This window comes from Gossypium hirsutum, chromosome D05 (genome assembly GCF_007990345.1).
Source record: "Gossypium hirsutum isolate 1008001.06 chromosome D05, Gossypium_hirsutum_v2.1, whole genome shotgun sequence".
Taxonomy (NCBI): Eukaryota; Viridiplantae; Streptophyta; class Magnoliopsida; order Malvales; family Malvaceae; genus Gossypium; species Gossypium hirsutum.
In genome coordinates, this window is record NC_053441.1 from 16,878,747 (window position 1) to 16,950,835 (window position 72,089).

At 33.4% G+C, this 72,089-nt stretch overlaps 5 protein-coding genes, 1 non-coding gene and 2 pseudogenes across 7 annotated transcripts in view; 5 read left to right on the forward strand and 3 right to left on the reverse strand.

Annotated features, from left to right (window-relative positions):
* Window positions 1-9,451: 9,451 nt before the first annotated feature.
* LOC107905495 (indole-3-acetic acid-induced protein ARG7) lies at window positions 9,452-10,540 on the reverse strand. Its single transcript, XM_016832152.2, has one exon. It carries the CDS (start codon window positions 10,333-10,335, stop codon window positions 9,871-9,873), a length of 465 nt encoding a protein of 154 aa, XP_016687641.2. The 5' UTR covers window positions 10,336-10,540; the 3' UTR covers window positions 9,452-9,870.
* Window positions 10,541-22,488: 11,948 nt separating this feature from the next.
* On the forward strand, window positions 22,489-28,463 carry LOC107905492 (auxin response factor 5). Its single transcript, XM_041094054.1, has 14 exons — window positions 22,489-23,066; window positions 23,453-23,565; window positions 24,076-24,174; window positions 24,282-24,338; window positions 24,486-24,638; window positions 24,735-24,819; window positions 24,930-25,020; window positions 25,124-25,288; window positions 25,390-25,512; window positions 25,855-25,930; window positions 26,057-26,189; window positions 26,274-27,568; window positions 27,743-27,933; window positions 28,044-28,463. Exons 1-14 carry the CDS (start codon window positions 22,802-22,804, stop codon window positions 28,198-28,200), a joined length of 3,003 nt encoding a protein of 1,000 aa, XP_040949988.1. The 5' UTR covers window positions 22,489-22,801; the 3' UTR covers window positions 28,201-28,463.
* Window positions 28,464-28,535: 72 nt separating this feature from the next.
* LOC107905494 (protein IQ-DOMAIN 32) lies at window positions 28,536-33,808 on the reverse strand. Of its 2 annotated transcripts, none has more exons than XM_016832151.2 (6): window positions 33,253-33,808; window positions 32,134-32,541; window positions 31,842-32,051; window positions 31,125-31,199; window positions 29,128-31,030; window positions 28,536-28,964 (listed from the first exon to the last, which is right to left on the reverse strand). In XM_016832151.2, exons 1-6 carry the CDS (start codon window positions 33,340-33,342, stop codon window positions 28,948-28,950), a joined length of 2,703 nt encoding a protein of 900 aa, XP_016687640.1. In that variant the 5' UTR covers window positions 33,343-33,808; the 3' UTR covers window positions 28,536-28,947. The 2 variants fall into 2 exon arrangements, with proteins under 2 accessions (XP_016687640.1, XP_016687639.1); XM_016832150.2 differs by having other exon boundaries at window positions 31,125-31,202; window positions 33,253-33,689.
* Window positions 33,809-41,122: 7,314 nt separating this feature from the next.
* On the forward strand, window positions 41,123-41,587 carry LOC107902647 (cytochrome P450 71B3). The gene has a single exon (XM_016828787.1). The coding sequence runs from the start codon at window positions 41,123-41,125 to the stop codon at window positions 41,585-41,587; it is 465 nt and encodes a 154-aa protein (XP_016684276.1).
* Window positions 41,588-51,836: 10,249 nt separating this feature from the next.
* On the forward strand, window positions 51,837-51,929 carry LOC121218049 (uncharacterized; annotated as a pseudogene).
* Window positions 51,930-52,082: 153 nt separating this feature from the next.
* On the forward strand, window positions 52,083-52,170 carry LOC121218047 (small nucleolar RNA R38). The gene has a single exon (XR_005914316.1). It is a non-coding gene; the product is annotated as a small nucleolar RNA R38 (small nucleolar RNA).
* Window positions 52,171-53,973: 1,803 nt separating this feature from the next.
* On the reverse strand, window positions 53,974-56,175 carry LOC107905491 (aldehyde oxidase GLOX-like; annotated as a pseudogene).
* Window positions 56,176-68,580: 12,405 nt separating this feature from the next.
* Window positions 68,581-72,089, forward strand: part of LOC107905490 (1-acylglycerol-3-phosphate O-acyltransferase) — a 3,542-nt gene continuing 33 nt past the window's right edge. The window contains exons 1-9 of the mRNA XM_016832149.2: window positions 68,581-68,990; window positions 69,230-69,466; window positions 69,670-69,716; window positions 69,796-69,914; window positions 70,006-70,166; window positions 70,598-70,710; window positions 70,804-70,900; window positions 71,565-71,688; window positions 71,842-72,089. The exon at window positions 71,842-72,089 is cut by the window's right edge and continues 33 nt beyond it. Coding sequence (XP_016687638.1) covers window positions 68,797-68,990; window positions 69,230-69,466; window positions 69,670-69,716; window positions 69,796-69,914; window positions 70,006-70,166; window positions 70,598-70,710; window positions 70,804-70,900; window positions 71,565-71,688; window positions 71,842-71,967 — 1,218 coding nt within the window. The 5' untranslated portion in view covers window positions 68,581-68,796 and the 3' untranslated portion in view covers window positions 71,968-72,089. The remainder of the gene's footprint in view (window positions 68,991-69,229; window positions 69,467-69,669; window positions 69,717-69,795; window positions 69,915-70,005; window positions 70,167-70,597; window positions 70,711-70,803; window positions 70,901-71,564; window positions 71,689-71,841) is intronic.

The window sequence follows — 72,089 nt, forward strand, 5'->3', positions numbered from 1 at the left end:
ATAATTTTGCAAAAGTTTGGGTCAAGGACTGTTTTAATAAATGTGAATATTCAATAAGTTAAATTTGCTATTATAGATCAAGAAGAACGAAATTCGGGAGTAGATCGGGGAAAAGAAAAAGTAAAGGACTAAATTGTAAAGTTTAGTCACATTTTGTATCAAGGTAAGTTACAGTAAATAAATGCAATATTCTTTTATTTTACATTATTATTGTCAATTTCTAGCATTTATATACTTATGTTATGAAAATATGTAAAGTCGAATTTAAGGTGGAGTGACAGAGGAAAAGTGTTAGAAAGCCCCGGTTGAACCCTAGGAATGTTAGGATATTAGAGTTGACAGGACAGAACAGAAATGAGCCATGTAAGTCCATATTAGAAATATGGCTTTGGAGACAGGATTGAGCCATGTAAGTCCATATTAGAAATATGGCTTTGGAGACAGGATTGAGCCATGTAAGTCCATATTATATATGGCATTGGAGACAGGAATAATTCATGTAAGTCCATGTCAAAGACATGGCATTGGCAGGATATTGATAGACAGGAACGACCCTAGTATCCTTAGTATTCCGAGTGGTTCAACGGGTCAGGATACGAGTTAAATTACAGTGAATTAACAGCAAAGGAAAAGTAGATTATACTTATGAAAAAGGAAAGGTCAGGTAAGAAAGAAGGTAAGGGAATAAAGAAGAAGATACAAATTGAGAAGTAAAGAAATTTATGATGTTAGATGATATTATGCATAATTATCCATTATGTTGAATGTTGTGATTTATTTGCTTGTAAGCTTACTAAGCCTAGTGCTTAATCTCTTTATTTTCTTCTTCTTATAGTACTTATCTAGTCACTCGGGGATCGAAGGAAACGTCGGAGGCCGATCACACTATCAAAGAAATAACTCGGTATAACTAGACGTTTTGTTTTGGGTATGGCATGTATAGAAACTTAGCTACTTTTGGTATAATATGAACAATGAATGATGTGTAAATACTTGCTAGTGATTAGCTAATAAAATAGCCGATGATATACATATTTATTAATATGTATGATTGATTGATGATTATCACATGAAAATTATGAAAAATGTGAAAGTAACCTAAAAACAGATTCAAGTAACAGAAATGACGTAACTTTCAAAAATCACTAAAAATTGCAGAAACATAGTTTGAAGATGAATAATATATGAAATTAAAGCTTATTATGTATATTTTCTTATGAGATATCTGAGTTTTAGTGAAACAGGGTCAGAGCGATTTCTGGATCCCCTGTTTCAAATTTGGAAATTCACCATAAATTGTACAAAACTAATTAGAAGGTGTAATTTATATGGTTAGAATCCTTGTTGAATCTAGTTTTGAGAGAAACAAACGGCTTAATCATATGAATTTTTTTACAGGAAGAAACATGGCTCGTAGTAAGAAGAGGTCAGTGTAGTTGAGTTTTGAAACAGGGGAAACTTTAACTAATAAACTGTACTAATTGGTCAAGTCAAAAATTCTAGAAAAAAATTAGTAGATAGATATATGAGTCTAGTTTCAGGAAAAATTTACGGATCTTAATTTTGAGTTTTGAAACTCGAGAAATGAATTTTTAAGCAACCATGACGCAGAAAAATAGTTTATTCCAAAAATTAAAATAAGTGGTTTAGAGTTGTTTAGAAGGTAAGATAAGTTTAGTAACACCTCAAGCTTGACTCCGGTGACGGTTTCGGGCGTGGGGGTGTTACACATTTAATTCAGATTCAGAATAGTAGGTGAAGCCTAGGTGGATTCTTTCCCGGGTATTGTCTATCTCATTGGTTTTATTCAATTATTTTTCTTAGTTCAGTCTCTATTGCGTTCTTAGTAATTAGTTTAGTTAATTTTAGATTAGAAACAATCATCCAAATTTATCGGCTAAATAATAGAAAAACAATAATTATTAGTACTTTTAGTCTTCGTAGATACGATATTCCTTACTCACCATAGCTATACTATTATTCGATAGGTGCTTAGTGTCGTTGTGCTTAGTGTCGTCGTATCTGCTTGAGCCTTTGTTTCCTCTTTTTTCCGATACATCTCATTTACTTTTATCAGCAACACTTTCTCTCTTCACCAAAAAAACCCTCTACAATACATAAAATATCCAAAAGGGCTTTTTTTTTTTACACATGCTGCCCTCTATTTTGTTTCTTTATTTCTTTTGCGTTATAAGAAAATGGTAAAATCTCTTTTTGTATCCCTCTATTATGCTTAAATCTTATATTAATCTTTTCACTTCAATTTCTATCATAATTTAGTCTCCATATTATTTTAATAATGTTATTAGTTAGTTAAAATGATGGTGTTAATTTCTCTTGAAAACACCTTTTTAACACAAAAGAGAAAAACGTTTTAACATTATAAGTTGAATGGATATTAAAAAAAATTGAACTCAACATTTTAACTTAAAAAATTAAGGGTGTCAACTATTCATATTAATTAATGATATTTTGTAGAAAAACCAAATTATATCAAATTAAAATATAGATACTAAATTTTAAATTTAAAAATAATATCGAAAACATAATAAACCATTTATATCTAACATAAAAATTGATATTTTAAAAAATAAATTAATTTATATAAGTGATAATATGTCAAAAGCGAAACGGGAGAGTAAACTATTTCCTTAGTGATGAACATGTAATGGCGGCTTAAAGTAAATTGGGCAAAGTTGGGAGAGAGATGGCATGTGAGCGCCAATGACAGCGCAAGTGCGATCCTAAAGGCGAATCGAAGGGCGTTTGAAAATAAAAGTGAGTGAAATGCCGCCCGCCATAGATCTTCGGTTTCGTGGTGGAGATGAGAGCAAAGCAACACAACAGGTTTCCAACGGTATCCGAGGGGATACAGTTCGAAAGAACATGTAAAAAAGAAGAAGAATATTAAGAAAAGACATGTGGCCCCCACTGCCCACACGTTTCTCTATTGTCATAATTCTTTATCACGTGGGAACCACGAGGAAATTAGAGGAACCATAACAGTTCTGGCAACACGTGTTAATGAATGCAACCACATTTCTTATTGCCCGGCTGCTCTACCCTTAATTCCTGTAACGGGTCACTGCGCAGACACAGATTTGTTCTATTTCACGCCTCTCTCTCTTTTTTTTTTTAAACATTTTTGCCTTTGCTTTTTTCACCTTACTTTTCTTTTTGAAATATGTATTATATATGATTTTGGTTTTTTTTTTCATCATCGTTTTGATTTAACAGTAAAGTATAAAAATATTGAATACATGCTGATAAAAGAAACCATGTCCATGTCTTGGTTGTCATATGAGGTTAGACAAAATGCCAGTGCATCATGCACACAAAAGAGAGAATTAGTGTAAGGATTAACCAATGTGAGGGAGCTTTAATTTAATACTTCTTCTACTTTCAAACTCTCTTGAAACAGAAACATGAGCTGTTCACCTCTTAACTCTTAATCAATTCTGAGATAATTTCAAGTCAGCCAGCAATAAGATAGCCTTATTATTATTATTATTAAATAATTGTCATTGAAATAACTAGCTAACTTTTGGATTTTCATTTAAACAAACTAATACCCCCAATATATATATTTTAATTTTTTTAATTTATTATTGTATTTGTTTGAATTTTTAGAATTAGGGTCAAATTGAGATTATTTATAAATTTTGAAGGTTAAATTTTTAAAACTGTGACTAAATTAATATAATATGTAAGAGTTGAGGATTAAATTTGTTATTATAAAATTTTTTAAACTATCACATCAACTTATATTTTGTGATTTTAACGGGAGTGATTAAAAGGATCGAACTACATAAAGTGAATGTTTAAATTACCAACTTTTTATTTTGTCTGTCTAAAATGAAATTTTTAATAATTGAGTGATTATCTGTATAATTTACCCATTAATAAAATAGATAATTATTCTATTAGTAGAATAAAAAACGCTCCACCGCTAATTTTAAAATGAGACTAAAGATCTTCTTTAATTATTATTTTATTACAGTAAAAATAAAAGAAATTTGCTTGTGGAATTCATTTACTTCATATAGGGTGATAAGCCAAATAAAATGAGATGGTATGCTATGCAATGAAAAACTAAAAAGCAGTATAATAATATTAAGTAGGTGGGAATATTTCAAACCCTTTTGCTTTTTTGGTGCGAGAGAATGTGAAGGAATAAGATGAAGAAAAACATATCACTGGAGTAGGGGAGGGGACCCTCACCCCACAACTTTCCACATCAGATATTTGACACCCCTTTCTCCGTGCCTCAAAAGTAAAACGGGGTTAATTTCTCTTCGGATTCCGTTTTCACTTGCTTATTATTTCTCCAACTTACCTACATCTACATACATAAAATTGTCCGCCATTCCGCGTGTTTAGTTTGTCGAATGTTATATTATGACCCGTAATGTTATATTTCAAAATAAGATTACATTGTTTAGATTCTTAACATTTCACTTATCTTGAAATCTTTTATTTTTAAATAATGTCAAGATGTTATAATATAGAATATAATATTATATTTTAGGTAATATTAGATTATGCTGCATAATCTTAAATTTTGGACCAATTTATGTTTTATTTTTGTTATTTCAATCAATCTCGACTTTTTCTCCAATAAAATTTAAGGCTAATTAAAAAATAATTTCCTTTAATAGTAAAACTGTAAATGCCATATTTTAACATTATAATTATTATACTTTAATAATTTTTTTGTATATTAATTATGGTTGATAATGCAATAAGTTTTAATGAATTATTAAAATTATTATTTATAAATTTATTTCAACTTCGTATATTTACTTATTAATATATAAATTCTAATAAAAAGTAAGAATTGTAATAATCTATCATAATTTTATTGAAATTGTAATTAAAAAAATTAAAGGAACTAAACTTATAAAAAAAACAAAGACAATTTAATAAAATATAATCTTACATTTTGTCAACCATTCACATGAATATTATAATCTAGCTAAATTAATAAAAAAATTAATATTACATTTTCACAATCCTACTACGAAACATAATCTTAGATTGGATATTATTTATTTTTGTCAGAGGGGAAAATGACGTTTTATTTTAGTACAAAAAAAATAATGGAAGATAACACTTTACGACATGGAATTGGATTTTCAGTGTATTTATTTATTTATTTTTCTGGGTAATAAGAACAAAATAAACAGAAAGACAAAAAGGTTGTCCGTGAGTTTTCGGAAACAAGAAAGATGCCGCAACACAAAATCCGTAAGCAGTGAGTGAGAAGAGGTTTTCCTACTCATCTATTCACTTTTACTCTGTCATTCACATATGAGCCATCCCACAGTGAGCTGCGCTCATTTTTCCCTTTCAGCAGAATATGAAAGCAAATTATAGAGGTGGGTCACCCATATTATTATCAATTAAAGCCAATTACTATATTATCTTTCCTGTTTCTTGTTTAGGGCTATCAATTATCCTTTCTTTTTTTAAAATTAATTTCTTACCGATGATTTCCATTCAATTATGCTTTATGGATGCAAGAAATAGTAAAAAAAGATTGCTTAAATTGATAAATGAACTTTCATATCCAATGATGGCACATCAGCTTAATTATAGAAACATCTTACTTTAATTTTACTCATACAAATGAAATCCAACATCTTTTTGGAAATTAACCAAAAATTTTTTTAACTCTCTATTCCCTTTATTTCTTAATATTTTAATGCCTATCTTTAATTACACATTGATGAAATTAAATGTCTTGGACGGATGAGAAAAAAGTTATTTAACATTACAAACATTTACAAAAATAGGATAGGCATCAATCATCTTCCAAAACAACATGACATAATTAGATTGATCACTGCAATATATGTAAATTTATATAAAACCAAATCTAAATCAAATACAAACCTACTTAATTTTTCAAGTAATTTATAATTATAATCACAGATAATAAAAACCAAAAATAATTCAATATAAACTACAGCAGACTCAAAATTAGAATATATCCAAAACTAAATTAAAATAACTCTAAACAAAAACCCATATAAAACTTTATATATATATATATATAACATTTACAAAGGATAAAATTAAAACCGAGCCATCAAAACTACAAAGCCTCAAGCCACGCTGAACTGCCTATCGACAACTTTGAAATGTTTAATAATAATAATGCTTTGAACATCATTCTTCGCTTTAGGTGCAAAAGTTTCAAAAGTGATATATCGATATTCACATTGAAAGATGATATTCATAATGGGAAATCATCATTAAAGAAATTATTTTCTTAAAATATATTTAACAATTAATGAAATTAATAATTTTAAATTGATCTTTGTTGTCAATGTAAGAGGACGTGAGTTCAAGTGCATTGAAGTGCATTATTCTCTTATTTATAGGTTGGAGAAGTCAAAGAATAAATATGATGAAAAGTTATTGATTTAGACTAAAAGACAAAATGAATGAATAATTTAAAGCAAGGAAACGAAGGAAGCAACATAACAAAATTGCCATCCTTCGGGGCTTTGGTTGGCGAGGGACCCAATATTATGAAATGATAAAACATTAATCATCCATCTCTTCAATAAACTTCCCATAATTTGCTTAGGCCCATAGCTACAATACAATGGCATGAGTTTGTAATAATGTCAACCGCTAGAGATTTGGTCCTTTATTTTATTTTGCCGAACGTGCCACTAATAAGTAGCCACAGTGTGAGATTCAAGATTTAGATTAAAGCTCTCTTTAGTTGAATCCAACAACCGGCTGTTGTGATTAGAATTCTTGCCCTTTCTCCTATATATTACTACATTGTTTAATGTTTAGGTTGGTTTCAGTTTAACAATGAACTCTTTCCTTTTCTTTATCTTGTTTTAATTAGAAGGCAGTGGTCCAGTTGTGTTGTTCGAATAGCCAGCTTTTGAGCCTAGTTTCAAGGAAATAGGCTTTTCTATTTACAGATTAAAAAAGAGTGTTATTAGGCGTACATATGATAATGGGCTCTTGCTTTTGGATTCATGATAGGAACTCGAATGGGGAATTGGGATGGAATTTAAGTTTGGGCATCTTGGATTCCATACAATGAATAATCTAAAAGCAATTCATGTAAAATGCAAATACCACGTTTTGACCCTGAATGAAGCGAATAATCATAGGTTTTAGTCCGGGAATTTTCTTTCTCTGTTGGGACAAATTACACACGGAATTTAATATCATTTTATATGTGAAAACCATGAATTTAGAACATAAATGTGTGTTTATGAATAACATAGACAATAAAACATATGATTTGAAATTAATTAACCATAATAGCACATTAAATATTTACAATATTAAGATGATAAAAAGTTTAAATTGTGATGTATCGATTAGAAAGATGTGAATATAAGTACATCATATTTTTCTTTAAAAAATAAAAATAGGCATTGTTATACCCAATTTTTAAAAAAATTGAAAGTAATATTAGAGGCAGGCATAGGAGTGACAGCACTTGAAGCAACTAAAAGATCAACCCACAAATCAAACTATACCGTCCAAGCTTTTACAAATTAAATAGATAGAAATAATAGAAAAAGGCAAAACTAGGGCTGCCTAACCTGATCCCATAGTGAAAAGCCACCCTCTTTTTCCCCCGAGAAAGTTATGGGATAGTGCTCCACTACGTCTGCATCTTCTACAATGCCTTCCTTTTATTCCCTATTCCTATTATTCTACGATTCCTTCCGACCACCCTTTTTAATAATAGTGTCCTTGATTACGACCTCCATTTTTCTCTTTTCCCAGCTTTGGCAACACACAACACTCGAAATCTTCACATGTTTTCGTCTCCTAAAGATTACTTTCAAGTACTAATTAAACTTCTTAGTCATTTTCAGCAGGGATTGTCTTTTGTTGTATGCGGTGGGTCGATATATATATATATATATGGAGCAAGATTTTAAACAACGCAGCTCGTCTTTAGGGCCTCTTGAGTCTCCCCCTCACCATCTAACATCAATGCGATGAGTTCATCAGGGCTTCACCCATTATAAGCTGACACTGAGTTTCTTTTCTTTTTTTTTCTATCTGGTTCATGACGTACATGTGTAGGTTTAACTGGGAGAGGAGGCAATTAGGGGAAAGGTCAATGGTATAGTGCAAATGACCCTTTGGAATTAATTAACTCGTAAGGTCAAAATTCAACATACACCTGGCGATGAGCTTGTACTTGTGCTTTGGAGTAGGAATAATGATTGATTGCATTGCATTAATTTTCTTTTATACTAAAATTCAATCATCATCGAATTTTAATTTAATCTAGCTCTCTACTAATTTTATTTTATTTTATTTCAAATTAATATATCAATCAATTCTTAATTTATTGGAATTGAAGGGGTAATTTAATCTGATTTTCAGAACATGGCTAAAATCTAGGGCTACCAATCAATCAAAACTATCATAATTATCAACTTAACACCCATCATTTGCTTGCCCATTATTGGTTGATCAGTAAACTTGAAGCTTGTTGGCTGCCGGCGGAATTACGAACCTTCCACACTATCATCCTGCTCACCATTTGTTTTAATGGAATGATAAATACTGTCTTAGTCGGCTGTTTCAACTTCTCCTAATCAAGCGGATTGAGTATTATTTTTATTGGCATTGGTTACAGCGTTTTTAAGTGGCCTTTATTTATTTTTTATTTAAAAGTTTAAAGTATTGTACAAAAATATTTTTCATATTTCAATTCATTTTTAAATTTTAAATTCGACCCTTAATTAAAATTAACACATGACAATTTATGAGATTCCAACTTGGATATTTGAAGATTCAAAACCTTAATATTGCTAAAAATGCCAAAACAAAAATTCTAAAAAAGAAAGGGCAAATTATAAAAATAGCCACTTTTGTTTGCTTCATATTACCTTTTAGTTACTTACGTTATCGTTTTGTTACGAAGTGTTCAATTTACTGTTAAACTCCGTTACTTCCCTAACAGTAGTCCTTGGCAGTCCAAATGGGTTTTACATGTCAACTTAGATGTCAAGTTGTTGGGATGAAAACATGTTTTTAATTAAATAAATTTAATTTGGACCATCACGTAGGACATTTAAGTTGGCATTTAAAACCCATTTGGACTGCCGTTAGGAAGGTAACGGTAGAATGACCACTTCGTAACAAAACGATAACTTAAGTGACTAAAATGTAATCGGAGACAAACAAAAGTAACTATTTTTATAATTTAGCCAAAAAGAAAAAGTAAAGGAAAACTTCACAGCACAAACAGTATCTACTGCTTAATTTCTGGAATTGAAAAGGATAAGACGGAAAGGAGCTGAAAACAGAGATAAAGCGATGATGAGTTATGAGAAGGGACTAGTTTTTCATGTGTAACTGGTTCCTTAATTGTTATTATTTTAAAAGTCAAAACATAAAATAGAAAAGTTTAAATCAAAGGTGGAATGGAAAAAAAAAGGATGCATAATTGACGGAATACCACTACAATATTTGACTTCATCAATCAATAAATTACAGAATGTACAGCAGTGTTTTTTGTTTAACAATCATCTTCTTTTTCCTTCTACCTTCTTCAAGAGTTCAACTGTCACAACGTCTTCACCTTTTTCTTTTGCCTCCAATTCCATTACGATTTGAACCGGGACGACTCGGCGATAACTCACCCGCCTTTTCTGCCATCTCCACACGTTCTCCGGAGCTATTTTCCTTTACCACCCCCCAAATTTAACCAATTACATGCAATTTTAAAACTACCATCCCTCATCAACTTATATGGTATATTTAGTTGCCACCTCCTCAGCTCGGCCGGCTCACTTATTTCAGTAGTCCGTAACTAGCTGTTGACTCGAGTTATCCAGGAGCCGAGTCCAAAATCCCGAGATAGAATCAAAACCGTTGTCTTTCTCTTCCCACTACTTCTTTAAACCCATGAAGTAAAGGTCGCGATTCTGTCCACAAATCAGGCTTACTCCTTCCCACGTGACACTTCACTTTAAAGTCCTCGGTGTTCACGAACATACCGAAGTGACCCGACTCCGAGCGAGAAATAAATCGGATCACTTCTTCGAAAACTGACTCGTCGCAGGGGATCGCCAATGGGCCTTGGTTAGTGAAGCCGTACTCTTCCTCGGCTTGGATAAGGAGTTTCTTAAAGATGGGATGGTTGAGGTACGTGGCGCGCACCACGAATCTTCTGCAGCTCGTCCCAACGCAAACCGCAACGTGCCCCGCCGGAACATCGGATGGGATGCGGCTGGCCGACATGCGGGAGTTGTTCCTCCACCGCCGCAACATTTGGCGAAGCCTCACAATGTGGCGGATTTTACCGCATTTTCCAAGCCCCGCCGACATTTTCCCGGGAAAATTAAGATCTCAAATATAAAAAAAACCAAAAAACAAAGTCAGTCTCTGCTTGTTCGGGCTTGACTTTGCTTTGGACTTGTGGAAGGAGGGATTGATGGTTTTGAAGGGTGGAAGGTTTTATAGAAAAATGGGTGAGAAAGTGGGCTTAAAGTTTGAGATAATTACAAGGCAGTGTGATGGTTGGTGAAGCAACTTGAAATCGCAATTCCCAAATGTCTTTTGGCAGACTGTAGGGATTTCGCAATATAACTTCGATATTTGTAGCATAATAATGGTGAAACTAATATAAAATTTAGTAAGACAAAAAAAATCCCATAATTTTGTTTCAAACATTTCTATATTTTGCTTTTGGTTCATTGAACTCTCTAATTGGCCATGTGGGAATTACTAGTCGAGCCCTAATTTATAAACCAAATCATTTTTTTAATTTTTTAAAATACTGTCAACATTTTACTCATATGAGTATACAATTTAAATATCAATTTATATAGGAATGGATACTAAAATTACTATATTATCAAATTTTATTTAGATTTAATCATTTTCGATTCAATGCAAGTGCTTTGATTTTGACACTAAAGTGATTGTTGACTCGATATGTACTCTAAAGTTGGATAATATAAACTCTTTCCTTCTCTGATATATGTATATATTAATGCAAATTAATGGTAAGGCAAAGAACTTACAAGTCAAATATTTAAACAGCCAATAATGGTAACCTTTCAGTATAGTAGCCAAAGTAACAGCACAAAATCAAGAAGTGCGAACAACACTGCTTTCTTTGAAGTAAGCTTCAAGTTAAGCAAATCATATATATATATATTTCTGACAAGATTCCCAAGGCTTTAGTAGTGACTGAATCAACATTAAAGATGTAGTTAAAGCCATGGCACATGCATGGGTACATACATCGTGAATCTTTGTGCAATTAGCCGCTATCGTTTAATTCAGTTGTTCACACCTTTACATTAATAAATTACGTAAAACATATATGGAACAATGGAAAGACTAAACCCCACGAGACTTGATCTTGAATGGGTTTTCTTTTAAACGCACAGTCGAAAAAAGAGAGAAGAAAAACCCACCACATGCATAGTTGGAAAAAGAGTTGGTCTTAAAAGTAGTTGTTGGGTCAATTTGAAGATGCTTTTGTTTCCTTAACCATAAAAAAGAATAATAAAAAACCCATAAGAATGGAAAAGTCCAGCACTTCCCCCCTAAAGCAACAATTTTGCATTCTCCATATCTGACCAATCCCCATGTGCGGCCATGCCCCACCTTTCTTCCTTTGTTTATTTTCCCAAAGGCCAAAACAAACTGCCATCTTAATCACTCATTGACCCTCTTTATTTTCTAATTCACCCGCAAAAATGCTTTTAATGTGACATAAAAAAATTCAATCATTTTGCCATTTTCTGCCTAATAAAAGAGTTTATCTACTATGAATATCCCTTAAAATGGTGAAGATGAGGCTATTGGATACATGGGTCCACGTGCATGTTATTGGAGGGTAGGGTGCATCCCCCAAACGTCATATAGTATTTGCACATATTTATACAAATAAAAAAGAACCTCCACTTGCATGTGTCTTTGGATTTAACTACATACATCCTCAAAGACATTGTACATGCAACATTAAGAACAAAAAGTAGGAAAAAAAGAAATAAATAAATAGATTTGAGGGTGCTGAGCAAACATAAAGCTATAATAATATCTACTCTATTATCACACAACATATTAACTATTTCGGCTTTAGTTGTTTTGTTGCCTGTTTATTATAATTTTCCCATTTTGTTTCCATTTAGACAACAAGATATTGAAAGATTTAGGGAATATATTAGTCTAGATTTCTTTTATCCTTGCTCATAATAATTCAAATGTTTGTACAACAATAAATAACGTTTCTCTTGCAATAATTATTTCTATTAACCCTATTAGCCTCTACATTAACTTATAGCTCAAATAATAAGAACAAATAAGATAAATATTTGCAGCATCAAAATGGGAGAGGCAAAAAATCTAGACTCCTGAATTCTGTGACTGGCAATGATCGATGTGGCGGACAACCTTAAATGGGAGACACTACACTCGACTCGACGACTATAGTTATGCGACGTCAGTCTGAGGAAGCTGACATGGCACCATCACCAATCTTCAGAAGTCACCCTTTCCTGAATAAAATAATAATATCAGGAATAATTACGTATATATTTTTGCTTTTTTTTTTATAAAGAAAAACTTGTTGAGACCAAAATTACCATGAAAGAGGGGGGCATTTTAGAGCAATAAGGTGGAGGCTAAGGGGAGACACCGGGGTGGGAGACTCTCGTCACCGGAAAAAAATAATGGTTTGCTAAATATTGAGATTTGAGAGAGGTTTGAAAATTTTTGAGATGAAATCTATTTTGTGGAATGAATTTTTTTAGATTAATATTTATTTAATTTCATTCTTGAATTTTGTGTTTTATGTTTGTTAAAAAAATATTAAATTAGTGATTTGGTGTTAGAGGCAGTCACCACTCATGAGACTATTTTCATATTTATGTGTTGATATTTATTAAATTGTATGTTTGGGTTGTGCTAATTACATGGTGAATATTTAGCTCAATTATGGAATATTGTACTGCTTGAGAATATTATTTCGGTGATTGGATTGTGTCGAAATTTCCCAAGATAATCCCTTGGATCGTGGACTTTGGATTGGATCATGATTCGATTGGATGAGCTGTCAATAGTCCATATTTACTTTATATGTTATTATAATGTATTATTCTCATGAAATTGTTATTTTAGTGGGATTGTATTAGATCTTTATATGTAAGCAAGTCTCAAAATGAAAATCTATATTTGAGAGACTTGCCTAGGTGAATGTACATATATAGAGTTAGACACTTAATCTATCCTTGTGAGAATAACAATGTAAGAGTGTTATTTTTACAGTAAAACCTTTTGTTGTGGTTATAGGAGTTATCATAGTGGTGAGAGTATTATATCTTTAAAGTACAAGGTAATGGAATGATCACGGTGTGTGTGGTTGAGTCGTTCATTTTGTAATTGTTTAAAGGAGTGCATATTTCTAATTGAACTAGGCTACGCAAATGCAGGGAAATCGAATTGCATATATATCGTAATAATCTTCTTGTGTGTTGCATGATTTCTATTTTCCATTTAGTAGTGCACGAAGAAATGCCTACTATCTCAGGCACCATTTTGATTATGCAAAATTTGTTCTTAGCAACGGCTGAATTGTTTACAATATTATTCTAAATTATGTATATTTGACGGGATTTAAATTTTATATACATGGCATATCGGTAAGCCATAGTTACAACTATCGAATTTTGGAAAAAAAAAGTTACAACTATCAAATCATAATTTTAGAGCTCCCTACTATGTATGTACAGTTTCTTTTAGTAGAATGTATGGAGTGATAATGCAAATACAAAATAAAGGTAGGAAAGATTCTTTGATTGGGCAGGTGATGGGAGAGGGAGGACAAAAGAAGAAGGAAAGGATTGAAAAGCTTAGTCAAGAAATGAAAGGGTTAATAAGCCGAAGGAATGCAATGAAGACGTGTGTTTACTTTTTTACTCCTCTCGTTAAAACTGTACTAATTCACTTTTTGCTCCTAACTTTGCATTACCAATCTCTGTCTGTCTTGTTTTGTTAATAAGGAATCTCACTCCTTTATATATGTTCTACCTAATCCCTTAACCTCTTAATTAAGGGTTGTTAAGCTCTATTAATTAAGGGACAATTTTTTTTGTCTTTAATTTGGATTCCATCAAAATTTGGTGATGTGATCACTGTTCTTGAAACATGAATGGATTAATCAGTCGGACCAAGTAAACCGATAATTGATTGATATGCTGGTTTAAATAAAAGGGTTAAACAAATTAAATTGAAAGTTGCTCGAAACTGGTAAAAAACAAAAGCTGAGACAAAAACTAGTAGTTGGGTAGGTTGAACTAACAAAAACTGGTAAATAATTGTTTTTGTTTACCTCATATTATATTTTAGTTACTTATGTTTGAAATGTTATGTTTTAATCACTTACATTATCGTTTTGTTACAAAGTGGTCACTCTGCCATTAAGCTCCGTTACCTCCCTAACGGCAATCCTACGTGGCAGTTCAAATGGGTTTTAAATGCCAACTTGGATGTCCAACTAGAACGAGAATAAGTTTTTAATTAAATAAAGTTTTAAATTAATTACACCTTGAACTAGAAAAGAAAAATTGTTTGTCTCCTTTTTCTTTTAGTTTTCTTTTCCATTTTGACTGAAAAAACTATTCTCATCCCAATTGGACATACAAGTTGGCATTTAAAATCCATTTGGATTGCCATGTAGGATTTGCCGTTAGGGAGGTAACGGAGCTTAATGACAGAATGACCACTTCGTAACAAAACGATAACGTAAGTGACTAAAACGTAACATTTCAAACATAAGTGACTAAAATATAATTTGAGGTAAATAAAAGTGACTATTTTTGTAGTTTACTCATTTTTTCTTTAAATTTTGTTAAATTTTTAATTATTTAATTATTGTTAGTTTAGCACTTGAATCGATTAAATTGAGAACCAATGGTCAGATCGGTTCAATCATTGATATAATTATTCAAATTTGATGATGTGGCACACTTAATGTGTGACACCTTAAGTGTGCCACATCAACAAATTTATATTTTTCTAGTTCAAAAATTGAAATGAATCTAATTATTAAATTTAAATACTAGAATAAAAAAAACAATAAAGGTAATAAAAAATACATAGTTTCCAAATTTAAGGTAAAAATTATATATATAATATGTTTGACCTTGTTTCTGCATGTGTAAAATATCTTGGAGAGTTTGACAAGTTGTGACAAGGTTTCATTTTCCAGAAATCTAATTATCTTGATTGGTTTTGCTTATGCTTTTCAAGCATATGGTTAGGCAGTGGAGTGGAGTGACGGGGCTTATCATTAGCAGCACAACATTACATAAAGTAAAAAGTGTGCGACCGAAAGGACACAACATTGCAGATGTTGCACGTACAATCAGCTACTATTAGAGTTACAAAGTGAACCCCGAAATAAAGCTCAAAACTCCATACCATCTCTTGCTAACTTTTGCCCTTTCCCATGTCATGTACTCCTTAAGGGCGGAGCTAAAGTAAGATTTCTGATTCTCCTTTGTTGCATCTTTTCCTGACCCAAAATCTTGGACGGTGAATGTTTGTTGGCTAATCTTTAATTCATTTCTGAAAACTAATCCTCACAGATTCCACTGCACACATGAAAGTTAGAGCTACAACAACTTTTTTTTATATAGAATTGGCTTTGGGAGGGCTACATTTCATCCCCAAATCTTTAATAGATTTAGAAATAATAAGATTGAAGATAGAAAAATAATACATAAAGTTCGATATTTGATATGAATTAAAAGCTAAATTTATATATATTTTAATTAACATATTTTATTATGTTTTATTAAAGTAAACTATATATGTAAGTTTTATACTAAAACTATATAATATAACTAACATATTATAACTAAATTAACTGATTTTCATAGCAAAACAATTGTAAAAAAATGATGGAAGAAAAAAGAGAGAGTATCTTAACATTTAAAAAAAGCCATTGGCTTACCATAAAAAATAATTATAATTGTAGTTGTTTTTCCTTTACGCTTTCACTCACTATAATTTTTGTAAAAAAAAAATTGTAGTGAGAATCGAATCGGTACCGGTCATGTCGATTAATACATATTATTCTGGTTTTAAATCGATACCAAGCAGTTTATGTTTTGTTTCAATCAAAATTTTAGTGAGTTTTGGCCATTTTGGTGTCTTTCAGCTCGTTTCGATCAATACGAGCTTGTATCGACCCATACTGATTGGTACAAAATTTTGACATTTAAACTAATTTTTAAATTTTTTTTATCTTTAACCCTTTTAATTTTTCCATAATTATATTTAAAATTAAAAGTTATTAAATTAAACTATGCAACCTAATTAATAATTTTAAAACTTATATTTGCATATAAATATATTTATAGGGATATAATTGAGATATATTTGAATGTACATATAATATATAATTTTTTGACCAAAATATATATTTGAATGTACATATAATATATAATTTTTTGAATGTACATATAATATATAATTTTTTGAATGTACATATTTATAACTTGTTTTTTTTTTCGACAAATCAATTATGACATATAAATTCATTCCAAAAACCTAATTCAATTTTATTTTAAAAAAATGTATCTAATAACTCTTTCATAAAAAAAATGTATCTAATAAAGAACGAATACTATTCGGGGGCTAATTTTATTTATTTAATATTTAAAAAAGTAAAAACGTTTATACTAAAAAATTATATCCAAAATTTACCTTAAGAGATTTAACCACGTCTCGGGTTTAACTCGAATTAATTGTAAGGGTCTGTTTAGACAACACGGGGCAATTGAATGAAAGTGTAAGTACTAGATTAGTAATTATACTCTCTTGTAATTACAAATAATTGTAATTTCCTATACATGTTTGGCGATAATGTGTAATTACATCGTAATTCCTTATGTAATATTTAGTAGTACAAAATGTAATTACGCAATTATATAATTTATATTTTTAAAAATTATTAATTACTATAAAAATGTTAGTGATAAAAATAATTTTTAAACAAGTAACAAAAATTAAAATCAAATAATAATGTGAATTATGTTTATCCGAAAAAGTAAATGATAATACGATTACTAATAAAAAAATAAACATCATATGCAATTTTATCTAATTTTAATAGTGCATATTTGTTGGGTTATTCCATATATAATATTTAACATATCTTTCTTATTATCATCTGTTAGTCCTTAATTGAGTTCATCATCATCTGAATTTGAATAAGCATTATTAAGATTATCAAGATCTCCTTCTAGAGTATATGGATCATGTTAATTTCATCTATGATTGAAGTTATAAAACATATTGTAATATGCTAGTACGATCCACATTTTTTATGCTATACTAAAGTGATGTTATTAATATGTAATTTTTTTTAGAACAACAAATGTCATCTTAACCACATTTCGAAACCTTGAATGTGTCAAATTAAAGAGTTTGCAAATTGTCTATGGCGCTTGTGTCTACCAACATTCTCTCAAAAGGTATCATACCCCATTATATGGTTTAAGTAAACATTTTATATTTGCATAATTAGCATCAACCTTATAATATCCAGGTCCACAGTTCAAAAAATCTATAGATTTAACCATAAAAACTTATATAAACTTAATTCGGATAAAGACTTATACTAAGTTATATCCCTTTTTATAATACGTAAATTAAGTCAAAATAATATAGAATTTATAATATTTAACATTTATAAAAAAATGTTTTATAAATTCTTCAAAATTTTCATAACACTTTGTATAAATAATATATTTCTTTGTCATTACTTTTAAAAGTTATTTATTATAAATAAATTATGATAAAAAAAACTATAATATTTTTTAATGAATAAATAAAATATTTTTATAATATATATTATGGACACATAAATAAGTTAAGTTCATACTTGACCATAAATTTTAACAAATAAATATATTATAATACTTTTATAACATGCAAATTATTTTTTATAGTAAACTTTTTTATTATAACTTTAGAAATTTTTGTGATTGAAATAATATATATTTTTTGTTATAACTTTATAAAATACAAAATTTTTTTAGGATTTATAATATAAGAAAATTTTTACCATAATCATCCCAAATACTCATAGATGTCATGCATATATATAATTTTATAATTTGTATAAAAATAACTTTTAAAATTGGAGTACGGTTTAATTAGTTCAATTCTTACCCTCCCAAATAATTGAAAAGTGTAATTGGGGTGCTCCAATTACACTCAATTTGGTAGGCCATACCAATTATAGTAGTTACCCAAACATACCGCCTTTATATAATTACATGTAATGACATTCAAATCTAATTATTAAGTGACTTTCTAAACCCTATTTAAATTTAATCGAAATTTAATTTGAATACTAGAAAGAAAGAAATCTATGAGACATTCATAATAAAGGATGTATTCACGTGAGTTGGGTCAATGTGTGCAGAGATTAAGACAACCAAGCAAACCCCATTATCCGTACTAAATACAGGGCCCAAAAGCCATAGGGTCCCCGTTCTTTCATGCTTCCAAGCCATCATATGACCTTCTTTGGGTTGCTATATATATGCTTGTTTTCTATTTTAAATGTCTGCTTTTTGGGTGCTCTTTAAATTTATCATATCGGTAAAGTGGTTTCTCAATAATTTGCATCATCAACCGTCAAACTTAATCATTGAACCAAATAATTAGATGAAGAATATTGCAATAAGATACGCATGGATTTTTTAGCTATTGCATTCTGCCTCATCAATCTTTAAATTCATCTCCTCTCCTCTTCTTTTAGAAAAGGTTGCTGCTGTAATCAGATTTGGTAAGTGTACACTATTTCCCCTCTAATTAACTTACTACTTTTGTTTCTAAGGATGACTAAGATAATGGCTACTAGTTCAAGTTAGAAATTTTGTTTAGGAAGGATCAAGGTTATAAATTTTAATGGGTCAAATTTTTTTTTTGTATTAAAAAGGTTTAAATTAAATTATTAAATTTTCAAAAAATTAAAATTATGAATTTTTTATTTAATCAAAAGTTAAAAAGGATTAAATTGAATCATATAATTTTAGAGAGACTATAAATGCAATCATCTCATTGAACTAAGGAAGGCCAAGACCTCTATCAGCCCCTTTGGTTATGTCACTGCATGTAGTTATTAAAAAAAATTAAAATCATCAAAGAATATCATTCATATCGAGTTAATTGTTTTGGATAAAACCCTAAAACCATCGTAAAAATGATTGATCAACCAACACAGTTTTCCTCCACTTTTCACTCAGGGTATGGTTAGATACACAAATCTGATGAGGTGCAGAGGTGTTGTGCCGCTGCAACATAATATTATTGAGAACCAAAGTTTATTACCACTTTGCACTGCGTAATCAACGCCATCCAACAGCAATGTTTCAAGCTGTGAGCAAATTATTGTGGGATGGGATCCCCATTGAAGTAGATTTCAGGAAACGAACAGTATGAGGAAGATGTTTGGACCACTTTATAATATTCCATAGTGTCTCTGATGAGCCTTTGGTTGGGCTGCAAACTTGGAAACATATGTTTGGACCTGGGTTACAACATGGGCCATTGGGCTGCCATATTACCATGCGCTAAATTGCACTGAGAAATACCCAGGAAGCAGCCTTGTGTCTCGGCCCACCTCCACAAACATGGAAGTGAAAGAAATAGAATATGCCTGGACCAACTAAGTGACAGACAATTTCCTGAAAAATAGAAGAAAAGGGGAGGCCAGGCCAGTAAGAGACAAAAATGGGGAGTAAAATCTCTCTCTCATCAGAGGGTTTCAGAAGCTGATGTCCCCTTACATGCCTACATTTAAACTGCTTCTATTCTATGTTCCCTACATACCACGCTCTTTTTTTTTTCTTGGTTATGTCGCTCTCAATTGCCACGCCTTGGAGTTGGACCCCTTGGTCCCCCAACTCTCAAGCGCTCGTCATCACGCTCACTAATTTTACCAATATCACTCGTTCCACTGTTCTACTATACTATTTCTTCATTATTTTGTACGTATTTCCTCGTTTGTTCAAATCCCACCTACGCTTTTAGTTTTTGTATGATCAATGCTTTTGTTGCTACCCATATAAAAGCTGTATTCCCAATACTAATCTCAATCATTTGCTTGCTATAAAGCCCATCCATACCCTATCTTTCCTTAAAAGGAAGCCTTGTCTTCGGATTGTTATCAACTTGGTAGACATAGCACTCTTGTATTTTCTCCCTTTACAGTTTTGTTCAACTAGTTTGTACCACGATGGCGAAAAATTGGAATTTGCTAAAATGGCATAAACAATCATGGCAACGGGCTCAAATGAAAGAAACCCAATTGTGGATTCGTAATTGCCAATGCAAGTATGCAACCCAATTACGAGGGCAAAATCTACCTATCAAATATGGATGGTCAATGGACTGTGCCCCGAAAGAAATAAAAAGTGGTAGCCACTTTTCCTAATTGGAAAGGGTCCCACCCGCCGAATTGCATTTGGATATTTGATGAGGCTTATCTTGACTGCTAAAACCTCGCCTGCTGAATTTTAAGTGCGTCCACAATTATTTCATCTTTCAACGTCATCAGATTTTATTTTTTTTTTTTGAATTTTCATCGGATTTTATTGATGTTGATGTATTATTACAAAATTAACTAATAAATTAAAATTTTAAAATATTACATTATAAACCTTTGAACAGTTAATATAGGGCAAATTACACATAAAAGCCCTATTTTTTTAAATTTATTGAAATAGGTCCGGTATTTTATTATTTATTGGAATGGTCAATTTTTTTCGAAATCGCGTCCACGTCAGCGCGATGTCAGGGGATGTGTCAGCAAATCGCTTCCACGTCAGCGCGATTACTTATGTGGCAACAAATCGCGTCCATGTAAGCGCGATTTGCTGACGTGGAAGCAATAATTCATGAACAGTTTATGTTTTTTAGCTTGGAAAACTTTGAAAGGCCATAACTTTTGGCTCGGTTGTCCGATTGAGACGATTTTTTTTATTTCGAATAACTTTTCGAGATCTACGCGCTGACAAACAGCTGAAGGTGGTTTGCTGCAGATTTCGTCGAAAAAGATCCTTTTTTGCCTCTAAATTTTGATTTTTTTGGTTTAAAATTGAATTTTGAAACATTAAAATCATTATTTTCCTTATTTATTTGAAGTAAACACCGGATTTTTTTTACAAAGTTGTTATATTATTTTTTCTGATTTGACACGTGTATGGAATAGGTCCGATAAATCATTAGAACGTAAGTAATATAATTAAGATAATAACAGTATTTTATAATATGTCAATTAATTAGTTTAGCTTAGTTGGTTAAGATGTTTACTCTTTTTCTTTAGTACATTGGTTCAAATCTTGTTGGTAATAATTTTGAATCTTTTTTTGTACTTGTTGCATTTATTTTTTTAGTCAATTAACTCTTCAATATTACATTAATATATATTATTAGTACAATAGTATAGATGGATTGACAATTTGAGCTACAATATTATGAATATTAACTACAATACATAATTTGAGCTACATATTACAGTAATACATTAATATGTATTATTAGGGGAAAAATACCAAAAAAGGGGAAAATTACACATAAAGGCCCTATTTTTTTTAAAATTTACCGAAATAGGCCTGATATTTTATTATTTACTGGAATGAGACATTTTTCCCAAAATCGCGTCCACGCCAGCGCGATGTCAGGGGACGTGTCAGCAAATCGCATGGACGTCAGCGCGTTTTGCTGATGTGTCAGAAAATCGCATCCTCGTAGGCGCGATTTGTGTCCACGTAAGCAAAGCACACTGACGTCCACGCGATTTTGGAGAAAATGGCCCATTCCGGTAAATAATAAAATATCGAGCCCATTTCGATAAATTTTAAAAAAATAGGACTTTTTTTAGTATTTTACCTGTCAATATATATTTTATATAAACTGCTATGGAGAGTGAGAGAGGTCGACGTAAAATATGCTTTTTACCAAAATACGTGATTCACTGCATGTTTTTAACGTGTAATTCAAATTTCATAGTATGAGCCTAAATTTTTGTTGTTGTTGCATAGTATGAACTCTATTTGAGATTATATAGAAAGGACAAAATCATAATAATGGCTTTTTCAAAATTTAGTGCAAATGATATATTAAAATAGAAAAGAAAAAGATTGGTGAGGACAATCATTCCAAGTCGTAAGTGATTAGTGTAGGCGTGCGGTGCCACCGATTTCAGCTTCACGCTTGCGCTGTCCATCATATTTCCCATCCACATACATATATGAATCTGCTTTCCATATTTATCATATGATCATTAGGTGCCGCCAAAAGAGAAATTATAATGAAAAGAAAATCTAACAAGAAACATTTTAATAATTTCATTAGATACTTAATAGCAAAAAGACAAAATTTTTGTTAAATACTTTCTACCATCAAAGCTTAAAAATGAATATTTAGTGACCCACCGCGTATAAAGCTGTGCCCCGGCATTTTCCCTAGACCTTTTTTCCCCATGCCATGCGCATTCAGTAGTAGCCCGCAAACCTATCTCCAGTCTTCTTTGCAGGTTTTTTTGACCTTTTTGATTTTGAACTTTGCTGCTGCTGCTACTGGTGTGGTTGGTGAGGGAGAGGGAAGGGACGGGGTAAAAAGGCCTAAAAGATTCTTTTTTCCTGACCAATCGGTATTTGTTTGTTTTTTGTTTTAGCGTCTCATGAAACCCAGTTTTCCTTTGATAATTTCTCTATCCTGTATGTAAGTTGCTGAGGGGAGACTCAAGTGGAGCCATGGGATGGGATATTTGTTTCTCATCATTTTTCAAGCTGAGGTTTTTACAAGTGAACATGTAAACGTGGAGTCTTTGCTTTGTGTTATTCTGGTCCGTGTTGATTGTAAGGCATCATTAAAAGGAACAAGTCTTTTAGAAGACACACCAGTCCGCGTAATGGGTTCCTTTGTTGAAGAGAAGATGAAAACAGGAGTGTTCGGTAATGGATGGGCAGAGGCTACTTTGCTCGAGGAGATGAAGTTACTGAAAGAAATGCAACATCAGTCTGGTTTGTTTTTCTTCATCACAACCTGAACTGATATATGTGTGTGTGTGTGTGTGTGTGTGTGTTTAGTTATTGAATTTTTTTCCTTTGCTCCTGTGCTAAAAGATGAGACAGTTAAACGTCGAGCTTTTAAACCATATGGTCTATACGGGCAACTACTTAGTTTCCTTGTCCATATTATATGTTTTTGTATTCTTTATGAAGGTTCGTTCTGTGGTTTGCGAATAAGTTGAATGAACTTTTGACCTTGCTATCTTCACAATAAAAACAAGGGAGATAATTATTAGTCGGTCTTAATAGAGATCCTTTCAAGTCTTCAACCTTATAATGTCCTCCAATCTGTATCCAAGCATGGTGTCTTATGGGAATTTTCTTTTTCTTGACTAAAGGGAGCAGGAAGGCAATAAATTCGGAGTTATGGCATGCCTGCGCAGGTCCACTTGTTTCGTTGCCTCAGGTGGGGAATCTAGTTTACTACTTCCCTCAAGGACACAGTGAACAGGTTTGCATTTATTTCTCACATTTGGATATTCGCCTCCTGCAGGAGAAGGCCGCCTCTATTTTCCCCTAGCATTTCTATCTGCGGGCTTCCTTTTGTTACCTTTTTCTTCTTTGTTTATCTTGTAACACTGAAATAGTATAGTAGAAACAGAAAAATGAATAAGTTGACCTGGGGAAAGAAGTCTCTAATATTTGGGTTGTTGACATAGGATTAACATAATCAACTCCTTTAACCTGGTTTCCAAACTAATAAGCGTTGTTCGATGTGGTAATATTGCTTGAGCTGTGTGTCATGGCTGCCGTAGTCCTCCACTTCAATTGCAACATCCTAATAATAATACTAGAAATGCTACAACATGATGGGATAAAATCATTTAAGTTGATTGACAAAATTGTGTGTGTATGTGTGGAAACTGTACTAAAATAACAAAAACGAATGACAGCGTTGTGGTAAATTGTCATTTACTTGATCATGAACCACAAGAAAATAACGGCTTTATCATTTGAGCAGGTATCAGTGTCCACAAAAAGAATGATGACCTCTCAAGTTCCCAGCTACCCGAATCTTCAATCTCAGTTGATGTGCCAAGTTCACAATGTTACACTACATGTATGCGATTTATTTATTAATTTTTGCATCACAAAGGGTCTCGTATGTCAATTACGCCTGAAAATGCTACTTGCTATGTCTATCTTCATCTTTGTACTCTTTGACAGGCAGACACAGAAACAGATGAAGTTTATGCTCAAATGAGTCTTCAACCAGTGAACTCTGTAAGCTTCTCTATTGTGATATATGTATATATATCTGAAACTCTTACTAATTTCCTACATATTTAAATGTTAAAAACATACATATTATAGAACAACTAGCCTTAAATATTTGACACTGTTCTCAACCATAAATTTTCAATTGATTAGGAAAAAGATGTGTTTAATATACCAGACTTCGGAGTGAACCCCAACAAGCATCCAAATGAAATTTTCTGCAAAACTTTGACTGCAAGTGATACAAGTACACATGGTGGCTTTTCAGTGCCACGTAGGGCAGCAGAGAAGCTCTTTCCTCAGCTGGTGAGGTTCTAATAGGTTAATTGATGCATTGTAAGCATTCACGGACGTAAAGGAACATTGAGTGAAATCACATCACTAAGGTTTATCTGCTTTCAGGATTACACAATGCAGCCCCCATCTCAAGAGCTTGTTATGCGAGACATACATGATAATACTTGGACGTTTCGCCACATATACCGCGGTGAGTGCTGTTTTGATTATTTACATTCTGTTTCATCACATATACCGCAGTGAGTGCTGTTTTGACAACTTGAACTTGATTTTGAGTCTCATGCATGTTGTTTTATGCAGGGCAACCAAAGCGACATCTTCTTACAACTGGGTGGAGTTCGTTTGTTGGATCAAAAAGGCTTAGGGCAGGCGATTCCATTCTCTTTATCAGGCATGCTATAGTCACACACTGCATTGCTTTGAGCTGTAGACTTGCATTTGTTTGGTGCAACGCAGTTTTAATGCTAAAATTATGATTGTCTTATTGTTACAAGGGATGAGAAATCACAGTTATTGGTGGGAATTAGGCATGCAAATCGTCATCAAGCAACTTTGCCATCATCAGTTTTATCTGCAGATAGTATGCACATTGGTGTCCTTGCCGCTGCTGCTCAAGCTGCTGCAAATAGAACCCCATTCACAATCTTCTACAATCCAAGGTGCCCCCATAGCACATTTTTTGTTCCCTTCTCTTTCCCTTTCTCCTGTTAAGGTTCCTTTTTTCATTTCTTCATACAGCTCTCTCGTCTGTCTTTTGTAGATCCTGTCCTTCTGAATTTGTCATCCCCATGGCTAAATACTGTAAATCTGTTTACGCAACTCAAGTCTCAGCTGGTATGAGGTTTGGAATGATGTTTGAAACAGAAGAATCCGGAAAACGTAGGTAAGTTTCTATTAGTTTCACCCTCTCACCATATGTTTGCAACCAAAAGTTGTAACTGGAATTTTGGTTATAATGATCGTTGTGGCGTCAAGACACTACTGATGATAGACATGCTTGGATTGTTAAAATATTTGCTGCACTTTTTTCACCAAGTGACAGAGATACTACAGGCATGGTTCATATTGTTTCTTGACAATTTATGATGATCTAGTTGTTGTAATATTCTTCACTGTGAAGAATAGTAACAAAATTGTTTGTTGTAATGTATGTTTCAAGCCTAGTATATATATTCAGCATATCCAGCTACTGAGATATCTGTTAATGTTTCTCAATTTTCTGTAGATATATGGGTACAATAGTTGGCATTAGTGACTTGGATCCTCTGAGTTGGCCTGGCTCGAAGTGGCGAAACCTTCAGGTTTTCTTTCATTGAACTGAATACTGTTTGTTGCAACAGGATAGTTTTTTGCTTATTCCTTTTAAACAGTAGAGCACTGTCTACTTGTCAGTTTAATAATGGAACATGTATCCTTTCTCTAAACAGGTTGAGTGGGATGAACCTGGATGTCATGATAAACAGAATAGGATCAGCCCATGGGAAGTTGAAACTCCTGAAAGCCTCTTTATTTTTCCTTCTATAAATTCAGGACTCAAGCGACCATATCCTTGGATTTTGGGTAAGCTGATGGTAGTTATATTGATTGGTTTGCACTTTGCAACCTTTTTTGATACTTGTATATTTCTGTTTTTTGTGCTCACAGGAGCAGAATCTGAATGGGGAAACTTGATCAATAGGCCTCTTCTCCAGTTTCCTGAAAATGGAAGTGGGAATCTTCCTTACCCAATCTCAAACTCATATTCCAAGCAACTGATGAAGATGATGCTGAAGCCTCATCTTGTTAACCATCCTGGAACTTTTTCATCCACTTCACAACAAATCTCTGCTGCAAAGGGATCTCCATTAAACGAGATGAAGAATGTGCAATATACAAGCAATCAGGAACCTCAGCTTATGCAATCAGAAAATTTGTTGATAGAAAAACCAAATCCTTCCCAGTTAGCCCTTGACCAACCTGATCCCATCAACTCAAATTTGCTGAAAATAAATGCTAACGGGAATCCACATCCCGCAAACGAGTTTGAAGGCCAAACACAAGCCAGGTGTAATAACAAAAAATTAAAGTCGGAACCAGAACATTCAACTGATCAGTTAAGTCAGTTGAACTCGACATTGGAATGCACTGAGGAAAAATTGGTGGCAAATACTATAAGTCCAACTATTTGCAACAAACTTTCTTTCCCTAACAACAACCAGACTCCATCCCAATTGCAAAACAACCCATGTCCAATTCAGTCACAGTTTGAACCATCACTCCTCCAAGCTCATCAGATGCAGGTTTCTCAAGCTGATATTAGTAGTTTAAGCAGCTATCTTCCTTTCTTCAACACCGATGAATGGGCAACAATCCTTCCTTCTTGCCAATCTATTGCCGGGGTTTATGGATCACCTGGTCCCATACCGCTAGTCGGGTTACAAGACTCCTCAGCTGCTTTTCCTGAGGCAACTAATCCTACTTTAACTACTAGGAGTGAAGTCACATGGGATAGTCAGCTGTACAATTGTAGGTCTTCATCCCAAGCCAACGAATTATGTTCATTCGCTCAGGAAGACCCATGTTCTTTTAATTCTGGTGGCATAAGAGATTTGTCCGATGACAGCAATAGTAAGAGTGGGATATACAGCTGTTTTAGTAATAATGGTAGTACTGTGATTGATCCTTCTGTTTCCAACGTCATTCTGGAAGAGTTGTGTTCATTGAAGGATGCTAAGTTTCAAAAACCTTCTGATAGCTTGGTTGGAAACTTTAGTTGTAGTCAGGATGTTCAGTCTCAGATTACCTCTGCTAGCCTTGCAGATTCTCGGGTTTTCTCTCGACAAGACTTACCAGACAGCTCGGGTGTCACGTCTTCGAGCAATGTTGATTTTGATGAGAATGGCCTTCTGCAGAAGACTTCATGGCAGCAAATCACCCCGCGACTAAGAACATATACAAAGGTATGATATAAATATAGATTTTCAATATGACAATCTTGAGGAATCAACTGCGGTTAAGCGCAGGTTGCATGACACCATTACTTCCATTTCGTGTCTCATGGGACATTTAAACTTCTTTAAGTGGTGACTTTTCTTTATGGACTATTTATAACTCTTATTAGTTATGTCTGACAGGTTCAAAAGGCAGGATCTGTTGGAAGGTCAATTGATGTCACTAGTTATAAGAACTATGATAAATTACTCTCTGCAATTGAATGCATGTTTGGACTTAAGGGGCTGCTTAAGGATCCGAGAGGTTCAGGGTGGAAATTGGTATACGTGGATCATGAGAATGATGTTCTACTTGTTGGGGATGATCCTTGGGAGTAAGTACATAGATATTCATTTCTATTATTAACTATGATTTTCAACACAAGTATACCTTTTAGAGTGTCAGAATCCAGGTTCTAATGGCTATGATTTGATGTGTATGCAGACAATTTGTTGGGTGTGTCCGCTGCATCAGAATTCTATCCCCTACAGAAGTACAGCAGATGAGTGAGGAAGGGATGAAGCTTCTCAACCGTGTCGGTTCCACAGTGCAAGGCCCCATTTCTGAAGTTTGCAATGCTCCACCTAAGAATGAGCCGTAGAGATTAGCCGACACCAAGAATGCTCCTTTGTTTATTTGGAGTTGAAAAAAGAGTCTCGGACTGCTGCAACAATATTCTTGGTTGTTCATACGGTTGCCATTAGTATACCGGCTTGTCATGCGGGTGCTCTTTTTCGTTTTCACTTGGGAGAGGTGGAAATATGATATAGGAATTTAAAATACATATTTTAGCAGGAAGTGAACTTTAGCATACAGTATTTTCCAAAATAAGAACTCAATGCATGCTGGTGATTGTTGACATAATATATTTCCAAGATCCATTACATTTGTTTAGGCTTCTAGGGCCAATGTCGAAGGTTCAAACAGGAAAAAAAAGAAAAAGAAAGAGAAATAGTTATTACGGGAAAGATGGATCAAAGCTCTCCGCTTTACAATGTCATTGTCTCAAACTCCGAATAACATCCCAAAAACATGCCGGGGCAAATCCGAATAAAATCACACCAAACACCGTGTAACAAAACGCACGGGCAGACCTCCCAAACGGGAAGCTTAGAAACAAATAAGAGTGATAGTAATATCAATGGTTTGGGTATCAGTAATATACAATAAAATCTTACTCCTTTCTATATAGATCTACTCCCACGACAAACCATAGATGGCATGCATGAATCAACCTAAGTGGTGAAAATGCTGAGGCATAAAACTAGATAGTAAGACCAACAATCAGCCGTTCTCCATCAGAGAGGTTGAAAAGGTTCCATGGCATATTGTTGCTCCGAGTAACCCGTCACCTTTGCCATTTCTCTGAAATAGACAAGACTTGAACAGTTAAGCACAAGTTATTAATAGAAAACCTAGAATCATGGCAGCATGACATTTATGTACTTTTAAGCTGGGAACAAATGACTCTGACCATATAGTGGGAAGGTCTGACAATTCAAGATAATGGTATAAGTTTAGAACATACCATGAATAGGATTGGTACTACCATTTTCTTTTGCACCCTGCTGGGCTTTAGCCACTGATCGCGTGATTCTTGGAGAACCCTGCCTCCCATTAGCAGCAGGTAAGGGATGTCTCTTCTTGATGTAAATGTCTCTGTCTTGCACATCTGGACTTGATCTTGGTGAGTTCTTTGCATTAACCTTAGCTCTTGCAGATTCCGTGGCTTGCATGAAATGGGGAAGAGAAGTACTGTTGTCACTATCTCTTGGCTCGTCATCTATGTTCTCAGGTCTTTTTGAACCAAGAGAATTGCGTATTTTTCCATTTTTCTGATCTTTGGGCAATTGTTCAGTGCTAGTTCTTGCTGCACTATCATGAGCTGGAGTTGACGGAGAACTCTTATCAGCAGACAAGGACTTGCGCTTTTGACTGCTCTTGTCCGTTCTTTTCTTTTTAGCTTTCACTGATACCTCACTAGAAGGTGTTCCTTGAGATGCTGGTACAATCATTTGGCTCCCAGGCGATGCTTCTGGGGATAACCCGTATGCTTGATTACCAGTCTCAGAATCAAGTTCTCTCTGCAGATCAGATGTGCCTTCCAGTGGCTCCTGCCCTATTTGAGGGGAGTCTGCAACAATTAAACTCACAGATTCACCTTTAGCATCATCAAGTTTCTTGGGCTGCTCAGCAATAGATAGAGAAGAATCAGGCATTGTGATTGCACTTGCATGGTTTTCTTTAACATCCAAATCATTAATACTGTTAGAACTGCAATTTTCTAGCTCAGAAACTTTGGCTCCATGTTTGTACTCTATGGTTCCAACTTCTGATTTATCAGGTGAATCAAGAGTGGAAGTAATAGAAACTGCAGTCCAACATTCAGAGTCACCATATTGACCCCTCCTATTATTGAGAACTGCATTTTCCGTGATGCTTGGTTCTTTCGACCTGCTCGTATCTGCCCCAGATGACACAGTATCCAAGTTTGATTCAACTCCAACATCTTGGTGGGATGAATCCACTGATATACTTGAATAGGCTGTTGAACTCAACTCCTCAAATTTTGTTTGTGCACCAATAAATGCAGGATTACTTCCCTTCCTAGATTTAAATACAAATTTCTTTGCCTCTGTTTCGAGTTGTTCAGACGCAAATCTTTTCGTAGTACGTTTGGGTTGCTCACTCTCTATTTCTGGCTTGCTAGAAAGACAACTGACCTCCGTTTCAGAATGTGCTTCTCTTTGCATCATTTGATCTTGTGAGTTTGTCTCCTGAGAGGTCTGTTTTAGGTCAGATGCACTGTTGTCAATCTGAGGTTGCTCCAAATCATCCATTAATGAAGAGGAAGTTGGCTGGCATGCCTCAAACTTAAAGTCGGCTGCATCGTAGGTAATCAGATTCTCCTCACCCTCTTTTATGTCAGATGTACTGTTATCAATCTGAGGTTTCTCCAAATGATCCATTAAAGAGGATGTTGGCTGGCATGCCTCGAACTTAAAGTCAGTTGCATAGTAGGTAATCAGATTCTCTTCACCCTCTTTTATGTCAGATGTACTGTTGTCAATCTGAGGTTGCTCCAAATCATCCATTACTGTAGAGGAAGTTGTCTGGCATGCCTCGAACTTAGAGTTGGCTGCATCATGGGCGATCAAATTCTCTTCACTCTCTGATGAAACCAATGTCTCCCTTACATATAACTTTGGCTCATTTGACTCAGGAAACGATTCAGGAACTGTAGTAGTAACTTGAAAGTCACAATTGTCACTTTTCTCTCTTTCTGGTTGTTCTATGGATAACTCTGTTGTCGATGGCCTTTTAGACAATGACACAGACATCCACCTCTCCAACCAGCTCCAAGCAGAGTTTGGTTTTGATGGATCGCACTTGATGCGGATAGGTTTGGTCTTTTGGGTTGAATCCATCAGCTGAAATAAAAGCAATGGTATACATAGTTTGACAGATGCCAGCATATAGTTAAAAGAAAGAAAAATGAAGCTAAAGAATGTTGACTTAATGTACCTTACGAGCAAACCTATTGCTAAGCAGGTTCTCTATGGAAGTGTAAGTCGCATTTTGTTTTATTGCTGACCTTTCCTGCTTCAGGGATAAAAGAAAGAATGATGTGTAAAACTATAAAAAAATAATAATAATAGCAATTACTGAAAGTAACTCGCATAAAACTTTCCCCATCTAGACTGCCATGCCTTGCTAATCAAAAGGATTTGATTATATACTTATATTGTTCTTTATGTATTTCTAGGTGATTTATGCGGTTATATACAAAGAAATTAATCAAATAAACATTGTGGCAGTTGGAGCATTATCCCATAATTTCTGAATGTCTTGCAAAGCTAGCCGAGAGTAAATAAACTACTACATTATACATCTCTCTGAGCAGTATGATTGTTAAAGTTACAGACAGGACTCACTGTCCACAGCCCTTGTTTAAAATTAGATTTGTATTTGTTCCAGTTGCGCGGATGTGAATATTCCCAGAGGTCTTTAAGGATTAAATTGAATATGCTTGAAAGCAAAACATGCTCTTAGATTAAACACTTGATCATGAGCAGCCATAGACGCAAAGAATACAAGGTAAAATTTTGTAACACTAAAGAAAGGTTGCCTCAAAGTGAAAGCAAGAATGCCACCTATCAATAAAATATGAACCAGAACATACAAGGAAAACAGTCTTGGGAGTTGTGACTCCTAATTATTGATTTAAGCTGAAAGAATTACCAAACTTTGATTCTCGCCGCAGTGCTTGCCATCCCGCTTCTTTTCATCGTAAGGCCCTTCTTGAGAGAGACGAGCACGAACAAGAACTTGCATTTTGACAATGGCTTGAATGCACCGTAAGGTCCCCAGAGCACGCCTTCGGACCAAGTGCCCACGTACGGCAGCTTGCAACTTTACTAAATTCTTAAGCTTTCCTAGCTCTTTATGTGCCTGCCGATGAGAGCATAAGATAATTGGTAAGAAAAGTTACCGATTAGTAAGTTTTAAATTCACATTGGGAAAGAAATTATACCAAAAACCCTCTGATAGCTGTCTGGATGATGACAACAACAGATTCACCCAGGTTGGCATCATCTTCAGCCTCATTTGTTGCGGTGGCAACAGGTTCAGGAACTTTTGAGTCCTCCGGAATCAACAACTGAGATTTTTCTTCAGTGTATCCTTTTGATGCCACACACTTAGATTCTTCTTCAATGTGCTCCTTTGGTGTCAGCGCCTGAGGTTTCTCTTCACTGTATTCAATGGTGGAGGTTTCCTCAGGAATAATGGATGCATCAGGCTGTTGAAAATTAAAACCGGAAGATTCCGGACTTTCCTTAAGTCCAGAAGTAGCTTCTTGTATAACAGTGTTGCTAAGCACCCGATGCCGTTCAGATCTCTTTCTAAAACTCCATCCCTTTTTGTCATTTGATTTCTTAATCTGGAATGGAATTTAAAAACAGCCTAATTCAGCCAAAAGGAGAGAGAGAAAATAAACATAGATAAAAAACATTAGCCTGCTCCTGGTTCTAAATTCTATCCTTGAACATACTGCTTTATTGAGACCATATTCAATAGAAATTGGTAACGGCTACCAACTATGAGTCCCAACTCCCTACAGGGGCATATCACTGCTACTGAACTGTAATTTGTCCAAGATACAAAACACATTTTAACACTATAAGTTTCCTAAATCGAAATTTGTCACCTATTTCCGATCACCAATGGCATCAGTAATCATATAATATAAGAAGTAAATAAATCTCGTATCATGGCAAATTATGGTCATGCATATGTGAAAAAAGAACAGTTAAAAAGAGAATAGTTAAAAAAAAAAAAACTTGCTATATTTGAAACCAGAAACTAAAAAACATTTGCATTATATAAGTTGTGAAAGTAATTGGATTTAAAAGGCAGCTTGGACATTGCTGATAAAAATGCGAAGCCAAGAGTAGTCAGATCTTAAAGTAGTGGAGTAAGGCAAGTTTAAACTCCGGTTCCTCAAGTAAATCCATAAATTAAACAATGCACTGACTGTTTCGAACTGAAACCTCAAATGCAAAGTCGGAAGGTGAAATCCTAATCCAACGCAAAACAACAACGAAAAAAATAACGGCAGCCGTAAAGGCGAAAAGGATATTTATATATATACCTCAGGCTCAGGAACATGAATAACGTCGTTGTTCTCAGCAAAATCGCCGCCGCAAGTGATGATTTTGAAACAGGAAGTGGATTTTCCCATGTTCCTTTACTCTTTATTATTATTATATTTTTTGCTCGACTTTCCTTTTTCTCTCGCTCTTTCTCTTATTAAGACTTGAACTCAAGCCACTATGTGAGAGACTAGACAGTACAGATATTTGACGTGTGGTTCGGTGTTGGAAATTGTAAATTTGTAACCAAAGAAAAAGAAAGACACATGGACCTCAAACCTATTCCTTAAATCTAGTGTTGTTCTTTACGTTGGAATCCGCCACTTTATCATCATCAGGTCAGGTTAGATCCAACGCTTACCATGTCTCTCTCTTTTCTCTGTTCTTTGTAAGACGTAGAAGTGTAGAACCGAATAAAAATCAAAGCAATCAAATTTGGTTGAGTAAATATTAGAAACATATATTAATATATATCCTGTTTGTCAGTTGTCACGAGACTCTCGAGAGATTGCGGGTATACCTATTCCGCACCAGTGTATACAAATAAATGCCAATGGTTGGTTTTTGTAAGAGATTTGGAAATTATATATTTTTATTAGACTCGAAATATTATTTTATTTTTTTATTTTTATGGTTTAAAAAAATTTTGAATCCAAATTTTATTATTCGGTGAGTTAGATTATAATTTTATTATACAGAATTTATAAATTTTAGATTTACAATTTTAATATAGGTGATGTTTTTAGAATTGGTTGAGATAGATAAATTATTGATATGTTAATTTAATTGTCGATTCAAACATGAGTAAAATTTGACAACTTACTCCTTTTTGACGGGTTGGTATGCAAAGTAAATTTGCTTTCTCCTTTCCTTCTTAACATAATTTTGTATAAAGTAGGATGATGGTACACGACTGCAAAGTTGATGTCACCTTCTTAACTATATCCATGTGAATTTACAGCAATTATTAAGAAAAAAATGTGTAAAAAAGAAGGTTTTTAGTGATAACAGTTAATTTAATCACTATCCTTTTAACCACACATTTTTATATTTATAAATAATTTGTTTTTATTAGTATATTTGTAAATAATATATAGTTGGGAAGATAAAATAGTAAGACGAAGTTTAATTCTGCTCCCAATCCATACGCTCTTGAGAATTTTGAAATTTAGTATTTTTATTGTTTTAAAATTTTAATCGATAACATTGTTATACATCTATGCTACGTTAAATTTTAATATTCAATATTTGAATTCAAAATTAAAATATACTTGATAATACATATGTATATTTAACATAAATAAATTAATAATGTTATAATTTTTAAACTCAGAAGAATATAGAAATAAGAGAAAATTAGACCACGAACAAATCACGGACTTTTCAAAAACGATATTAAACTAACCAACATATTTATGTTAATATTTTTCTCAACCAATAACGAACGTTGACAGCTTCTTTTGGTTATTCATGAACAGGTGGTAAATGTGGTTGGATGACACGTATAAGCACATGCTTCCCTGGGCCAGCTCCAGGTAATAATATTTGTTTTCCTTTGCTGCTTAATGATTACTTAATTAAGTCTTGCAAGCATAATCATTCTTCTTCACTGATGCTTAACTTCAGCCAATATAACTACAAAAAATAAAGGTTTTTTTTTTTTAATTTCCAACCAATCCAATGCCCATCTTTGGAAGCTTATTCTTTGATCTTTTCTAATCCAAGCTGTAATATAATAGTGCATATTCTTAACTTACATATATGCTTTGCATTTGCCCCTTTTAGAATTTCTTTTCCTTTATGGAATGTTTCTCTACATACCACCACTATATACGCCAAACAGAACCAAATCTCAAATCATTATTTTTATTTAATTTTAATTATAAATATTAAATATCATTTTTCAGAAGAAATAGCTATATCTTATTCATTCTGACCCATAAAAAAATAATTTAACCCCAATCATGCTCCTATCTTGACTAGTTTACTCCAATTACAACTTTACTTAAAATGGGATCATTTAGGTAACATTAACTGTTTCTTACATATTAGTTCACTGCTTGGATTTAATAACCTTGAGTTTGAATCTTAATTATTACTAAATTCAGACCAAAAAAGAAAAACAATACTATTATATTAAGCTACATAGAACAGGCAAAATCAAGAGATTTCAAGGTGATTGGACAGTTTATATTTTTGGAAGACTTGGAATCAAAGGTTTTGTAAGAGAGTTGCATGGTCTCCAATCATTGTCAGAATGGATACATAAATTACACCTACCAAATTAACAACAAATTTTTAGTGGTAAAACAACATTTTCTTTCCCTTTCTTTTTCTTGGGTCCATCAAAGTTTTTGGTAGCGTCTGATTAATGGGAGTTGGGGGAGGGCTAATTCAAAAGAAGAAGAAAAAATTTAATTATATTAAAATGAAAATTTGATTGAATGGTAATTTAAGAGATTATTGAATAAATGGGTACGAGTTTAAGTCTCACTATATATATTTTTATTAAAATTTTTAAAATAAAAATATTAAAATACTCTCGAGTAGTATAAATAATTTTTTGATTGAATTAATGATCTAGTTGAGAATGAAATCAACTCAATCACGACTTAATAAGTATAAAAGATAAGTTAGAAAGGTGTATTTCGACCACTGGTTTGAGAATTTTATTCAACTGTGGGGGCATTTTAGGTACAACGGCTCAGTGACTTTTTACCCTTCCCCCCCGCTCAGCTTTTGATTTAACGTGGTGGGAGTGGGAGCCGAAGCCTAGTTTTTTCAATTTAACCAATAAAAAACGTGACTTTCAACATCCAATTTCTAAGATGCAATGTCCAATTATATCAGGCTTTACGCAAGTCCGTTTGCTTCAAAAATCATTCATGTCACTGTTTTATCTTTTGCAATAATGAGGGACAAAACGTCCCAATAATCAATCATAGATTGTCCTAAATCATGTTTGGGCATCTTAATTATTAACTTACCAAGTATGTAACAAGCACTTAAGAATTATGCAATCGCACATTAAATATATGGTATACAAAAGTATCGATTTACATTATAAAAATTTTCAAAATCTCACATATATATTAAATATAAATACTTGAAAAATACTCTTCTTGGTCCATTAAATTTGTAACATTTAAAACTTATTATGAATTAAGGTTAGAAAATTATATATTATAATTTTCTTAATGAACAATTTTTTAAATAAATTTTTATAAATTTTAATTATTTAAAATAGTTAAAATTAGTTGAGGTGAAAATCTAAAAAAAATTAACCTAAAAAATGGTAACGGCGATATTTTTATTGGATAAATATATATTAATTTTGATCCAATGTAGAATGAATTTTGATTTTGTATAATTTTATACAATAAATTTTTATTTAATTCAAATATTATTACATTAACTTTATTTTATATTGATATATTACATATATAAACAACTATAATAATAATCCCATTATGTGAAAGAGAGAGACATTTCTAAGTGTTTTGATACATGCCTCTTTCAGCATGTTAAAAGACAAGCTACTGGGGCTAAACACTGATGTTAAGCACAACCTGATGCTATTTGGATAGAAGAATATCCATACTTTCTTCACAAATTTGTAATCTCATCTCGTATTTCTGCCTAATGATATTTCGCAAGTTTCTTTCCTAAAGGTATATTAATTTATTATGAAAATAAACATATTTATTTATTTCTTTAAATATGTATAATTGAATTAAAATAAAAATTTTATATATTTATATCAACCACAATTTAAATTTTATATGTATTAGTGCAACCAAATTAAAATTCATTCATCAAATTACACATCAAGTTAAAATTCATTAAAGAATATTTAAAAGAAAAGCTTTAAAAACATAGTAAAATGAATAAATTTGGGTTGCACATATGAAATTGGAGTATTGGACAATTTAGCTCCATCCCAGTACGAAACTTTCATAAATGTCTTGCAAGTGTTACGCCTAAGTAGTGGTGAAGCTACGGATTTGGTTCCTTAAAAATTAAAATTTTTTATTTAAATTTCTTTATAATTTATAAAATTTTAAATTAGTAATGATAAAATTATATTTTACTTTAAAAGATATAAAAAAATTGATTTAATTCTTTAAAAAATATAAAGATATAGATTATTATAATGATGAAATTATATTTTTACTATCTTTAAATATACAATTTAATCCTGTCCCAAAATTTTTTTGGCTTCAACTTGTTGGAGAAGTACATGCGGTTCGAAAATTTTTAATATACTAAACATTTAAGCCTATGTATAATTAATAATTTTGGGACAAAAAATATTTTTGAGATGAAAATATTATTAAACAAGATGCTTTTGTACTTTTCAAAAATGCTTTTATAATAAAAAAATGCTTTGAAAAACACAAATAAAAATTTTAATTTTTGTTCAAAAATACTTTTTAACCCGAAAATATTTTGCTCAAAAATACTTTTTAGCCCGAAAGCATTTTTGAAAAACAATGATTAAGTGAATAATGCGATAGAAAGCTACAGACGCTGCCTCTTTATCTTTTTTACTTTTTTTAAAATATAGAAGCAAAAATTGATTGAGAAATATGGTCCTTCGCTTTTCTTCTTAGGAAAAGGAGATCTCAAGGTCTCAACTAGAGGTGCTCATGGGCCGGGCCTGTAACACCCCTTACCCGTATCCATCACCGGAATAGGATACGAGGTATTACCAGATTTTACTGATTTTTTTTAAAACTCAATATAACCCCTTTATAAATATCTAATCCTCCCTGCAGATTTTAAACCGAGACCAAGCCAACACAACCAATCCATTTCATATTTTCAAGATAGATTTGTTGTATTCATAAGATAATCTCATCACATGCCAAAACCAAAATTTGTTAGCCATACCAATGGCTAACCATACATTCATTCCACATTAACATCTACTTTACTAGCTTATACATGCCATTGATTTCCAAAATAAGTTTCTTTATGTACCGAGATCTTGAGGTTGATAGTGTGATGCTTCTCCGACCAAATCCGACCTCCGAGCTCTTAACACTACAAAACAGGGGAAAAAGAAACAGGATAAGCACTTTGTGCTTAGTAAGCTCATGTAACAAGAATTATACTTACCTAATATTTTCCATACAATGTAATAAACATTCATACACCCATTCCATACATTATTCCCCTATCATGCACAAACTCAACATTCAAATTAGTCCAATAATTTCCATGTATCAAGAATTTATACCATGATTGATGAGCTCATCGATACCATGATTTCCATTTCCTTGTTATTTTTCCATATTTACCCCGTTGAACTACTTGGAATTTCGATGGATTTTCAGAGGTACACTTTAGTGTACAATTTCGGGTGCGTCAATTCATATTCATGTGCGCACATTTCCATTTCAGAGAGCACACTCCCGCGAACCTCATCCTTACAGCGGGATTACCAGTCCAGGCTAAATCCCCTGCAATGACAATTACTCTAATGAGCTTGGATCTGAATTACCAGTCCAGGCTAAATTCAGACCCTAATTCGGATTACCCGTCCAGGCTAAATCCATTTTCCACATATTCTTCGGGAGGGTTATATCAGGATAGGATCACCCGTCCGGGCTAGATCTTTTTTACCGTCAATTCCTTTTCAGAGATCCATCGAATTTTCCTTTCATTCAACCGGGATTTATTTCCTCTTTTCATCAAGTGTATCAATACTTCATCAATTATCATACAATAAATATACAACTCATATTCACAACAATAACAAACATTTCAAGCATTTAAGAATATAATTCAAGTTACATGAACTTACCTCGATACTTATTTGTAAATAAAAATCTACTAATCCCGAACTTTTTCTTTTCCTCGATCTAGCTTCGTATTTGAATTTTCCGGATCTAAATAAATAAATTTAATCATTAATCTAATACATTTCATGTTCATATGTAACATTCTCTAAAATTCCATTATTATTTATAGTGCATTCAAAGCTGTCTTACTGAGTCACAGTCACTAAATTATTTATATCTTGAGGTACGGAACTCCAAATTAAGATCCGTTAATTTTCCCTGAAACTAGACTCGCATATTTTCTTATCATAAAATTTTCAGAATTTTTTGCTTAGCCAATAAGTACACTTTATTCTTTAAAGTTTCCCCTATTTCACTTGTTGACAGTTCCGACCCCTCTTCACTAAAAATTAATTATCTCATTGTACAGAATTCAGATGATGTTTCTGTTTGTTTCTTCTGAAAATAGACTCATTAAGGATTCTAAACATATAAAGTATAACTCATAATCATTTTTGTACAATTTTTAATGATTTTTCCAAAGTATGAACAGGGGAACCCGAATTCATTCTGACCTTGTCTCACAAAACCTATTATATCTCATGATTTACAATTCCATTGCTTACACCATTTCTTTTATAAGAAACTAGACTCAATAAGCTTTAATTTCATATTTTATTCATCCTCTAATTCAATTTATACAATTTTTGGTGATTTTTCAAAGTTAACCTACTGCTGCTGTCCAAACTGTTTTAGTGCATGAGGTTAATTACCATTTTTCCCTAAACTTTCAATAAATGATAATTTCATCCTTGCTCAATTAACCTCTCAATTGAGCTGATTTTTCCTAAATTAACACATTATTACATCACTTTAAACTACTTTATAACCTTTGGAAATCAGAATTTTAGCATTAGACTTTAATTCCAAACTTTTTCACAATTAGGTCCTATAAATCAAGTTCTATTGAAATCACATAATAAAATCATCTCATAAACAAATTAAAGCTTCACTTTCATCCTATTTCATCATAAAATTCCAGCACATATTCATAGAAACTTTCCATTTCATTCATAAAATCAAAAGCTAATGAATTTAGTAATAGGACCTAGTTGTAAAAGTCTTAGAAACACAAAAATTACAAGAAAAAGGCAAGCATTAACTCACTTGGTGCAAAAATTATGAAAACCCAGCTTGAAGAAACCCTTAGGACGTTTTTTTCTGATGAGAATGCAGAAAATATGAAGAGAATTCTAGATATTCCACTTTAGTCCTAACTTTTAAAGCAATTTTTGCAATATTCCAATTTTACCCTTAATTCTTCAATTCTCCTGATTTTTCTCAACGTATGCCGCCCAAAATATCTTATTTTGGGATTATTTTCAATTTATGTCCCTCCTCATTTAACAATTGAGCTATTTAATCCTTCTAGTAACTTTTACACCTTCTCAATTTAGTCCTTTTTACGAATTGACTATCCAAACATTAAAATTTTCTAACGAAATTTTTATACCATATTACTAATATTTCATAATTATTTATAAAATTATTTTTGACTCGGTTTTACGAGATCAAAGTCTCGATACCTTATTTTTACCTAATTTCTTCAATAATTTCTTTTTCTAACTAACCACTAAATCGGTAAAATTTTTCTATCGATATTTTCATACGATTTTCCTATCATATCAATATTCATGCAAAAATATTAAAATAAATTTATCTTTAAATCGGATTTGTGGTTACGAAACCACTATTCCGATAACTTTGAATTTGGGCCATTACAAGGCCGGGCCTAGAAAAAATTCCAGCCCGCATCCTAGGCCCAGGCCCAACCCGAAATATGGGCCTAAATTTTTATCCAAACCCGGCCCGGAAAAAAAATCCTAAGCTTGAGCCCAACCCATTTAATTTGAACATTGATCACATAAAAGCTATTCTGATGGTATACCCAAAATTTCATCTTTAATTAATTTTTAGCTTTAAACTTTAGGCATTTACTTGGGTTTTTTTTATTTCATTCTTTTCTGTATAAAATGTGTTTGTTGCTGGAACAGAAGCAATCGCAGCCACTGTGATATGGGTCATGAGCTTTTTGATGAAATATCCAAAGTGTTTAAAGAAAACTCAAGCAGAAGTGAGGGATTTGATTGGGAAAAAATGTTTTGTAAATGAAGATGATGTTCAAGGTTTAACTTACCTAAAAGCTGTGATAAAAGAAACATTCAGATTACAACCAACAGCTCCATTATTAGTGCCACGAGAAACACTTGGAAAGTGCAATATAGGTGGGTATAATGTACCAGCCAAAACCTTAGTCTTTGTGAATTCATGGGCAATAGGAAAGAACCTTGAAACTTGGGAAAATCCTGAGGTGTTTTCTCCTGAAAGGTTCATTGGTTGCTCTATTGACTACAAAGGACTACACTATGAACTCGTACCATTCGGTGCGGGTAGAAGGATTTGTCCTGGAATGCGTATGGGAGTTGCAACGGTGGAGCTTTCCCTTGCTAATCTTCTTTACAATTTCGATTGGGAAATGCTGATTTGAATGAATAAAGAAGACTTAGACTTCGAAGCCATACCTGGTATCACTGCCTACAAAAAAAATGCTCTTACCCTTATAGCTAAGAAGAATATTAGTGACTAAATTGTTATAGTAACTTATTTGCTACTAGCTCTAGTGTGTACTTCATAGGCTTTTAACCAAATTCTACGGTGCTTATAATAATGTCTCAATAACACCATGCATGTTTTTATCAATCTACAATTACTGTTTGTTAGTACAAATCTCTGGTAAAGAAAATCTCAAACACACGAATGGAACTCAAACAAAAAAAGAAGAAATAAGATAAGGCTCCAAGGCGTGTATCAAGTCACTATCTTTAAGGTTATATTCACCCCCACCTATTTTCGGCGTGCAAATGAGTTCCAAGCAAATTAACCTCAAGGATACAATGAAACCAATGACTATTTGCGTTTTGCATTGACGAGAATAGCCCACTACATACTGAGCAATATATGACAAGAAACCCAATTTCTATAAAGGATTTTTGCAGTAATACTTTATAAAATAATTTAATAATATTAGAAAATGAATGAATGAAAGAAAGAATATTAGAATTTGTTGGTATTTTTTTCCAAATGAAATCTCATTCCTATTTATAGGAATTTTCATGTCTCTTCATAGAGATATCTTTCATCAATAGGTGTCTTTCTGAATAATAATATCTTTAAAATAAACACATAATTATTCATTTAATATTATAACTATTCAAATAATATTATTTAAATAGTTATAATTCTTTTTCAAAAAATCAAATAATATAACTTTTGATTAATTACACCCATTCATTTATAGTTATTGGAACACTACAATTTTCCCCATTTTCAAAATATTTTGGATTTTGATATTCTTGGAAATTAATTTGCATAAATGAAGGTATCTTACAATTGAACCTTCACTTAGTGAAAACATATTAAAGTTAATCGAAATTGCATGGTAGACTAAGCTTTGAACCAACTATTCCATTTGATTAACCGAACACATCTCATACAATGATTTCAACATCGGTCAATGCATAGTATCTAGGGACACAATTATGGCCATGTGTCTATGTCATCTTTTCATGAGTGCTGTCAGAGTCAAGCCCTTGAGCTCTTAGAAGCGGCCACTGTAACACCCCTAACCAGTGTTTGTCGCCGAACTAGGGTTACGAGGCATTACCAACCAAAACACAACTCCGAACAGTCTTTAATTTTAAAACTTGAATATTAAATAACAGCCCAATCATATACATCACTTTCACAACTATAGATCACTGAACCAATTAAAAACTTATCGTAATTAATATTTTTACGTTACAGCAACTACTGCATATATTTATTTTATTAACAAACTTATAGTCATATTGTTTAAATAAAAATATGTGCATAAGAAAACTAAGTCATAACAATCCATATCTTTAATTAACTATCAAACATAGTATTTTAATATATATTTATATATGCACATAACACTCTATAACAAAGCCATTTTTTTAAAATTCAAATACCAAATCTTGGCTAACTAAATTCCTTAACTAATTAAATAAAATAATAGCAATTTATTTGTTTTGTTTATTTGCACCTTTGCTTTGTTTAAGTTTTTCACATAATAAGCATACAATATAAAACTTAAGTAACTTCAATACTAACCTACATGCATTATACCTTAGCTACATTAAACAATTTTTTTTTTATCTTTAAAACATACACAAATTTTTTTTAGTACATCGGTTTGCATGTAATTATCATGCCCCAAACACATAAGCATAACAAATTAATTACCCTATATTCAGCCATTAAAAAATAGCCTCAATGATCAAACTCAAACCATCTTAAAACATGTATGTTAATTAGCATCTCAAAATTTGTACCCAAATAACCATAAAATATGCTCATATTTCTATCTTCATAGTTATTATTCATGCCGAATCATGTCATCCTATAACACACCAAACAACCACATATCATACTTCTAATACAAGATACCTATAAAGCCGAAAATACATACAAATCAATTGCCACTTCCAAGTCAATTCACTAAACAAATTGTACATCAAAAATAGGTCAATATTAAGTCACATTGAATGCCAATTTCACAATCTAAATCAAAGCCATCACCTAGACATACATCACGAATCAAAGGTATGTCCATCAACGACACAAGTTATAATATGAAATGCATTTCCATAAGAGCTAATCTATTGGCTGATTGTTGATCATACTCATTAGTACTCGTTACCTAATCATAAAACTTAAACCTTTCAAGCATGAGTATAAGTCATAACCACATATGCACAAACCACAACATTATATTTAAGCCATTTTCGCATGGCTATATATATATATACACAAATTCAAAACCAAACCTATTTAATCTAACCTATACATGCCATATGTTCAGAGTTTAAAATTTCAAAAGTACCGAATAACAGTCGATAGTGCGATGATGATTCTTGACGATCCCCGAGCTTGTAAACAATTTCCAAAATCTATAAAACAATGAATGAACAAACACACCGTAAGTTGAAATAACTTAGTAAGTCGTAAGCAAATACTTTTCAAAATACACATATAAATTATACAAATAAATCGAATCCTACTAATATTGTACATATATATACTCATATTTAAGTGGTTCATTCATCTTTCATGTTATATATAATGCTTACCTTTACTATCAAGCTTTGTATAACTCAAACATACCTGAATTTTATTAATTCAATCTCGCACTCGATTTTTGTGTCATATAATTACTTCTTATATCATTCAGATTGGAGAAAGATACTCGAACAGCTCAAAAAGTTCATGCAATGACAACGTCCCAAACGTGGTCTTACATGTAATCAAACAACGATGCCACTATCCCAGACAGGGTCTTACACGTAATTAAGAAATGATGCCACTGTCCCAGACAGGGTCTTACACGTAAATCTCAAATTGATGCCAACGTCCCAGACATGGTCTTACACGAAATCACATTTCAGCATTATTGTTGTTTGTATGACTTTTGTATGACGTAGTTTAATCAAATTAAACTCGTAAATAATCTTTCTATGAAAAATACAAATCGGCAATGAAGTATACATACACATATTTCTATTCGACTATGCATAAAATAAGTACATTAAATTTAAACTCAATTATTTACTTATGAACTTACATCGGACAAAAACGAACGAAATGGAACGACTACTCAACCACTTTTGATTTCCCTCGTTCCAAATCTGATTTCTTCTTTTCTTGATCTAATTTAATACAAATTTAACTTATTTAACCATATATTCATTCAAATTTACTTAAAATCTCATAAATCGGCAAATTGCATTTTAGCCCCTAACATTTAACATTTTATTCAATTTAGTCCCTATTTTCAAAAATCACAAAATACACAAAATTCATCAAAACTATGCCTTAGTAGGATCTTCCTATAGTCCATATCAATCCATATTTTTCATTTATTTCACATTTAAGCCCTTAAATTTTCTAATTTTACAAATAAATCCCTATTTTGGATTTTTATAAAAAATCACTTAATTAAACATAAAAATCAAACATCAAACATTTATTTTTCATCTTCAAACAACAATTTCATCACATTATCAACAATGGAAATTATCAAAATCATCATCAACTCCAAAAATTAACATATGGGCTAGGTAATATACAAAGCAACGATCTCAAAAACGTAAAAATTATCAAAAACCGAGCAAAACACATACCTAATTTAAACTTCCAAAGTGCCGAACCTAACTTTTTCTTTCCTTTCTTCTTTTCTTTTGAAGTTTCGGCCAAGGATGAACTATGCATGGCTATTTTGTTTTTCCTTTACTTTAATTATATGTTATTTTTTTCTATTGACTATTTTAACCTTAATTATAAAACATAATAATTAATTAATATATGTCTATAATGGTCTACTCAAGCTACTAATGGTATAATAACATCATAAAGAACTCCTATTTAACAAACCATAACAAATAAACACATTTAACATATAGAATGCCTCTTTTACTTTTTATGCGATTGAATCCTTTTTCCAAATCAAGCACTCAAACGGATAAATTAAATTACAAAAATTTCACACATGTCAATTCACATACTATAAGCATAGAAAATAATATTACAATATTTTTCTGACTCAGATTTGTGGTCTCGAAACCACTGTCCGACTAGGGTCTAAACCGGGCTGTTACAACCACACTTCCACTCACATAGGTAGATCCCATCAAAAGTGTTCCCATAATTATAACACTCTAACATATTTATGTTATGGGTCCATTAAGAGTACATTACTCATCTTTTCCTTATCATTACGAGTACTTAGCACTTTAATCTTAGGATGGATTTATTTATAATGCTAACAGTCACATGCTAATGATCTACTTTGTCTCATTGAACTCAAGACTTGATGTTATACCAAGCGTTGAGTCAAGTTTCCATCATGGGTGACTCTAATTAATGGGCTTGAGTCCCATCCCTTTTGAGGTCCTTTTTACTGCATCTTTAGCAAGACTTTTTGTCAAAGGATCCGCCAAATTTTCACTTGACCTCACATAATTAATAGTGATCACTCCATCAGAGATTAATTGTCGGATATAACTATATCTTAATCCAATGTGTCTAGACTTTCCATTATATACTTGGTTATATGCCTTTGCTAGAGTAGCCTCACTATCACAACGGATAGAAATAGGTGAAATTGGCTTAGGCCATAAAGGTACATCATAAAGCAAATTTCTTAACCATTCTGCTTCTTTAGATGCAGCGGCTAGTGCAATAAATTCTGCTACCATGGTGGAATCAGTAATACATCTTTGTTTCTTGGAACCCCAAGAAATGACTCCTCCACCAAGAATAAAGATCCATCCACTAGTAGATGCATGATCTTCCAAACTTGTAATCCAACTAGCATCCAAATACCCTTTTAAAATTGGAGGATATCCATTATAACACAATCCATAGTTAATAGTTTTCTTTAAGTACCTAAATACTCTATTCAAAGCTTGCCAATGCAAACTACTTGGATTACTTGTGTACTTACTCAAATTTCCAACAGCATATGCAGTATCTGGTCTTGTACAAGTCATTATGTACATAAGACAACCAATTAGACTTGCATATTTCAATTGATCAATTCTCCTACCAACATTAGATACTAATTTTATTTGATGATACATGGGTGTAGATGCTGGTGTACAATTGAAAAGATCAAAACTTTTTAAGCATATTTTTAATGTAATGTGATTGTGATAAAGCTTTAGTGCTTTTATCTCGGGTTATTTTAATACCAAGAATAACATATGCTACACCTATATCCTTCATAGCAAAGTTGTTTGACAAGAATTTCTTTATGTTTTCTATTTGTTCCAAATCCGTGCCAAAAATGAGCATGTCATCTACACCTAAGCAAATTATGACACCTTTTTCATTTTCAAATTTGCCATATATGCACTTATCAGATTCATTTATTTTATAGCCATTAGCTAAAACAACCTTGTCAAACTTTTGGTGCCATTGTTTTGGTGCTTGTTTAAGTCCATATAAAGATTTAACAAGCTTATATACCTTATGCTCTTGTCCTGGAACAACAAATCCTTCTGGTTGCTCCATGTACGCTTCCTCTTCCAATTTACCATTTAAAAATGCAGTTTTAACATCCATTTGGTGAACAACCAAATTATATATAGAGTTAAGTGATATTAAGAGTCTAATTGTAGCAATTCTTGCTACTGGAGCATAGGTATCAAAGTAATCAATACCTTGATTTTGTGTAAAACCTTTGGCTACCAACCTTGCTTTAAATTTATCAATGGTTCTATCAACCTTCATTTTCTTTTTGAAGATCCAATTACAACCTATTGGTTTAGAACCTGGTGGAAGATCAACTAAGATCCAAGTTTGATTTCCCATTATTGAATCCATCTAATAATTTATTACTTCTTTCCAAAAAGCAGAGTCTTGAGATTTCATTGCATCTTCAAATGTAATAGGATCAGATTCCGTATTATAACAATAATTTATCTTATTGCATATACTTTCACCTTTTCCTTCTACAAGAAATATAATGAAATCTGGTCCAAAATCTTTGACCTTTTTAATCCTCTTACTTCTTCTTAATTCTTGACAAGATTCATCATTATTATCAATTTGTTCCAATGGAATCTCATTCTCATTTGAAGAATGAATAAATTATCGTGGCTGTAATTGTCTTGATATAGAATTAAAACTATTTTCATCAAAAATAGCATCTCTTGATTCAATAACAGTATTAATTGAAATTGAATCATTTGGTTCAATTACCATGAACCTATATGCCTTGCTATTATGTACATAGCTTACAAATATGCATTCAATTCCTCTTTCACCTAACTTTTTAGGTTTAGGTGTTGGAACTTTGACAATAGCTCTACAACCCCAAACCTTCAAATAATTAAGGTTTAGTTTCCTTTTCTTCCATTGTTCATAGGGGGTTATTTTAGTTTCCTTATTAGGAACTCTATTCAATATATGACAAGCTGTTAGAACAGCTTCTCCACAAAAAACCTTGTCCAAGACCTGAATATGATAACATTAGATTTACCATTTCAGTTAAGACTCTATTTTTCCTTTCAGCTACACTATTTTGTTGTGGTGTGTAAGGGGCTAAAACTTGATGGACAATTCCAGTAGACTCAAAATAACTTGGATTATAGTATTCTCCACCTCTATCTGATCTTAAGCACTTGAATAAATATACATAACAATATCTAGAATAATCATCAATAAAAGTAACAAAATATTTCTTTCCCCCTAATGTAGGAGTATTATGCATGTTACATAAATCACTATGTATCAAATCAAGCAATTTTGTTTTCCTTTTAACCTTAGGGAAAGGGTTTCTTGTAATTTTAGTCAACATACATGTATTGCATTTTTCAATATTATTATTAAAAATAGGAATTAAATCTAACTTATACATGTTATTCAATTTTCTATAATTCAAATGACCTAATCTATAATGCCACAAACAAAAAGATTTAACAATATAAGAAGAAATAGTATTTTTATTCTTATTAATAATATTGAGTTTGAACATACTCTCATACATATACCATTTCCTCACAAAAATTTCTCCCTTAGACAAAATAAACTTATCTGCCTCAAAAACAAGTTTGAAACCAAGCTTATTCAATAGACTTCCAAATACTAAATTCTTCCTAACTTCTGGTTCATAATATACATCATTTAAGGTTAAAACTTTTCCAGAAGTGAATTGTAGTTCAACAGATCATTTGCCTTTGATTGCTACGGTGGAAGAATTTTCCATGTACAGGACATTGTCATTTTCACATTGTGTGAACTTTGTAAACATGTTTTTGTCTTTGCACACATGTTTGGTTGCTCCGGTATCAATCCACCATGTATTATCATCTTGTGCCATATTAATTTCAAATATGATTGCAATGAACTTTTTGTTATTATCAGCCTTAGAAGATGATTTCTTCTTTAAAAATTGACACTCATTCTTGAAATGTTCCATCTTTACACAATGATAGCATGAGCCATTTTGTTTCCTTTTGAACTTAGGTGCTCTATCAGTCTGTTTGAACTTTCTCTTGAATGATTTAGTAGTCTGTACTTCCTCCGTAACATACACTTTGGCATTTTTAGAATTTAGGTTCTGATCTTGTTTTTTATATTCTTCTTTAATACGAAGATGATTTGCTAAAGCCTCAAGAGATATTTCCTCTTTCTTATGTTTTAGACTTCTTTTAAAGTCTTTCCAAGATGGAGGATACAACAATCATTTCATCCATTTTCATATCATATTGCTTGAATTGATTCAACATCTTTTCAATATCACAGAATTGTTCCATAATAGAATGACCATCAACCATTTGATAATTATTGAAACGACTGACAATAAATTTCTTACTTGTAACATCTTCGGTCATGTATCTTGTCTCCAATTTGTCCCATAATTCTTTAGCGGTGACCTCATTTTGGTAGATGTCGAACAAACCATCAGAAAAACCATTCAATATGTGGCCCATGCACATGTAGTCAGCATTGTCCCATTTTTGTCTTTCTCGGGTTGCAGCAACAGATTTGTTTTCATTCTCTTCAGGTCTTAAAGTATCCAAAACATAAGCAATCTTCAAAGTTGATAATAAGAAGTGCATCTTTTTCTGCCATCATCGAAAATTGCCACCATCAAACCGATCAAGTTTGACAAAGTTGGAAGCCAACTTCCTTAGTGTTCCACTTTCATGTGTTGTGGTAGTCAACATGAGATATAACCTTAAAATTGTTTGTACAAATCTCTGGTGAAGAAAATCTCAAACACACGAACAGAACTCGAACAGAAAAAGAATAAATAAGATAAGGCTCCAATGCGTGTATCAAGTCACTATCTTTAAGGTTATATTCGCCCCCACCTATTTTCAGTGTGCAAATGAGTTCCAAGCAAATTAACCTCGAGGATACAATGAAGCCAATGACTATTTGCGTTTTGCATTGACGAGAATAACCCATTACACACTGAGCAATGTATGACAAGAAACTCAATTTCTATAAATGATTTCTGCAGTAATATTTTATAAAGTAATCTAATAATATTAGGAAATGAAGGAAGGAAGGAAAGAATATTAGAATTTGTTGGTGTTTTTTTTCAAATGAAATCCCATTCCTATTTATAGGAATTTTCATGTCTCTTCATAGAGACATCTTTCATCAATAGGTGTCTTTCTGAATAATAATGTCTTTAAAATAATCACATAATTTTTCATTTAATATTATAACTATTCAAATAGTATTATTTACATAGTTATAATTCTTTTTCAAAAAAATCAAATAATATAACTGTTGATTAATTACACTCATTCGTTTATAGTTATTGGAACACTCATTTATTTTAATTTAGTTGAGACCTTCGATGTATTCCTACAATTAAGTCCATGTTTTCCTTCAATTTTATTGTGGTGCTCTTAGTTTAAGAGTCATCATATTAACATTTAAATTAGACTAAATTACATAGTTGATCACTCGATTATTATAAATTTTCATTTTAAGTATTGAAAATAAAAAATTTACAAAATAAGTACTGAGATTATATAATTTGATTAGAGTTCCTAGAATTAACATTACTATTAGCTCTAAATAAAGCATCGGCACAACAATTTCTCTCGCAGTAGGTATGAGATAGAAGACTACAAGGGCATCGCAATCATGGACAAGAGAATCAAGCAAATCATTCTTATTAGTTGAAAATTTCATGAAATCAAGAACAATTATAACAGCCAATTCAACCAGATGTGTTTAAACGATTGATTTGGTTACTACCTAAACTAGACTACTATTAACTAAAAATTTAAATTTTTTAATCATTAATCGAACTAATTTTTTTAGAAGCCGATAAAAATAACTTTAGTTAATTTGAGTGGTTAATCAAATTAATCAAAATTTTTACGTGTTTCTTTCTTTTTTATTTTATTTTTTGTTTTTTTTTTAGTTTTTAGTTTAATTTAAAAATTAATTTTATTTTTCATAATAATTTTTTTAGGAAAGTTCTCATAATATTTTTTTAATTCCATTATAAGAATATATATAAATATTTTTAAAATTTGAATTTATATAAAGCATTTGACCTATTTAATATTTTGAGTCTATAATATATTATTACTTTTAATTTTAATTAATTAGTGTTCATGGCTTGTTGATTAACTCAACTAATTTAATTCAGTCGATTAATTGGATTAATTGTTTTATGGATATTAGAAATGAAAAGATATTTTCTTTTGTTCTACTCCTACCGAGTTTTGCGGGCCAGTTATTTAGGGCCATAACAAAATAAGAAGGTCCAAATCTGAATTCCAAATTCACCCTTTTGTAATACAATTTTCAGACTACCCAAAACGCACCGAGAAACGGCTATAAGTATAAAACATGGTCGAAAGCATCATTGCCCAAACCCTAATTCACATTTGACCGCGTCAGCCGTCTTCGCTCGTCTAAGCCCCTGATCTATTCTTGGTCCTAGGGTTTCATTTAATTATCAAATTTCCTTTTCTTTTCTAGCTATAGTTCTTTTTACTTGTTTTTCATCCCTGTTTTCATTCATTTTTTATGCTTTTATTATATGAAAACGAAGGCATTGACGAATGTTCGAATTGCTGAATATCCGAAAATCGAGTATCAGATTGGTTCATTTGAATAGGAAGATCTGGTGTCTCTTTTTTCTTTTTTTAGTTGTCTTTTACTTACTATCTTTTAGCGGCTGCGGATGAAGAGAAATGTGAAATATACAGTTATCCCTGGCTGATCATTAATTTTAAGGTGCTGATATTTCATTGAAATCTGACGCAGAGGGTTTTTGGTGTAATTGTCTTAATCTTATAGACATGGAAGCCAATGATGCAACTATGGAGACTTTTTGAAATGCAGTTCAATTGTTGAAACTCAATGGACCAGGACGTTATAGGGCTTTTTTTTCAAATATATTTTTATTTTCAGCATTACAGTTCTGTGGATGATGAGAAAATTTTGAAATCAGTTATCCCTGGCTGATTTTTCGTTGTTTATGATGACATCTTGTGATCTGACACAGACTGAAGCATTTAAACTAATTTTTGGTAACGGTCTTTACCTGTCTGGTATTCAATGCAAAACATGTTTCTGTTCATTTTGGATGCTGTAGAGGGGAAAATGATATAAAGACAATTGGAACTAGTTTTTCAGATATCAACAATCCAAAGCGAAAATTTCAACAATCCCGTGCTTGGCCCAGTGGTTTGGACAAGTCATAACCTCCAGCTGCCAGCCACGGATTCGGGCATGTTTTTTGTTGGGTTTAGTAGCTTCCCAGCCATTACTGGGCTTTTTTATTTCTCATCCGAGTTTACTTTCTGCCATCAGAATCAGGGGATGTTATAAAATATAGCTATTTCATCTCGGCTCTCCTCTTTTGGGAAGCTTTTATTTGCATCAGATTACGTCGTTCTTCAGTCTTTTATCAAGTACATAGAGGCAGAGCTAAGTATTGGCCCATGTCGACGCAACGATAGCGTTACCATGTGCCCCTCTACTTTGCACTACTATCACATCTACTTTTTTGATCTAGTTTTAACAGAAAGCGACTACTACATCACTTTGTAGTTTTCAATCACTTTCATACTCCCTACACTCTTCCTCTCATCTACTTTTAATTCAGAAAATTACCATCAATTTCACAATTTTCTATTTATCTTTCTGTAACCACATTCCTATATGTGTTTATTTGATAATTTTCCATCGCTCTCTCTCTATACAAATATACAGAGCCAACCATTGTGTTTATGGTGGCAACTTCTAACCTTGACACTAACAACAACGTGCAAGTTACGACGTCCTCGAGCACAACTTCCAGTTAAACCATCGATAAACTTTCCGATACCCGTTCATGATCATTGACATATATGAAAACCGTTGATCCATTTGAACCTATCCCGAATTCACCAACTCTTCTTTAGTTGATTTTCTATTAAGTAAAAGATAGAAAAGGTATGTAGATAGAAAGATGAAGGTGGGCTTGGTTCGTGCATGGCGTTATGCTTAATGCCAACTCAAGAAACCGACTTGTCTTTTTCATTATTAATTCATCTTGACATACTATATGTACAAGTGACTCGACTCATCATTATTGCAATATTTGTACAACTTATGAAAAAAAAGCTATGCAAAGACCATGTATGACTAAAGTGACCAATTCTGCATTTTTTTTGGCTGTTCTTGGACCTACGAGTGCCTGGAAATAGAATTGCTGTTAATGTAAAACCGTACATTTGATGCCATGATAAATGCTATAGTAAGTATTTAAAAGAAGTAAAAAGAACAGAAAAAACAGCAGTAAATCATATATTGAACGAGAAAAACTAAGCTCGAGGAGGGTTACATAAATAATAAAAAAGGCAAGATGGCTTTACAGGCTTCAACAGCCATTTTCAGGCAATGCAAGGTGGATAAGAACAACTGAACGATTTATAGCCAGAAAGACTTCCTAGGCATGTGCCAGCGTAATATTCCATGGCACTCTTTTATAGCCTCGCTTGCAGCTATGGGTAGGCTGCCTACCAGACAAAGAATGCAGAGTTGGGGGGTATACCTCTTCTCTAGAATGCTTATTGTGTGAGAATAATACCGAAACAATCTAGGGGTCATCTATTTTACGAATGCCAGTTTTCAAAGCAACCGTGGAGGCTTATTCTTAGAGCTACTGCAAGTTCTGAGCAGCATGACTTTTGGCCTGTAGTTTTGAACTGGGCTATTAAGAGAGCCAACGGTAAATGTACTCTTTAAGAGAGAGTTTGTAACCATTGTCAAACTTGGTAGCAAAACTTTGATAAAATCTTACTTATATATAAACTGAACAACTAATTAAAACAAATCCTCTTCATTGATCCATGCAACATAAATTGTAAATACACTTGTCTGGTATCTAGTTCTACTAAGGCGATGGGCAGAGATTGCTGAATTATATATATAAAAACAAAACCATAAGTCACATCTCGAAGAGTAAAAAAATAACAGTAACAAGAATTATACAAGACAAAGCACAAATCTTTATTGTCGTTTAATTCCAATTCTTCCTTTTTCTTTTTTCTTTACCGCAACTTGACCCAAATGCCTTGACTGGGAATATTTTGATGGACCACAAATAATAGGTAGAAGCCTGGTGGCGCAAGATTATGCGTTTATTATGCGTTCTTGGAGTCGTCACCTCAATGTTGTACGCTGAGTTCCCACAAGTGGTTACTTTGTCATTGCCGAGTACAAGCAACCTTTGATTCATAGAGAATGAATGCGTATTGAAAGCTGGTGCCAACATTGTTGCCGACACCAAGTTTTCAGCTACTTTACCTGTAATGACCACTTGAATGTTTGTTCTTTTGTTGTATCTGATTCCCGACATCGACTTTGGAGTGATGATTTTCGGTCGCAAATCATTGAATTTAGAGTCCAAATATGCTGGAGAGAATGCCTCTAAGCTTAGTTCAGTAGGGAAAAGAACACTTGTAAAATTGTAAAATGCGTGAGGATTGCTTCCACCAACTAAAACTCTGCCATCGCGAAGTAATGTTGCTGAGGAGTGGTACATGCGGGGAATTGTTGTCGGGTTTTGCGTCTTGAACCGTGAACCTATTTTTTTATCAGGCCAGTACAAGACGGGACTAAGTATCGGGTTCTGACCCAATTCCCAACCTGCTGAACCGGAGCCTGCGCCGTTGATGAGTAAAACTTTGCCGTTTGGAAGCAATATCATGTCACCCATAACTCTAGCTAAAGGCATAGTCTCCGTTACCCACTTTGGGTTGGGGTCGGTTATTGTGATCCTGGCACAAGTTTTCAAAGCTCTAATGAAATTACCTCGTAATGCTTGGGCAAAAGAACCCTTAGGAGCACCTCCACAAACCAAAACTTCAGCTTGAAGATCTGCCATTTTCAAGTTCTTCAATGGAAGCAAGACAGCTGAACCAGTGCTTGGATAGCTTCTAGGATCGCCACCTGGAATTGTCGGGTACGTCTTTACCACTTTATTCTTCACATAATCAAGCAAAATAGCTCGATTGTTAGCGAAAATAAACAAGTTTCCATCAACATTGAGGAAGACAAAAGGGTAAAGATTGTTCTCTTCTCCTTTGTCATTGGTTTCTAACAGGAAAGGCAAATTAAATGTGTTGGCGGCAATATTTTTAGGACTGAACTCGTAGTTAAATTGTCTGCGACCACCGACAATAATTAATCTTCCATCTGGCAATATATGATTGGTGGCATACCATCTTCTGGCAGCCAACCCATTTGGTATTTCTTGCCAATCGCAGTCCCTGCTGCTGCATGGGCTAAAAACCCTCACCCTACGTTCACCATCGTTGAAACCACCAGTTTGGACCAATTTACCATCAGGCGTGATAGCGCCTGAAGAGCACCAAACATTGGTTTGGACCATAAGAGCCCTGAACTTATTGGACGAAACATCGTACTCCACTGAATGTGCCGAGCAATCTACTTTTAGAGCTCCCTCAGTCAGGTCATTACGGCATTTCCCATTTGGCAACGACAGATTTGATTTGCCAAAATCAGTTCTGTCGAAAATAACCACACGGTCGTTTCTAAGGAGTTGCATGTGCATGGCTGAGATGCCAATGCTTGTCTGTAAAAGTTGCCAGCGGCCGTCGGCTGCTGAGGTGAGAATAAGGTGACATGGCTGTGAGGCAAAGAGTAGATGCAAGAGGAGGATTAAGAAAATGAATGTTGGGATTGACATATTCGGTTGAGCACAAATGACCTGTGGGGATGTTGTTGATGCTCAAGGCTTGCCTGTTTGGTGATCTTTTATACATGCCTTGTGAAGGAGCCATGAGGTGTGAGGATCCCACATGCACATGCGTCGCGTGGGAGACTCGTTCCTGTTTCTGAAAACGATGGTTCTCTCATTTTTGAACTCCGAACGCAGATTTCACAGTAAAAATTCGACTACTAAATTAAAATGATAGACAATAGAAGAAGAGCCCGTGAGTTGCATTGTACCCATTAAGGTTGCTTGGCATTTTTAGATGAAATGATCTGAATATAGGCAGCCTTTTACTCGTATTAGAGAAATTGATGGATTCAAAATGGAATATAATAATTTTCATACATCCAAATGGCAACAATGTTAAAATAAATATGTGATATTATGTTGCACAGACATGATGTGTATGACATGATATTTTTTAGTGTATAAAAAAAACTATAATTTTAACTCAAATCCAAAAAATATAATGTCTTACTACCAATTTTTTATTGTATGCTTGATATTTCCCAACCTAGCCCCTGCCTGGTCTAGGCAAGTTTTTAGCATATGCCACATTGCCACTGCTGGGATAGTCTCAAGATGGAGCCTTTTTGCTGCTGAGGAGAATAGACCCAAGTTTATAAATAATTTAACTAGCCTTTTGAGCTTGTATATGACCTAAGATATTAAGGAGAAAAGGAATTATGTGGTTTAAAGAGAAAAATATATAGTAAACAGAAGATAAATGATATAACAGGCATATACATATATAGAATCCAAAATTCACAAAACTTGAATGGGTGGATTAGTTTTCTGTTTAGATGAAACAAAGATGTTTAAAGCAGGCGGGCTTTTGGGAACAAATTAATTACTTAAGTCTAAGTCTACATCAACCATAAAGTGATCTTTATGTTTTGATATGAAATTTTAACAACATTCTACCACTTGTACAAACTCTTAATTCAATGATTATTTACCGTTGATATTTTTTTATAAACCATAGATTTGAGTTATATTATATGTAAATGTAATTTGTGGATTTTTTTTCGAGTTCAATTATAGATTTAAATTATTTTTTTGACATTAGTTTATATTTTGATTAGTAGGAATAATTTGGTATATTTGGAAGGCACATGGCTAAGGAGCTAAGGTGCCAAGGAGTCCGTTTCCCTCCCATGTTGAAAAGACCTTACTAACTGACATTAGTGCTTTTGATGGATCGACTAGATACCCTAATTTTTGCATGCCAATGTATTTTATCTTTTTCTTTTTATTCATCCTTTTATATCGGTTATATATTATAAATTTAACTACAAATAAGATATATATATATCAATTTATTGTATTAATTATATTGTATTCCATATATTATTTTCACATTTATCAAATACATAATTTATAATGTTTAAAATCATTAAATATAATGCAATCCTCCAAGAATAATGTACTTATTTGCTTAGTTATAAAATTTGTGAGTATTTATGTAAATTAAAGCTACATTTACTAAAGCAAATACAAGTTAACAAGTAAGAATTCTATCATGATATATTTGAATATGATTATTCGAATATATATATAATTATATGATACCATATTATAGGTGAAAAGATATATTACGAAAAGTGAAATATATATTTTTTATAATCATGGTTAAAACTTTTTTATTAATACTTTATAGGTGATGTTATTATTTGATATTTTGTATATATGTAGAGTAACAATATACATAATACTTATCAACGATTGATTTGATATAATCATCCAGCTACTGAGAGTTCAGAGAAAATAATTAACATGAACCATGAACTAGAACCCAATTGCATGCCCAACTTGAGCAGACATTAGCAGGCTACAATTCAATTTCAAGTTTGAGGAAGATATAGTTCCCATGGTGCATTTGTCGTGTTTCCAAATGCAGGGGCAAGAGTGGGTACTAAAGACTTATTGGGTAACATGGAAGAACTAATTAGCTGTTTATAGTCACACGCCATTAATGCAGTGGCTACTTTTTTTCAGACCGTAATACTATTTGTTATGGTAACATGGAAGAACTAACAGGCGAAGCCAGAACAATTTTTTAGGGGCTGAATGAAATTTTAATTTTTAATAATCTATATCTTTATAATTTTTAAATGATTAAATCGAATTTTTATAATTTTAGAGGGTTCAAAGTATAATTTTACCTTTACTAATTTAAAATTTTTAAAAAAAATTAGAATGCCTAAATAATAATTTTTTATTTGGGGGGACGGGGCCATGCCAACCCCCTTAGAATCACCTCTAAGAACTAATGAGCTGTTTATAATTTGTACCATTAATGCAAGTGAAGAATAGGATATTTATTTCTAAGATGAAAAAGTGAGAGAAAAACTTTTTTTTTCTCAAGTCTTTTGGGTATGTATAGGATATTTATTTCGTGGTTTCATGCAATGACGTCTAATTATGTATAAGGTGATTATAGGGTATAGAAAATGTGATAGATATCAGGCAATAACATGCCAATGCCATGTGAAGTCAGAATTCTAGTGTTTAAGCAAAGAACTCCACCAATCATTAACATATCAAAAGGTTCAACATGATCCAATTTCTCTTGGCCTCTATCATAATGGAGACAGGTTAATGTGAAAGAACAAACATGATCAACAAATTTGTCTCGTGGTAAGCTGTGCAGACCTTTCGCCTGTATTTATATCCCAATCTCAGCCTTAGCGCATTGATACAATATAATCAGCAATACGGTATCAAAAATAAGAAGAAAGAACAGTAAAACCGAATCGAGAAATAAATTCAAAGCAACAAATTGACCTCAGAAGATAGCTCTACTGACATAGCCGCATACTCAAGTCCTTCAATATATGTTTACTCTGTTAATCCACCTTGCAAAATGATCCAAATATGCCATAGAAACGAAATTTTTGCAGAACCAACATATAAATGTGCAGAAAACAAAGTGCAACGAGCACTGGCGAAAAGATTCTTCCTAAATTAATACTTCAACCAGGGTTTTAGTCTTTAGCCCTCGTCTTTCTTCAAAGCACCCCAGCAAAAGAAGTTTGAAGCAACATTAAGACCTGATACTATTGCCACGGTAGAAGATTACTACTATTTTTCCTTTTCATAAATAATTGTGAAATTTTGATTACCCCCAACGATATTTCAACATTCTTTTTTATAAATAGTTGGTTTTTTATTATCTAAGATAGCTGCTTGGCTGCTCTAAGTTTACATTCAACCCACCTCAGCTTTGGGATCGTTAGCAAAGGTTAAGGTTTTGGGCCATGTTAAGACACTTGATTTTTAAAAAATTATAAAATGGTCACTTAAGTTATCACTTTTGTTTTTTTTAGTCCAATTCTGTTAAATCACTAAAAGTTTGATAATGTGACTGTCAAGTGAATGACATGAAATCTTTATCATTAATTTGTTTTACTCATAATATCCATGTTGTTTTAGAGGTTATGTAAATCACCAAAATAAACTAATTTGTTTCCAAAATAAAGACCAAAAGAGTTATAGAGCTTATCGCTTGTTCTGTACTATGAATGAATTGAATCTCCCTATTACTTTTAATTAAGTTGATATCAGTAGTTGATTGACTGGCCAAATTTTGGAACTTGTGATGGTATTTCGCACCTACTTGAAAATGAGAAGAATTACCTAACATAGCATTCTACAACCACATTATTCTTATTCTTATGCTTTTCTTTTCACCTTCACTCTATGTCCTGTTTCTGTTATGGATGTGTGTATAAATAGATTAGCTATTTTACTCTACAGGCACTTCCATCGACAGAAGCCAACTGCAACAAATTGCTGCAGCTTCCCAGGATTCCTTCTCTTCTCAAATTTGCTAGAAGGGATCAATATGCAGAAATGGAGGAAAGGAAGTGGCCAGCTGGTGTTCTGGGTACACAAGACTGTATATCAGAAATAGACTCTACTGGTCTGTTGATTTCTCTGCTGCTTGTATTAATCTTGACAGTTCCAAAATGTTAATAGATAACCTGTCTCAGAGGAGCAACTCAAATGAGATTGCTAGCCACTTGGAACTTAGAGATCACTCGGAGAAAGTTTGGCCATGGACAGCAGTATATTCACCAAAGCATGGGTTGATACTGCTGGTAGTGGGGGGATTAAGGGTTATCATGCCATCAAGAGATGGCAGTCTCAAGCAGCTGCTGCTGATCCAGATTTCTTCCACCGAACAGTGCACGTCAAGGATGAGGAAGAGTCAAATACTAGTTCAAGGCAACTGACACGGAAGCATGATGAACGAGCAAATGAGAACTCTATCTCCCAAGTTGCGGTAAGCAAGGAGCGATTTAAGAATGATCCTCGTGGAGCTGATCATATTAAACACGCTGTCGTTGTATATGTTGGATCACTGCTAATGCCCCTTTATAAAGCAAGAAAAATTGACAAGGATGGAAACAAATCAATAATGAAAAAAACTGCAACGAAGGTTTTATTTCTTGCCTTTCTCTTGTCTTTCCGCTTGTTAGTTTGCAGCACCTTTTTTGCCTCTACTTCATGTCTGGTTTTACACTTTTAGTTCTTTTACCAGGTAATGGAGATGACATCCAGATCCTTTATTAATTGGTCAAAAGGACAAACTTCAAAGGGTGGTAATCAAGACACAAAATTTACTCTGGGATTCCCACAGATGAGACGTTATTTGTCTTGACTTTTCTTGTTTTTGATGTGCACAGAGCTTACTATTCTTTTAGCGTTGACAAAGCATACAGTATCTTCTATATGGAAATACCTCAGTATTGACCTGAATTTTTCAATTGAACATCAATTGCAAGCTTCAATTTCGTTCTTCAATTCTCTGTTCAAGAAATGACGTTTTACGTGCATGGAATGACACTTGGTGACTTTTTCTACATGAATTGGGGTTGAATCCCATGGCATATGTAAGGTTGGAGCTTTCTTTCAGCTATTTCCTATGTGACATTTAAACTGGAATGGTAAGGCAAGTTGATTGGTCTGATTTTATCTGTTTCATTTTATACTCTTTATTGGAACCTACCCACATTGTTTGAAAAGTCAAAAAGGGTGGGCACCGAAAGTAGAAAGTAATATTGGTTGGCAAGTTGGGTTAAAAGTTGGCATGGGATAATTGTAATTTTGGTCCCTAATTGTATAGGGACATTGCAAGTTGATCCTTGAACCTCAACTATAAATAGGCCTAACCATTGCTTACTTTCTTCATCCCATAATTGCCATTCTCTACTTAAGGCATTATTCTCTCTCTCTATTTGTAAATTTCACTTGTAATTTTTGGAGTGAAATATATTTGGTAGTGCCCGAGGACGTAGGCAAAATTTGCTGAACCTCGTTAAAATTCTGGTGTTCTTTATTATTTGTTTTGCATATTTTGTGAATGTGATTGTAGTGATTTATTGTGCTATTAAATTACGATAGAGGGATATTCTGGCTAGGAAAGACTTGGTATTTAAGTGATCTTCGTGATCTACCTCTCTTTCCTGGGAATTGAACTTAGTGTGATTTTTCAGTACAATAATTTTACTCTTTCACAAGCTTCCGCGCAACAATTAGTACCAGAGCCAAGTTCGTACTTGGGGAATACGACCGTTTACGGCACTATTCACGTATACGGCACTATTCATGTATACGGTACTATTCACGTATATGGCACTATTCACGTATACGGTACTGTTCACGTATGCAGTAGTTGGGATTGAGGAGAAAAATGGCAGCAGCATCGTCATCAGCAAGGATTACTGTGACAAATGCAAAATTTGAAGTAGAGAAATTTGACGGTACCAATAATTTTTGTATGTGGCAATGTGAGATCCTGGATGTCTTATGTCAGCAAGAGCTAGATATAGCCCTTGAAGAAAAACCTGACAAGATGGATGACAAGGAGTGGGCCAAGATCAATAGACAGGCGTGTGGTACAATCCGCCTATGTTTGGCCAAAGAGCAGAAGTACTCTGTCATGAGGAAGACATCAGCGAAGAAGTTATGGGATACACTGGAAGAAAAGTTTCTAACGAAAAGTCTTGAAAATAGGCTTTATATGAAAAAGAAACTTTATCGATTCACGTATGCACCCGGTATGTTGATGAATGACCATGTGAACTCATTCAATAAAATTTTAGCAGACTTGCTAAATTTGGATGAGAAATTTGAAGATGAAGACAAGGCATTATTGTTGTTGAATTCCCTTCCTGATGAATATGATCATCTTACCACCACATTGCTTCATGAGAAGGACACGATCACATTTGATGCAGTCTGTAGTGCGTTGTATAGATCTGAGACTCGAAAGAAAGATAAAAGAGATCACAGAGATACAACCGCAGAAGTCTTAACAGTAAGAGGTCGTTCACACAGCAGCAAATTTGGTAGAAGGGGAAAGTCCAAAGGGAGACCCGCCAAAGATGAATGTGCCTTTTGCCGTGAAAAAGGGCATTGGAAAAAGAATTGTCCTAAGCTACAAAAGGGCAAGGCTATTTCTAATGCATGTGTAGCGGAGCATGATGAGGAGTCAGACTTTAGCTTGGTTGGCATGGCAATGGCATGTCAAACGGATGAGTGGATTTTGGATTCAGGATGTACTTACCATATGTGTCCTAATAAGGACTGGTTTTCTAGTCTTAAAGAGCTAGAAGGTGGAATTGTTCTTATGGGCAATGATAGTGCTTGTAAGACAATGGGAGTGGGTACAGTCCAATTGAAGAATCACGACGGCTCAATCCAAGTCTTGACAGATGTTCGCTACGTACCTAGCCTGAAGAAAAATCTCATCTCATTAGGTGCCCTAGAATCTAAAGGGCTCACAATCACTTTGAGAGATGGATTACTAAAAGTAGTAGCTGGGCAATTGACGGTGATGAAAGGCACAAGAAGAAATAACTTGTATTTTTTAAATGGAAGTACAGTTATTGGATCAACATCAACAGTTTCTACAAAAGATGTAGATTTAGAGGCTACCAGATTATGGCATATGCGATTGGGACATGCTGGTGAAAAAGCTTTGCAGACATTGGTGAAGCAAGGCTTATTGAAAGGTGCAAATTCTTGCAAAATGGAATTCTGTGAACATTGTGTTCTGGGCAAGCAGAAGAGGGTAAAATTTGGTCCAGCAATTCACAATACGAAAGGAATTCTGGACTACGTTCACAGTGATGTGTGGGGACCTACCAAAGTAGCTTCTTTGGGAGATATGCACTATTTTGTTACTTTTGTTGATGATTATTCAAGAAAAGTATGGGTGTATCTAATGAAAAGAAAAAGTGAAGTTTTGGATGCATTTCTGAAATGGAAGAAGATGGTGGAGACTCAGACTGGTCGAAAGGTCAAACGACTTCGATCAGATAATGGTACTGAGTACAAAAACGATCCATTTCTACAAGTATGCCAAGATGAGGGCATTATGCGACACTTCACTGTTCGGGATACACCACAGCAAAATGGGGTGGCAGAACGAATGAATCGAACTATACTGGAGAAAGTTCGATGTATGTTGTCCAATGCTGGATTGGGCAAAGAATTTTGGGCTGAGGCAGTTACATATGCGTGCCATCTAATTAACCGTTTGCCATCAGCTGCAATAAATGGAAAAACTCCTATGGAGATGTGGACTGGTAAATTTGCTACTGATTATGATTCTTTGCATGTATTTGGTTCCACTGCATATTATCATGTAAAAGAATCTAAGTTAGACCCAAGAGCAAAGAAAGCATTATTCTTGGGTATAACTGATGGAGTAAAAGTATATCGTCTCTGGTGTCCTGATACAAGGAAGATTGTTTTCAGTAGAGATGTGACTTTTGATGAATCAACCATGTTGAAGTACAAGGATTCACAAAAGGATGACAAAACCAGTAGTACTTTGCAGCAGGTGGAGCTTGAAAATGTTAACGATGATCCAGCTAATATTGAAGGGACAAATGATGAAGAGGTTCCTACCCAAGAACCTCTACAGCAACAAGATTCAATTGTATATAGAAGGCCAAGAAGAGAGATTCGTAAGCCTGCTCGCTTTGATGATATAGTGGCCTATGCACTTCCAATTACAGATGATGATGTTCCTTCTACTTACACAGAAGTAATAAGTAACCCTGATGGTGTAAAGTGGAAGCAAGCAATGAATGAAGAAATGCAGTCTCTTCAAAAAAATAAGACCTGGGAGTTGGTGACACTACCCAAGGGAAAGAAAGCAATTGGATGCAAATGGGTATATGCAAAGAAGGAAGGATTTCCTGATAAAAATGAAATTCGATACAAGGCTAGATTAGTAGCAAAGGGTTACGCTCAGAAAGAAGGAATAGACTACAATGAAGTGTTTTCTCCAGTTGTGAAGCATTCGTCTATTCGGATTTTGCTAGCCTTGGTTGCGCAATATGATCTTGAACTAGTTCAGCTTGATGTGAAGACCGCGTTTTTACACGGTGATTTGGAAGAGGAAATCTATATGACTCAGCCAGATGGATTCAAGGTTGCTGGAAAAGAAAATTGGGTTTGCAAACTGACAAAGTCGCTTTATGGATTGAAGCAATCTCCGAGGCAGTGGTACAAGCGATTTGATCAGTTCATGAAATGGCAAAGGTACACAAGAAGTAAATTTGATCATTGCGTGTATTTTCAGAAGCTACAAGAAGGAACTTTCATATACTTGCTCTTATATGTTGATGATATGCTAATAGCATCTAAGAGCAAAGTTGAGATTGAAAGATTGAAGACTCAACTCAATCTCGAGTTTGAGATGAAAGATCTAGGAGAAGCTAAAAAGATTCTCGGCATGGAAATATGGAGAGATAGAGCTCATGATAGAGTTAGCTTGTCTCAGAAGCAGTATTTGAAAAAGGTACTACAGCAGTTTGGCATGAACGAGCAGACAAAACCTGTAAGTACCCCGTTGGCTTCTCATTTCAAGCTTTCTGCACAACTATCTCCTTCGACGAATACGGAACGAGAATACATGTTGCAAGTTCCGTATTCTAATGCAGTGGGTAGCTTGATGTATGCAATGGTGTGTACAAGACCCGACATTTCACAGGCAGTTAGTATAGTGAGCAGGTATATGCATAATCCTGGAAAAGGACATTGGCAAGCTGTGAAATGGATTCTACGGTATATTCAGAAGACCGTGCATGTTGGATTACTGTTCAAGCAGGATAATACACTTGGTAAAGGTGTTATTGGGTACGTTGATTCTGACTATGCCGGTGATTTGGACAAGCGAAGATTAACCACCGGTTATGTGTTTACACTTGCTGGAGGACCAATAAGTTGGAAGTCTACACTACAGTCTACAGTTGCATTGTCAACCACAGAAGCCGAGTACATGGCTGTAACAGAGGCTGTAAAGGAGGCTATTTGGTTACAAGGTATGGCTAAAACCTTGGGGTTGGTTCAAGAGCATATTAACGTGTATTGTGATAGTCAAAGTGCTATTCATTTAGCAAAGAATCAAGTCTATCATGCACGTACAAAACATATCGACGTACGATTCCATTTTGTGCGGGAAATTATTGAAGAGGGGAAAATTTGTCTTCAGAAGATCAAGATTGCAGATAATCCCGCAGATATGATGACCAAGGTGGTAACAGCAACCAAGTTCGAACATTGTTTGAACTTGATTAATATCCTGCAAGTTTAACAGTTGAAGAAGGCACTATCAAGTATTGTTGTCAAAGGCAGAAAGAATTGTGTGAAGATAAGATTATCCTAATCAAATCTTCAAGGTGGAGATTATTGGAACCCACCCACATTGTTTGAAAAGTCAAAAAGGGTGGGCACCGAAAGTAGAAAGTAATATTGGTTGGCAAGTTGGGTTAAAAGTTGGCATGGGATAATTGCAATTTTGGTCCCTAATTGTATAGGGACATTGCAAGTTGATCCTTGAACCTCAACTATAAATAGGCCTAACCATTGCTTACTTTCTTCATCCCATAATTGCCATTCTCTACTTAAGGCATTATTCTCTCTCTCTATTTGTAAATTTCACTTGTAATTTTTGGAGTGAAATATATTTGGTAGTGCCCGAGGACGTAGGCAAAATTTGCTGAACCTCGTTAAAATTCTAGTGTTCTTTATTATTTGTTTTGCATATTTTGTGAATGTGATTGTAGTGATTTATTGTGCTATTAAATTACGATAGAGGGATATTCTGGCTAGAAAAGACTTGGTATTTAAGTGATCTTCGTGATCTACCTCTCTTTCCTGGGAATTGAACTTAGTGTGATTTTTCAGTACAATAATTTTACTCTTTCACACGCTTCCGCGCAACACTCTTCTATACGTAGGATGTCAATGGAATAATCCCTTTTCATTTCTTGAATAGTATTACCTTGTTGCTAATATCTCTTTCTGGAATTCCAGGTTGGAAAATATTGTGGTTCTAGGCAGTGGCCAAAGAGAGGTTTGCCCTCTAATGCCTCATATATACTGAATTCTTAGTGCCTAGAAGCTATTGTGAAACCATAGGTTGGATGGTAAGGTTGCAATGATTCAAATAAGAAAGCTGAAGCTTGAATTTATATACGCTTTTTGTCTTCGATGTTTAGCATTTTGTTCTCAAATATGATAACGGATATGAAACTGCTCCTTTCTGTGGGTTCTTACGTGCCACTGCTTCCCTCATTTTCTTGCGCTAGCATTTTACTAATGACTACTTTTGTATCTTTGAAGATCACGGATCGGATGTTTCGCAGATATGGGAGCCGCTTAGGTGCCACAGGTTGGTGTAGCGTCGAGGGGGGTAATGAGGCTAGAGCTGGTGATGAAGTCGATAGTCGACCATGGTTGTGGCTGGTGTGCTAGGTATTTATGGCTTAATAATTGATGTAATCATTAGTACCGAAGTTAATCCAAAGGCTAAATCTTATTACCTTTCCGATGGATATGCGCATGTCTTCTGGTCTTGCTAGCGGCCTCGTTGGTTTTTCTGCTGCTAGGAAACATGTATCTGACACCTACTCCCAAATTCGGGTAACAAAAGTCCCGTGTTTGGAAGCTATTATTATTACTATGAAGAACTACCTTGAAACTCTTGGTTTAATTGTGTAATTGGATATTTTCGTAGAGCGGGCAGAGTATTTTGTTGGGATGATCTTCCCTGAGGCTTGATTGTGGGCAGTCAATAGGCGAGTGACTGTCTGCTTGGCTTCGCTGTGTTTCCGCCAACAACTCTTGAATATAATTTTCTTTCTCTCTCTTACTTTGCGGTCGTTGTGGAGCAGATGATGATAGATTAGAGATATAAACTACTTGTTTCAATCAAGTTTTTCAACATTGATTTACTATTATTCTGAACTTTGTAGAATTGAGGCTTGCGCCTTGCGGTCACTCAGCGTGTTGTTCAAGACGGTGGCCCCACATCGAGTTCTAGAACCCTGGCCCATCAGACTTTATTTAAAACCCAACCCAAATAATTTTTCCTTTTTATAAGCAACAAAAGTGGAGATATTCGATCAGTCAAATAACGATTCTGGGAGTCTCTCGATCGTCACCCTCTACGTCATTGCAATCGCCGACTGTTTTAACAGTGTAATTTTGGGCTTTTTTTATAAAATTAACCTAAAATATTTAATTAATTACATAAATGACTCATTTTTTTGATTAAACACGTAAATGAGTTAAAATCTACAGTGAAAATTGGTGGAGTCTAAGAGTTTGGCGCTACCAACATACTACGTTAGCAACCGGGATAAAAAATCAATTTTTTGATGGAGCCATATAAAATGGTGTCACCTGTATAAATATCAAGAAAATATTACAATTTCTAAAAAATGGAAGGACTTTAAAATAAAATTTCTTTTTTTGGTGGAGCCAAATAAATGGAGGCCACCAGTTTCTAAAGTTGCCCACTCCTTTTTCTTTTTAAAATTTTAAAAATAAAAAAAAAGTGTCTTCCCTATTAAAAAATAAATTAAAATTTTAAAATTAGTTATACTTCAATTTTTTTTAATATGTTCAAAATTTTATTATATTTAAATATATTAAGTATATTAAAAATTTTAAGTTAATTATACTCAACTTTTTCTTTAACATATTTAAAATTTTAATATATTTAAAAATTTTTAATTTTTTTAAAAATTTTAAATATATTAAAAGATCTTTTTTCTCTTTACCTATTAAAAAATATATTAAAATTTTAAAATATATTTTAAAAATATAAATTGAATATATTAAAAATTTAAAATTGTTTATACTTAAATCTTTTTTAATATATTTAATTTTTTTTAAATTTTCTAAAATTTTAAATATATTAAGAAAATATTTTTTGTCTTTATCTATTAAAAATATATATTAAGTATATCAAAATTTTAAATATATTAAACTTTTAAAATTAATTACACTTAACATTCTTTTAATATATTTAAAATTTTAGAAAACTTTAAAAAAATCACATTGGAAACTGGTGGCTCCACCAGAAAATGAAAAATTTTATTAAAGTCCCTCTCTTTTTTCAAAAATTATAATATTTCCTTGATATGTATACATGCTCCACAAAAAAATTAATTTTTTATCTTAATTGTTGATGTGTCATGTTTGCCGCTAAACTCTTTTGCTCCACTAATTTTCACTATAGATTTTAGTTGATTTACGTGTTTAATCAAAAAAATGCGTTATTTATGTAATTAAATAAATATTTTAGGTTAATTTTATAAAAAAAAGCCTGTAATTTTTGACATCCTTTAAATCTGGGCTGAGAAGAACGAGATGAATGAAATGTCCTTAAGTAGCAGTCTTTAATGTTTAAACGCGCTAGTAATTGGTGATAGCGTACTTGCTTTGTCGATTGTATCTTTTCGATTAAGGAAATAATAAAAAAAATTCAACGCCACCTTTGAATAATTCCATTCTCCCTAATAAAGTCAAAAATCAAAGCTTCGGTATATAAAAACGAAAAAGAATGTTGTATTGTTAAGCAAAAGATCGAACATCGGATGAACAGATCTGTCTATCGTTGGTCCAGCTTAATTTTAAGAAAAATGGCCGAAGAAATCAATAAATCCGAGATTCGATCATCCCCGTCGATTATAGCGAAATCCAGATCGTTATGGCCCTCCGTTCTCCGTTGGATTCCTACTTCCACTGATCATATCATCGCCTCCGAGAAACGCCTTCTCTCTCTCGTCAAGTAAGTTGACCTTCGATTTCTTGTCATCATCAGCTTTTTTAGGGTTATCTTGGTTTCAGCTTATACGCTTGGAAAAGCGGAAAAGCCGGAACTCCAATTTCAAGTTTCCTGGAACCTCAATTTTCTTTTTTCTTCAATTTGATAATAATTTGGTTTTAATTATATCAAAAATTTGTATTGATTTTGGTGAAAACTTCGATAGGAATTCGATAAATTTGAATGGGTTATTGAAATTTCAGGACTCCATATGTGCAAGAGCTCGTGAATATAGGTTCAGGTCCGCCTGGTTCTAAGGTTAGGTGGTTTCGTTCTTCAAGTAACGAGCCGAGGTTCATAAACACAGTTACCTTTGATAGCAAGGAGGGTTCTCCCACCCTTGTTATGGTACACGGATATGCTGCTTCTCAAGGTTTCTTTTTCAAGAATTTTGATTATCTTGCCAATCGTTTCAAGGTTATTGCTATTGATCAGCTTGGGTAAGCTCCTTTTGTCTTAAAAGGTTATGGGTTTGGCTTGATTTTCAGTAGGGGGTTGGTTTATAGTTTTACGAATCATGTCCTCCTTTAAACACTTCTTATTCTCATTATGGAAATTGCTGACTGTGTTGGCTTTTTTTTTTTTTGGCTCTTGATATCTACATTATAATAGTTTCTTATTCTTTCTTCATCTTTCTCTCCAGTTGGGGTGGATCAAGTAGGCCTGACTTTACATGCAAAAGCACTGAAGGTCAGTGAACAGAATGCTAATAATCCCTTTGCCCCTTTTAATCGAACATGTAATTCACTTTTGGTGTGTTATGATGCAGAAACTGAGGCATGGTTTATTGATTCTTTGGAGGAGTGGCGCAAAGCAAAAAACCTTAGTAACTTCATATTACTTGGGCATTCTTTTGGAGGATATGTTGCAGCTAAATATGCTCTCAAGGTGATTGCTTTTAAATGTTGAATGTTTGAGTGCAACAAGCAGCTTGATATTGCATCTTTTTATTCTAATGTCCCTTGTGTTAATCCTGTAGCATCCTGAACATGTTCAACACTTAATTTTAGTGGGGACTGCTGGACTTTCATCAGAATCAGACACAACATATGAGTGGGTAACCCGCTTCAGAGCAACATGGAGGGGGGCAATTTTGAGTCATTTGTGGGAGTCTAATTTTACTCCTCAGAAGATTATAAGGTTTGTAATTATCTGGTTCTATTTTCTTAACCTGAATCACAAATCAAGCTTTTCTATTGAGCACTGCTCTGGACTTGTCTGATGGAACAGTATTAATTATGCTCTAAAATGTTGCTAGCAAGTTCATTCATTCTAAGGGAAGAAAATAAGGGTCGGCAGTCGATCCTTTCTAACCTATTGCCAATGATCTCCCCATTGGTTCTTATGTAGGTTATTTCTCAATGGTACATGTCTTTTGTAGGTTACTTCTATCTTAAACTGTTATGTTTGTAGGTTACCTTTGTTCTTATATGTTGCTGTCAAAGTCCTAATACTCCTATTTGTTTAACTTATTTTATATATGTTTCCAGTAATTCTGTCTTCCATTGCATTTCATATCAAGTTGTTTAGTTTATTATTTTTGTGCATTTATTGGATGATTGTGTATGCAGAGGCTTAGGTCCTTGGGGTCCAGATCTTGTACGAAAGTATACAGCTGCTAGGTTTACCAACAGATATTCACCTGAGGGTGTATTTACAGAGGAGGAGTCTAGACTTCTATCTGGTATTGTAAGATTTTTGGATTTTGTGTATGGCTTTTCTATTAACAAATAATAGATATATAATGGCTGCTTTTTCCCGTTCTTCATTGTTGAAGATTATGTGTACCATACCTCAGCTGCCAAAGCAAGTGGAGAGCTCTGCTTAAAATATATATTTGCATTTGGAGCATTTAATCGGGCACTTTTAAACAGGTTTGATACCCTGCTTCATTAAACTCATTTAATGATTCAGCGGAAATGTTTACTGTTTTTTAATTGGGTTCATTAGATGGCCTAATACCTGCCTATTTTTATATTGGTCAAGATTCTGTCTAGAGCTTGGGACTTGCAGTTGTACAATATCTCACTTTGATTTGAAAACATCTTCTAGAAGCAAATTACATATTCTCCTCCTGGTGCTTGGGAATTATTCACATCATTGCACAATACAGGTTTCACTAGAGCTAAGTTGTTGTTGTTATGATGATGATGCAGGAAAAAAGAATGTAATGATCATGTAGCTTCACCCTGGTTTTGAGGGTCATATAACCCATGCCATTTTATATAATGCTATTCAGGGGCTCATTGGAAGCAGAGATGTATTAAAACTTGCAATTAAAAGCACTTATTCAACCTTGAACACATGCATTTAACATCTAATTGGCTTGTGAACTTCTTCAAACCTAGACCTCACTTTCAAATCCTCGAGGAAAAAAATAGAACAGATGATGAAATGATCATAAACCTCAAGCACTTCCTCAAACCTAGGCACTAGCTAGAGTCTAGATCAGTCTTGTAATCTTCTAACAATGATGATTCCAGGTGTTTGAAGACATTGAATAACTTCTGTTTTTTTTTTTAATTTATTCATGAATAGTGCATCTGAGTGGAAAGTGCCAACCACTTTTATATATGGGGCTGAAGATTGGATGAACTACCAAGGAGCCCAAGAAGCTCGCGAGCAAATGAAGGTCCCATGTGAAATTATCAGGGTTCCTCAGGTCTGTTATAAGACATAACTTGGGCGGCAATCTGCCAAAGACATTTTTTCTTTTCATGAGAGCGTTTATTTTAGAACCTTGAATGGACTATTTTAAATCTGAAATGCTATCCTTCCTTTCAGCCTCCTCATCTTTCTTCTCTCTCATCTGCAGGCCGGGCATTTTGTGTTTCTTGAAAATAGAGATGGATTCCATTCAGCTGTGTTGTATGCCTGTAGGAGATTTCTTTCACCTAACCCTGATAAAGAACCCTTTCCTGAAGATTTAGTATCAGCATAGAAGAAGCAAAGTATTTTTTAATTTCTTTCCACATGTTGTATGACGCATTACACCGAGTTTCATTGGTCAGAAGATTATTTGGGTAAAGAAAAAACATTATTTGCCTGTAGCTTGTATCATAA

Bases quoted from the DNA above. Each gene is read 5' to 3' on its own strand.
- LOC107905495 (XM_016832152.2), bottom strand. From the start codon at position 10,335: ATGTCGGCGGGGCTTGGAAAATGCGGTAAAATCCGCCACATTGTGAGG.
- LOC107905492 (XM_041094054.1), top strand. From the start codon at position 22,802: ATGGGATATTTGTTTCTCATCATTTTTCAAGCTGAGGTTTTTACAAGT. The intron at 24,175-24,281 runs GTATGCGATTTA...ACTCTTTGACAG, and splicing joins TTCACAATGTTACACTACAT to GCAGACACAGAAACAGATGA. The intron at 24,639-24,734 runs GTGAGGTTCTAA...ATCTGCTTTCAG, and splicing joins AGAAGCTCTTTCCTCAGCTG to GATTACACAATGCAGCCCCC.
- LOC107905494 (XM_016832150.2), bottom strand. From the start codon at position 33,342: ATGGGAAAATCCACTTCCTGTTTCAAAATCATCACTTGCGGCGGCGAT. The intron at 32,052-32,133 runs GTATAATTTCTT...TCTCATCGGCAG, and splicing joins CAGCTATCAGAGGGTTTTTG to GCACATAAAGAGCTAGGAAA. The intron at 31,031-31,124 runs GTACATTAAGTC...CTTTTATTTCAG, and splicing joins GCAATAGGTTTGCTCGTAAG to CTGATGGATTCAACCCAAAA.
- LOC107902647 (XM_016828787.1), top strand. From the start codon at position 41,123: ATGAGCTTTTTGATGAAATATCCAAAGTGTTTAAAGAAAACTCAAGCA.